General features: G+C 48.3%; 3 protein-coding genes across 6 annotated transcripts in view; all 3 read right to left on the bottom strand.

Annotated features, from left to right (window-relative positions):
- Positions 1–3,032, bottom strand: part of ptpn1 (protein tyrosine phosphatase non-receptor type 1) — a 21,299-nt gene extending 18,267 nt beyond the window's left edge. Inside the window, exons 1-2 of one of the 3 annotated variants that reach the window (XM_018760612.2) lie at positions 2,972–3,032; positions 2,741–2,838 (exon numbers count right to left, since the gene is read on the bottom strand). In XM_018760612.2, coding sequence (XP_018616128.1) covers positions 2,741–2,803 — 63 coding nt within the window. In that variant the 5' untranslated portion in view covers positions 2,804–2,838; positions 2,972–3,032. Of the gene's footprint in view, positions 1–2,740 lie in introns of all 3 variants that reach the window. The other 2 variants (XM_018760610.2, XM_018760613.2) reach the window with 2 other exon arrangements.
- Positions 3,033–14,994: 11,962 nt separating this feature from the next.
- On the bottom strand, positions 14,995–56,568 carry src (v-src avian sarcoma (Schmidt-Ruppin A-2) viral oncogene homolog). The gene is made up of 13 exons (XM_029246228.1): positions 56,070–56,568; positions 27,910–28,176; positions 27,050–27,149; positions 24,886–24,903; positions 23,913–24,011; positions 23,490–23,593; positions 20,006–20,155; positions 19,215–19,370; positions 18,921–19,100; positions 18,439–18,515; positions 16,982–17,135; positions 15,378–15,509; positions 14,995–15,268 (listed from the first exon to the last, which is right to left on the bottom strand). Exons 2-13 carry the CDS (start codon positions 28,166–28,168, stop codon positions 15,060–15,062), a joined length of 1,638 nt encoding a protein of 545 aa, XP_029102061.1. The 5' UTR covers positions 28,169–28,176; positions 56,070–56,568; the 3' UTR covers positions 14,995–15,059.
- A 6,999-nt stretch (positions 56,569–63,567) lies between these two features.
- kcng1 (potassium voltage-gated channel, subfamily G, member 1) overlaps positions 63,568–72,089 on the bottom strand; it is a 23,859-nt gene continuing 15,337 nt past the window's right edge. Inside the window, exons 3-4 of one of the 2 annotated variants that reach the window (XM_029246321.1) lie at positions 68,554–69,385; positions 63,568–65,203 (exon numbers count right to left, since the gene is read on the bottom strand). In XM_029246321.1, coding sequence (XP_029102154.1) covers positions 64,421–65,203; positions 68,554–69,324 — 1,554 coding nt within the window. In that variant the 5' untranslated portion in view covers positions 69,325–69,385 and the 3' untranslated portion in view covers positions 63,568–64,420. Of the gene's footprint in view, positions 65,204–68,553; positions 69,424–72,089 lie in introns of those variants that run through there. The other variant, XM_029246322.1, reaches the window with a different exon arrangement.

Raw genomic sequence — 72,089 nt, 5'->3', positions numbered from 1 at the left:
TTGGGGGTGATTATTATTTCTTGGTCCCCTACACCCGACAAATCGCTACACCACAGCCCCAAAAAAACACTGTCTGAAAATAAACCTCATCCACCATTCCACACCTCCAAACACATTCATTCTGTTTAGTGAATAAACATGAAGTTATATTTAATATAATTAATATAATCTGTATAGAGATAAAACAACTGGGAGGATCTATGATGATACAATATTTTCCTCTCCCCTGTTGACCAAGTCCCAGCACAGAGGCATGACACCCCCGGGGGGGAACTGGTCCAAAGGTGCCTCGCCTCCTTCCACAGAAATTTCCACAGAGTCACTCTATTTTATTTTTATTTTTTAAAAATGATTTATTTGGCTGACACTCTTCTCCAAAGTGACAAAGTGATTTACTAATTTATAGGCCTGGGTAATTTTTACACTACAAATTCGGGGCAGGTACCTCAACCAAGGGTACTACAGAGGGAGGTGGGGCTCGAACCCGAGTTCTTCGAGCGCAAGGCGTCAGCTCTGTTCGCTACACCACCCGGCGCCTCCGCTCCTTTACTCTGCCGCTGACAGCTCCCCGCTCCACACACTACCACCTCACACGAGTTTGACAAAAGTTTGCAATCTACTCGATGCCATTTATTTAACCGCACCGGTTAAGAATTAGCTCTGCATGCTGCTGCAAATAAATAGCCCGACCTTTGCGTGATCTAAGCAGCGAGTTCGTCACGCGACTCCACGCGTGATACGTTTTGCTTGAAGGTTGCAACTTTCCTGAGCCTCGAATGCAAATGATATTTTTACCCAACCAATTATACAGGCCCTCGTGCATTTGAATGAGACGCAAAACCTTAGCGCAGCTGGAATATGCGATCAAACGTCTCTGGCGGTCTTCCTGTTTTCTTCCATTTTGTTCTTGATAGGCAATATCGCGGCACCATCGGGGTTTTCCGACCAACATCGTACACGCTGCCATCGCTAAAACCACATTCAAAGCCTGCGATCCGCCGCCTAGTTCAGCCACGCTGAACATGTTGTTGATTTGCAGGAGAACCCACATCAGTACTTGGTTGGTATGTTTAGAACAAAAAGCCAGAACGTTCACCTGTGATGTACCGGTGCTCATCTTACCGTCGATACGGTTCACGCTGACACCACGGAACCGTGTCTACAGCCCTCAGTACTGACATTTGCTTAAAATTCCCAGTACTGACGCCATGTAACCATATCTGAAGATGGCAACACTGACACCACATAACCAGGTCAACAGATCGAGTACCGACATCATGTAACCGTGTCTAAAAATCCCAATAGACAGCACATCACCGTATCTAAAGTTGACAGTACTGACACCCCGTATCCATGTCTAAAAGTGCCAATACTGACACCATGTAACTGTGCCTACAGATCTAATACTGGCAGCATGTAACTGTGCATAAAAATGCCAACACCGACACAATGTAACAGTGTCTAAAGATGCCAACTTTGATTAAGCAAACCAACTGTAATTGTGTCGAAAGACGGCAACACTGACTCCGCATAACTGTGTCTACAGATCCAGTACTGACATCATGTTAAAGTGTCGATATGGCGTAAAAATCCCAGTACTGACACCATGTCTAAAGATGGAAATGGTGACACGATGTAACTGTGTCCGAAAATCCCAATACTAATACTACGTAACTGTTACTAAAGATGCCAGCACTGACACCATGTAACTATGCCTGAAAATCCCAATACTTACATCACATAACTGTGTCTACAGATGCCAACACTGATTACGTAAACCAACTGTAACTGTCTCGAAAGATGCCAGTACTAACACCACATAACCATGTCCAAAGATCCAGTGCCAACGCCACGTAACCGTGTTGGAAGATGCAGTAGACACCATATACCTATGTCTAAAGGCCCAGTACTGACACCATATACGTATGTCCAAAGATACAGTACTGACACCATATACGTATGTCCAAAGATCCAGTACTGACACCATGTACCCGTGTCCAAAGATCCAGTGCCAACGCCACGTCATTGTGTCCAAAGACACAGTACTGACACCATATACTTGTGTCCAAAGACGCAGTACTGACACCACATACCTGTGTCCAAAGATTCAGTACTGACACCATATGTCCAAAGACGCAGTACTGACACCATGACATGTAACCATGTCTGAAGATCCCTATTTGTATTGATATCATAAGACTAGTAGTATGTGGCAGGATGTTACATGTTACGCCATGTGATCCTTCAGTATGTGACACAACTATGTGACAGAATATTAAGCGACGTGACATATGTCACCTTTTGACAGTATGACACTTACACTACATGGCAGTAAGTGACGCAATTTCGACGGTATGTTATATGTGCTATATATTATTATGTGACAGAACGCTGAGTACGTCATAATTATAATATGTGACAGTAGATTCTATTACACGTGAGAGAATATTAGACACAATGTGACACTATCATTATATCTATAAGACTTTCACTTTCACTGAGAAACCACCACTGCACATCAATGCCTTATGAATATTAAGTTATTGTGCCGGTTTTGTTCCCGGCGGTTCACAGCGCACTCCTCCTCCGGTCCCATCCTCATCGGACAACGCCAGCGCAACGGAGACGCCGGATCTCGAGCTTGTAACCGGCAAAAGCGGCTCAGCAGCTCAGCCCCTCGCCATGATCATCATGATCACACATCCGCCTCACACTTGGACTCACGGAACACCCACCGCACCTGATAAACGGCGTTCCAGTTCCCGGACCCGGGTCCATCGATTTCTCGAAACTCGGCTTCCATGGCCGCGTGTCTGTGCCGCCCTGCTGCCCAGCTCCCTGTCGGTACCGAAAGTGAACACGGTCAGTCCAAAAGCCCGCCGCGCTCCGAAGTGTCTGACGATCGGCCCCGGCCGCGCGGATCGTCTTCTTACAGGTTTTGTTCTACTGTTGATCCCTGGCCTTCTCTTACCGGAAACACGCCTCTCGCTCCTCCCGCACCACGACTGTCCCTCTGGGGCCACTAAACCCGCCTCCCCTTCAGCGATTGGCCTATCAAAACTTGGAGTGTGACGGACGGACAGCCAAGCTACTTATCAGAGTGAGAGATGAAGGACGCGGCTGAGTGTCGTAGCCAATCAGCATGCGGTGCGTGACCTCGACGTTAAACAGGGAGTTCGTAAGTTACTTGCTCTACGGTGTGGACGTGCAAAGTTCCCGGGATGAACTGATGAGTTCATCATCGGTTCTGAAACATAATAGATCAGGGGTGGCGTCTGCGTAGACAAATATGTCTGGTTTCTCCCAGCATACACACGTGACGGTGAATGTCAACGTGAAGAATGGCTCCCGTAACAGAGACAGTCAGTGTGAGTTTCAGAGAGGGTTAGGTAACCCCACCTTGGCAGGTGCTCCGGGGTTTTTTTTTAAATTAAGGTTTGGCTTGGGAAAAAGGAAGGGCATCCTTAATTATACAGTGCAAAAATAATCCGCCATGTGTATGTATACAAGCCGGCCAAGGTGGGAGAAAAGAGATAAGCCTGAATCCCAAACTGAATACCAAGATGATAATGACCTGCTCTGTTTAGTTCTCTCTCTGTCCAGCTTTAACTTATAAATTTCAATGTTTCCCTTCCATTGTATGCAAACAATTTATTTGAAGTCACTTATTTTTTTCTTTTTTACTGAAAGTAACTTATATACCCAGCATGTGGGGAAATAACTATAATATTGCAAAGAAAACCAGCGGTATGTCCATGTTTTCTATTTGTTAATTTTCAGACGTTTTCCACAACACGTTTTCTCTAACATTACCTTTCACCGCATTTTTAAGAGGCTCTCTGACACAAAACAAGAAACCAAGGATCAATGGAGCAGAAAAATACTCCTTTAAGTTCAACAGAAGTTCAAAGCTCAGTGTGATGTAAAACTCCAAATTATCAAAAAATCAACTATGATCCTGCTAAAAGATACTAAGAAAAGTAAAAGCATTTAGGTTGAATGTTCATAAACGCTGATAATCTTAAAAGCAGCCATGGCAAAACAAGGTATGTGCTTAAGGATTTGGTTTAATTTACTATTTCTCATGCTGTAAATGAAATGCAGTGATGTTTGTCAGCTGAGTAAACTTCAAGAAGGAGGAAACTGAATTTTTCATGCCTGAAAAGTAAGATTTCTTAATTGTGATTTAGAAAGCATGTGTCTGTCATGCACAAGACCACTTTAAATAAAAAAGAACTGAATCTCTGTCATCCTTACATACTGACTTTGGTGAAACAAAGAAATCTAAATAAGAAATGTACTGTGTACAGAGCAAATGCTATTACAAACATTTATTTTAACAAGCACAATGCTAAGCCTAGTACAAAGAGAATACTTGGCCATTTAAATGGTTTAGTTGGGAATGTAGGGTACGCCAACATTGGAAAGTTGACGTGAGGGATCATTGCCCTTCATTTTTTTGTGAGGGGATGAGCATAACTGAGGAAGAGAAACATCCTCACTGTATCACCAGATACAAGTACTAACTAGGCAGTAAGTGGAAGGGTGGCTGTGGGCCATGAATCACAGGTCAACAATTTTCACAAGTTAAGGAGAATCCGTGAACAAAGTCTGTACGTTAAAACAATATTCCTGCCAGGTCTGTGCTTGCATTTCATTTTCTATAGGTTCTTATACTATAAGAATTTTGGAACCCTTTTTTATGTGTAGGTAATTCCCAACATCCTCTACCCCTCTTGCTTCTCATCTGGCTGGTACTATGACTCCAGGGCAGTCAGGTATTCCTTTAGGAAGCCCTACAGGTACATACTTCAAGGTGGGCCACTGTTGCACTTTACAGAACATGAGCTCATACATGACTCATAGCATTAACAGGACAGGGGAGGACATCTAGTAGTTCCACTGCCCTACCCTTGGGGCATTCACTTTAAGGAAAATGTGACTTGTACAGGGGGTGCAGTGGCGCAGTGGGTTGGGCCACAGTCCTGCTTTCCGGTGGGTCTGGGGTTCGAGTCCCACTTGGGGTGCCTTGCAATGGACTGGTGTCCCGTCCTGGGTATGTCCCCTCCCCCTCCAGCCTTACGCCCTGTGTCACCGGGTAGGCTCCGGTTCCCCGTGACCCCGTACGGGACAAGCGGTTCTGAAAATGTGTGTGTGTGTGTGTGTGTGTGTGTGTGTGTGTGTGTGTGTGTGTGTGTGTGTGCGTTTTGTTACAGTGGAACTGACAATTTTATATTCAAACTACTGACATACATATCTTCTCTTTTTTAAGTATACTTATCCCCTGTTATCTGGACCTGATTCATTCCTGAAACTGGGCCTAATACCAAAAAACCTGGCTAGCAGAACTATTCCATTATTTCAAATAGTTTCTTATGGGGAAAAATGAAAGTTCATCTCAAGTTTATTCCAAAATCACTCTAAATGATGCCAAATATTATAATGAAAAATATGTCTAACATAGCAAAAACAGAAGGAATAACAATTATTAGCAAGATTATATAAAAATAGAATTTAAAAATTAATGATTTCACAACATTGCTGTGATAGTGTGCATGGACTGGCTGGAGAAATACAAAGCTTATATGTCACATTTAAACTAATGATAGTTAGAAATTTAAAGCACAATGGTGCGAAACAAAGGATACAAACACATGCATATAGTGCCCGAATGCTGCTGAGAGTACGGGTACTCTGTTCCCATAATGCAGTGCGTCTCACCGTCTCTCTCGCACATCTGCTTAGTTTTCGGTTTGCTGCACCAGAACGAATGTCGCAGGCAAAGACTGAGTGTTGCAGATCAGATGTATGAGAATCTGGACGAATAATGATAACTGGACTAAATACCTGCAGACCGAATAAGTGAAAAACTATGAATAGTTTGTGAGTGTATTTAGAGTTTGACTACAGGTGAAGAAACTAAATGAACGACTGACCAAGAACCAGGAATATCACACAACGAAAGGAAGGGGAAGAGCTTTCAGAGGAACTAGTCACAAGAAGTTACAAGTCACAAAAACCCAGAGAACTAACACTGTCAACTTTAGTTGCCTAGCAACAGCGAGGTCATTTAAAAGACCTAAGGGATAAAGCTAAGATTAAGGACTCACACAGAGCACACCATGCGAATTTGGCCCTTTCACCACCATCATGTGAGCCAACAGACTGTGCTGTGGTGTTTCCAAAAACTGCAGGGCTCCTCTGCCCGGCAACATGTTGGAATGTGAACAAGCAAGGAGAACACGTTGATAGAAGTCCTGCAGTCATGCTTGGTTTGCATCCCCATACAGACCTCCTAAGGGAGAGCAGAAACACAAGAAATACAGGTTTGACCCACCTCAGAGAAACATCAGTCAGTCCTGACTGAGCCCCCAACTTGCCTTAAAAAATCTGCATTAAATAATTTGATAATTAGTCCAAAATGGTGACCGTTTAAAATAAGAAACATTCAGACTGTTTAATTCTCTTGTGTAACAAAGACAAAAACAATGATAACCATGATAATGATTTTCAACATACCCCTCTTAAGGTAAATTCACAGAGCGCAGACTGACATTGGTACAGAGGCCACCCCTCAGTGAGCTGAGGTTTTGTTGAGCCATGGTATCTGTTGACCCCTGCAGCCTGTCTGGGGTCAGCCATGGTTAAGAGGAGCTGCCCTGGGGCACAACACTCTTCATGGTTCATTTCACTGATGTATCCCGAGAATTTTTCTGGCTTGCAGGAAGCAGACAGTGCCAGGTCACCATGCATGCTGTGATCAGATGAAGCACACCAGCAGCTTGAAGGCATGCGGAGGAATGACCAACTGGTTGGGTCTTGATTTGCACATGTGAGATGGCATGAATGACAAGCGCAGGCAAGCCTGGGGTATTAAAGGAGATCAAATGAACATATGTCAGTATGACATTTATCTTGTAGTTTTCTTTTTTACTTTGGTGTCACCTGTTCTTATTGCCTCTCTTTAGGCATACTCACTCAAGTTAATTGAGATATTCATTGATATGATTCATGATTGATTGTTCCATTTACGAGGGCGCGTTGGGCTTGGGCGGGTCCTGCTCTCTGGCGAGTCTGGGGTTCGAGCCCTGCTTGGGGTGCCTTGCGATGGACTGTCATCCCGTCCTGGGTGTGTCCCCTCCCCCTCCAGCCTTACGCCCTGCGTTGCCGGGTTAGGCTCCGGTTCATCGCGACCCCACTCGGGACAAGCGGTTTCAGCCAGTGTGTGTGTGTGTGTGTGTGTGTTTCATTTACAAAAGCAGTCCTGATCCCCTGTGTTTCTACTCATCTACTGTATTCATAGTAGAATTTTCTAAATAACATATATATGAGATCTGAAAAAAATGATGTAATAAAGATCAAACATTAACAGATAGTCCGTTTGTCTGAAAACGTGAGCCCTTTTGAGAAGTCATTGTTGTGTTGTTCCTTTATATAACACCCTGATCTCAGTGGCTTTTGGGTTTGCATCAATTGTCCTGATTCTTTTGTCAGTCAATGGTGTATAATGAAGAACTCCCCGGAAAAACAAATCACTACCAGGTTCTGGCGTTCGGTACCTTCCAACGTTAAACAGTTACAGGGGCCTCCGAAACTACTGGCACCCTTGATAAAAACTGAACCAAAAAGCAATTCAAAATTTAGTATTTAGACTAATAGTTATGTCATTACACACAAAAATCTGGATAAATACACTTCTGGATAAACACACTTCCTTTAGGAAGCCCTACAAGTCCATACTTAAAGGTAGGCCACTGTCCACCTGTGCATTTGTTCAAATACACCTTTTATAACAAACATTCATACATGGCCATTACAGTATTTTCTTCATAAATATATAGGTTTCAGAATTATTCAGGCCTATTACATTTTATCTCCACAAATCAGATCATGGATACAAAAATACGTTAAACGTGATACCTGCCACTTACCACAATTAGGCAAGCAATCAGGAAGTTTGAAAGATGTGTAGCTCTTTACCTGCGCAGATAAATACTTTGTACTCTGTTTTGTTCATCTTTATTAAAGGTAGCACTAATGTTGGAGGCCACTGTAGACCAGTTCAGTTTTCCAGCTGACAAACATGCATGTTGAATATGCTGTACTGACATTATGACAAAGTCTTTAAATGTGCATTTTGTCAATCTCAGGACTGAACTCACACTACCCCAGGTGGCAAGGTGGTGCAGCAGGTAGCAGTGGGGTCTCAAAATGCTTGGATACCCCTTCAGACATGGGTTCAAATCCAGCTCTGTATGTGAAGTTTACATGTTCTCCCTGTGTTTGTGTGCATTTCCTCCCACAATTCAAAGATGTGTGTTTTTGGCAAAATGGTGACCTTAAATTGCCTTCATTGTGTGTTACATTACCCTGGTCTATACATGGGTCAGAGACTGTCGGGAGTACAGTACATCTAACACTGCAAAGTGCAGGAGACAACGGTTTCAGCTGAATACTGTGTCGTACATCACTTTGGTGAGAAGTGTCTGCTAAAGGAGTAATGGCATCGGATATATGGTGTTTGTGTTCTTGACCAATTAGAGCTCTTTAATCTCAAAGAAATTCGACACCTTAACATCAGCAGTCCACAAAGTACAGCAGTGGTGGATTGAGGACATATTCTCTAATGACTTGTATAGTTGTGAGGCTGTGAAATGGCTGTGTGTCATTTGCAGCGCCCATTTCCAGCAGCAAAGCAATCGGTTTGGTTACTTCGAGATGCAGGACCACTCGTTGGGAGTCCCATCACACCATCCATGATGGCAGTGGTCCTACCCACACAGCACATCCACACCAGGGCCTCTCAAGTGCAGAAAAGCAGAGCAAGAAGTCCAACTGCACTGGACTTGCATCCTCTATGAGCATGAGCTGAGTGCCCAAGGAAATATCTCCATTAGTGAGTTCTATTTCCAGCCAATGTGAACTAGTGCGTTTTCTTCATAAAAGATAGTATCTGCAGGAAGAAGTCATACAAATGTACAAGAACACCTTCCATCCATCCATCGTCAATAACCGCTTGTCCCGAGCGGGGTCGCGAGTACAAGCAGGACTCGAACCCCAGACCCGCCAAACAGCGAGGCACTATACAAACCCGCCAAGTCACCACAACCACAAAAAAACACACACACACACACTTTCAGAACCGCTTGTCCCATACAGGGTCGCGGGGAGCCAGAGCCTAACCCGGCAACTCAGGGCGTAAGGCCAGAGGGGGAGGGGACACACCCAGGACAGGACGCCAGTCCGTCGCAAGGCACCCCAAGTGGGACTCGAACCCCAGACCCACCAGAGAGCAGGACTGTGGTCCCACCCACTGCGCCACCGCACCCCCACACACAAAAACACATTTCAGTGTTAATTATAACGCGCTTGACGCGTGTTATTTTTGGTAGCCATTGTAACAAAATGACCCGCAGAATGTACTTGCATATTACCGCACGATCTCATCTTCTCCAACGGGGCGTAATATTTTCCCGATCCAGTGACACATGGTGGAGATGACGGGCAACAGTCTCCCTCCACTTGCTCCACAGAGGGAGGGCTCTCAGTTTTGAGTTCACCAAGCTTGGAGTTCCATGGAAATACTTCACAGCAGATACGTGTAACTCTTTTCCCACAGTCACATCCCCAGCTCTTCAAAGTGTTTCCACTGTTTGTGAGATTGACTCTTGATTTCCGTACTGTAAAAACAAGGCTTCCTTGACAAAGATGTGCATGGTCTTGGGCAGCTGTATAAGCTGCAGTTGGTGGAGTGGATCTTTGCCTTTCCTTGCTCATTTACTGATTTCTCATCACTTATACAGTCTCAAAATATGATTCAGGGTTTAAACAGTATTTTCTATATGGGTATGAGGCAGAAATCACAACCGTCACAAGTGGTTAGTAAATAATGGAGACAGAAAGGAACAGAATTATACTCTGCTCTAGCACCCTCAGGCAAGTGATTCACCTGCCTGATACAGTAAGAGTACCCTGTTGTTGGGTATATAGGGGTGTATTACTGTAAAGTTGATCATCTAGCAGGGGGGCGCAGTGGGTTAAACCGGGTCCTGCTCTCTAGTGGGTCTGGGGTTCAAGTCCCGCTTGGGGTGCCTTGCGATGGACTGGCGTCCTGTTCTGGGTGTGTCCCCTCCCCCTCTGGCCTTACGCCCTGTGTTGCCGGGTTGGCTCCGGTTCCCCGCGACCCCGTATGGGACAAGCGACACAGAAAGTGTGTGTGTGTGTGCGTGCGTGCGTGCTCCTTATTTGTTCTTAAAAACAGACCAAGTACCAAAACACCAGGTAATGTAATTACTCATTCCATTATAGGGGAGAAAAAAAAAAATCATGAAAATCCTCATAGATAAATGATAGGTGCTATTAATGATCACAGAACAGATAATTGGAAAAGTGAATGTGGAGACTGAATAAAAAGGAATAAGAATTTGAACAATCCTTAGGATTCAATTAGTAAAAACCAAGTTCAACGCAGCCGATATATGCTTTGCTAAAATAATAATAATAATAATAATAAAAAAAAACTTTTAGAAACATAATTTATTGCACATTTAAGGATTACAACATGTAGTACATTGCAGCCAGCAAAGTACAATTCTAATTTTTCAATTTTGCCTTTCAAAATGAACAACTGGTCTGAGATTTCATCACTACAAAATCATTGTTCTTTCAAGAATTGTCTTTTAAACATCTGTTTGAAAACCATAAAATTAAAAGTAACAAATGGTCAAGGATGGGTGGCACAAACTTCAGACTGCATAGGTTAGAGCAGGGAAAAAAATGGCATGAGCCCCACGTTGTAAAGCAAACTAAGTTATAAAAGTGTCCTTGGCATTCATTTAGGCTGGCAGAAATGTAAAAATAGCCCAAATCAAATGTCTGTTTTAATAACCCAGTCAATACCAAGAGACGTTACCAGAAATGACAAACTTGACAGTTAGAACACATTCAAAAAAGCAGATGCCATGAGAACAAAACATAATGCAATATGGTTGTGCAAAAATCTCACTATCACATATTTGGCTGCACTCCGTTTCCCAGAGTCCATTCATCTCGAAATAAATCCTCCCGATCCGTACGGCGTTTCGGAGCCATTCGTGGCACCACGGCCGGCAGGCATTAAATATCGGCATCAGAATTAATAGCGCAGCAATGTCGACAGTATTGTACCGTATTACACTGTTAATTCTAAAAGAGCAATTTATATTTGTTTGCAGAAACAGCCAGTAGACAAATTAATTCTATCTCATGATTACGACTTTACAGCAAGTTCCATTATTCTGAAAGACACTACATAAAAATGATTGCGAAGCCAGAGGCGTCCGAGTAAACTTTTGAGAAAAACACTCTTACGCAGTCCAACGTTGCCTTCGATGGGTGAAATCAAAACTGTTCCTGTGGTCCGTTTCCTCCAACCCTGTCCGTTTACTTTAGAAAAATGGCAGTGTGCAATTTTCATATGGTGGGTCACACATCACCTTGCAACTCCATCCCCCATTTCCAGTACCACACTGCTCAAGTTCCAAAAGGACACCAACATAAAATAAGAGAAGGGAAAACAGGAAAAAAAAAAAGGTAAAAATCAGTTAATCAAAGAAATGACACGCTGCGTTACGTGTAGTACCTCGAGCACTTGGGGAATCTAGCCAATGTGATGTTCACTGGTTTGCCAATGGTAAAATTATACAGTAGACATATACACACACATATATATATATATATATATATATATATATATATTGAACAGGGGAAGTACTAACCAACTACATTGTGAGCAAAATGCTTTTAAAACAGAAATAAGTTACACAATAAATATACAAGAATCATTAGTTGAGGGTATTTACAAATGACTTAATATGTACCTTTATACTCAGAACAGAAATTACGGCCATTTATTAACACTTATTCTCATGGTACAGCAGGGAAAAGTGTTCCCACGCCAATGAAAGGCTTACGCTATTGTGGAAAGTCTTGCTTTCAGCTGACACCTAAATCAAAATTCATGTGAAGGATGTTTAATGACGGATGGAGGGAAGACCCCTATTAGACAACCCCTTTATTACAATCTCTGGGGTCACTCTAGATATTTGCGGCCCTGCTTTAAGACGGCACAAACACGTACGCGCTGACTGACTGACTGAGTGACTGACTGAATGAATGAATGAATGAATGAATGAATGAAGCACGGCTCTATGAAATCTGTGCAGAGTGGTTTTTTAAAATAAACTTTTTTTTTAAAAAAAAAAGGTTTAAATGACCAGGTCTTGCGTTGTCATAGAGCCCTTGTACAGCGTTCCTCGTCTTTACACGCAAAAGGCCTTTAAAGCACGCACAGAGCCGTTTCACTCCGTCAACTTAGTAGTCCGAACAAGGTGACGTAAAAAGAATTGTACAATTTTCAGTCACATTTCATTTATACATTGGTTTTTCAGTACATGACGCAGTCCCTTATTGGTTCACAGATTTATAGCTACTCAGCCTTAACCATACAGATGATTACAAATACACTCAACTTGAAGAAAGGGTGAGGGGGGAGAAAAAAAAAAAAAAAAAAACTATCCTACATGGATGTTAATACGTAATATTTACCCTTATGGGTTAGAGAAGCCCTGAGGGCAAAACTTCTTTACATATTTTTTTAATGAAATGCCTCCTTAGGCAAATTAAGGCAGGTGCTTTAGGCAGTCAGGAGACACTGAAATTAATTCCGTGATATTTGTTGTGAGATAGATATTAATTATCCTATTAAAAAAAATAAAGAAAAAATGCAACAAGGTTAAAAAAAAAAAAAAAAAAAAAAAAAAAACAATACCCCAAGGTTCCACCAGTGGGTTAGCAATAAAACAGGATGGCAGGATCTGGACGGATAAGGGGCTGAATCTTTGCAAGGAAGGTAAGGGGACACATGGGGGCAACCGATCCTTGTGGAGCAAAAAACGGGAAAAACAACAAAAATCCTCAGACCTTCCGTGAAAAGCGCAGAGAGGTATATAAGAGCTGTGAATGTTTGTTTTTTTTTTTTTTTTTAATGTTTGCGAGCTGGTGACATAACGGCACACCCCCCCGCCCCCCTTCACGATGGACCTTCCGCTGTACACCAGTAGTCCCGCATTAGTGTTTCCTCAGCCCTCCACCAGGTATTGCTGCCATGTGGACCAAAATGTACAGAGTTCCTGTTCCACATTCAAACAAAGGTATTGGTACAAGAACAAAACCTTCAATGAAGGAAAAAAAAAAAAAAAAAGTTAACCTAAATGAGCTTTGTGTGCTAAAATGGTATGAAAATGAAGGTGAGTCATTATTATTATACACCTACAGGTGTCGGTAACTTAAAGTGGGTCCTCAAAGGGGGGGGTGTTCAGTGCTGTCCATTTGGATGCAGTGCAACGGAACCCTAGACTAACCGCGAGTATGAGAATGCAAACTAACACCTGGAAATGGCACGTATTTACAGTACAAAATGTTCATGTAGAAAATTCATCTGAACCGCAACCGTGGCAACCAAACGACACCAGATCTTCAGCTGGAGCGCCTCTGTCATCCCAGCGGCGAAAGCGTACAGGTCCGATCATGTGCATTAAAAAAAAAAATTAAAAAAAAAAAAGGCGTTTGCTCTGTTGACAGTCACTGACTGTTAATTGGTACCGTAGTCCAAGTGCAAGTCGGCCACCCGAGGTGCGAGCGATCCACCGGGCCGGACCGTACCGTACCGAAGAGGCCGAGAGCATCGCTTGCGGCTCACAGACAGCGTGGAATTACATCTCGGGGTTAGCCTACTGAAACGGTTTCATGAGAAACCTCAGAATAATAAAAAATACACTTTGTACGTTGCAGACAGTACAAAAGAAAAGTTTTCATTGGCACAAAAGGAAACCGCAGCAGGATTTGAGTCCCAGTGAAAAACGACGAGGTCCATCAGTAGTTTTACACAGTTGTCCTCCAGTCCTACAGGCTTTTACATTGACATGTCTCCCGTAGGTCTTTAGGCTGATTCAAATGGAGCAGCTTCTATTGATGTTTAGTAACTATGGGTTTGTCTTACAGGAAGCTCTAATTTGGTACTAAGCCCCACCCCCTACCCAAAAACTCCTTCAGCTCCACTCACTAGAGAGCTGTCATTATCCACATCTTTAATTCTTGTGTTTATTCAAAAAACAAAAACTTGTCATTTGTGGTCTCAGCATGAGGTGCACACTCCAGTTGATCCAGTAAAAAAAAGAAAAAAAAAAAAAAAGTGTGTGTGTGTGGGGGGGGGGGGGGGGGGGGTTAGGGTGACAAACAGCTGAAAACTTAACCTTCTGTTCTACCCTGGTGGGAAAACCACACTCTTCAGGGAGTTTGATGAAAACAGGAAGGAAGACTTTCAGCGGTACAAAGCAGGTCTGTGATGAATCTTTGCCGTTTCTTGAGTCCATTCAACCAAGAGACGCGACTCTGTTGCTCCGTTAAACAGCTCAATATTAACAAGGCCGCTTGAGAAGGAGCCACGCTGGGGAATGGGGGTGTGGGGGGTGCTTGGCTGGACGTGACACTCGGGCAACTTCGGCGCTCACTCCGAGGAGACCGTCTGCAGGGACGGAACAGCTGCGAGGGGAGCGGTGAAGCACAAGGGGGTGGGGGCACTGTGGCTGGAACCACAGCTCAAGGAGGATCTGTCAGTTGGGACGGATGTTAAACAGTCCTTTGAAGTCAGCAGTTCCATGAGCTGACCTCAGAAGCAACAATAATAACAACAATAATAATAATAATAATAATAAAGAAGACCCTAATAATAATGTCTAATGATTGTAGTAATTATGCAACAAGGTAATAATTATATCTAAGAGGCTCTTACGCCACACAGCAGTAAACTTAAAACCCGGCGGAGGACATGACGGTCGTCATGGCAAAGGGGTGGTTCGGGTGGCGGGGGAGGGGGATGGGTGGGAGGGAGAGATGGGTGCATCAGAAGGCTTGGCAGTGCTTCATCATCAGTGGTGGGGTACAGAGCCAAGAGCCAAGCGCCGACCCCCCCCCCTCCCCCCAACGTGATCCGCCCACAAGTGCCTGCGGCTTCGGCCTCTCTAAAGGTTCTCGCCCGGCTGGTACTGGGGCTCCGTGGAGGTGAAGTAATCCTCCAGGAAGCCCTGCAGGTACTCGAAGGTGGGCCGCTCCTCGGGCTCTCGGCGCCAGCAGGACAGCATGAGCTCGTGCAGGGACTCGGGGCACTCGGCAGGACAGGGCATGCGGTAGCCCCGCTCCACCTGTTCCAGCACCTCCCTGTTCACCATGCCTGCGAGACAAGACGGGAGCACACCTCAGGAACACACCGGCGCCACGACAGTGAGCCCGGACGCCCGCCGGGGAAACGTTGGCCGTGTCGCCAGATGGATTCGTGGTACCTGGGTACGGCACTCTGCCTTTGGTGGCCAGCTCGGTGAGAAGAACACCGAAAGACCAGACATCAGACTTTATGGTGAAGCGCCCGTAGAGCGCCGCCTCCGGGGCCGTCCACTTGATGGGGAACTTGGCACCTAGGGCGGAGACATGGGGGGGGGGTGGGGGCACGTGAGGGCTTCCTGCTCTCTGGCCTGTGCGCACGGTTCAGGTTCGCCAGAACGCAACGCGCACCTATCTGTATAACGCGAGTCGCAAACCAAAGACGGGACGCTGGCTCTTCACGTTACGAATTTTTGAAGACTGCACTTGTTTTTCCAAATTGTTACCATGGCATTTTCTGTGTTCTTCAATGTCTGTGTTGCAGTGTAACCGCGACCTGCGTTTCTGTCCCCGGAAGACACACGCTGGTAAATGATCACACAACACAAGCGCGAGACCACCGCGACGCCGCTCCCTTTCAGCGTTTACAGCTTGTATCTGATGTTCCCCAGAGATAAGTAATAAGATGACAAACATGACAAAGATGACAAACAGAGAGGGAATGTTTCATTCTGTCACTTTAAAATATTTTTTACTATCACTCAAGTCAAAATATTAAAATCTTTCCCCCCCCCCCCAAACCTTGTCACAACTATACCTGAGGTTTTTATAGCCAAACCCCTAAAAAAAACAAGGTTGCACTGCGCTATTAAACTTACATTTATTCATTTAGCTGATGCTTTTCTCCAAAGCCAGATGTTAATCTGTTTACAGTTATTTACCCATTCATACAGCTGGGTAATTTTACCAGAGCAATTCTGGTTAAGTACCTTGCTCAAGGGTACTACAGCCAGAAGCGAGACTCAAACCTACAACCTTTGGGTCCAAAGGTAGTAGCGCTGACCACTACGCTACCAGCTGCCTGAAATCAAACTTAGACCGAGGCAACAAAACAGGCAACACAAACAAAACTTTGTGACTTGGTGGCGAAAGCGACTGCAGTTATGAACGAAACTGAATTACGAACGGATTTCCTTTCCCAGTTGTGTTCATAAGGTGAGGAGCCAGTGTACTCAGGAAGAAACACACAGGTTAGGAAGGCCTGAAATCAGTCTGAAAACCTAAACCAGAAACATTATTGCTTATAATAAACAGAGGTAGGAGGGTGCCCTTGCGATCAAAGAACCCAAGTTCAAATGCCAACAGTATATGACTTTTTAGCAAGGTACGTACCACAAATTCCTTGAGTATAAATTATCCCAGCTGTGTAAATGGGAACATAATGGTAAGCAGCTTAGCGTACAACCGTAACACTGAAAGTCACCTCAGAGAATTGAATTAACTAAATTAATAATAACAACACTAGTAATAACAAACAAATAAGACTGCTAATTATGCACTAATGTTTTAAAAAAAAATGTAGATACAAACAAAAATGACGGTAAGAATGCAGCATGTTGTGGTTTCACTCCAACTGTCTTAATTTCTCAAGGAGAAAGAACAGATAAAAATCAGAGCTTACATGCGAAAAGACAAAGGTTTCCAAAAAACACGGCCGCTAGACGTGCAAAGATCTGCGTGAAAGGAGCCGGCGGCACCCCCGCCCCCCACCCCCCAGGGGCCTTACCTTGCCTCGCCGTGTACTCGTTGTCTTCAATGAGTCGGGCCAGGCCGAAGTCGGCCACTTTGCACACCAGGTTGTCGCCCACGAGGATGTTGGCCGCCCGGAGGTCCCTGTGCACGTAGTTCATCCTCTCGACGTAGGCCATCCCCGAGGCAATCTGACGACACAAAGCGTGCCGTTACACGCGCTCCTCCAGCAACATGCAGCCGTCCCTAACGGGAGCTTCAAATTATATTTAAACTCCATTCAAATAATCTGGTAGCGTAGTGGTTGGAACCGTTGCCTTTGGAGCCCAAGGTCACAGGTTTGAGACTCACCTCTGGCTGTAGTACCCTTGAGCAAGGTACTTACCATAAATTGCTCCGGTAAAATTACCCAGCTCTATAAATGGGTAAATAACTAAGTAGCTCACCACTGTAAGCTGCTTTGGAAAAAAGCATCAGCTGAATTAATAAATGTATATACTTTAAATTAAACCTGTTCCCAGTGTTACTGGAGCGGTTCTGTTGAGTTTATTCTATGGGGTACCAAAAAAAAAAAAAAGTGGCCTGTGCCTTTTACGGATTTAGGTGCGAATGAGGGTAGAGAAGTATCGTATCGACTAGTCTGTAGGTTTCATCCAGCTAAAAACCATCTTACCCTGAAGTTCCGGGTTGTTCTTGTAAGGCCTGTGTAGATCCATTAGTGATCAACTATAATAATATCATGACTTTTCATTGATATTTAAAGTTTTACTGCATAGTGTCTGTGGCATGGACAGGAAGAGAGAGAGAGTACTATTTGGTTTCCCTTGCTTTGCTTGCAAAATTAAATATTCAAAAAGGTAAAGTCACTGGTTAAAAATCCCGCTTCTTGTTTTTCCATGGTGACGTCAAGCCGTACATCAATACCGTCATCGATACTATTTTGTCTGCCGGTAACTTTTAAAGACTGTCGTGTGCATATTTCAGTTTTTTTTTTTGGTAATCTGTTTTCGTTCCCCTGCCATTTGTTCTGTTTGCGTCTGCATAATGTTTCATTTTGTCCTGCATTTTTACTCTTAGGAATTAAACAAATTTCTTTATATAAAACGGGACAGTAGTTAGTTCATAAGAGAATAAGATGGTAATAACAGAGTACCTTCATACATATTCATTTAGCTCTCGTTTCTCCGAAGTGACTCGCAGCGCTAAGCTCCTTACGGCGATTAACCCATTTATACGGCGGGGGGATTTTACTGGAGCAATTTAGGGTAAATACCTTGCTCGAGGGTACTACAGCTGGAGGTGGGATTCACACCTGTAACCCGTGAGTCCAAAGGCGACAGCTTTAACCACGACGCAACCGGATGGCCTTTACAGAGTCACCTGTAGCTGTTTAACTACGCATTTTCAACAATAGCTTGGTGTGGTAGTGCAGTACCAGTGTGAGAGTGAGAGAGAGAGAGAGAGAGAGAGAGAAGATGCATGCGAGACGGTCACCTGAGAGGCCATGTCCACGAGCTGGGGCAGTCTCAGTACTTTTCCCATCTCCCCCTTGAGAAAGTCCAGCAGGCTCCCTGGTGGGGTCACAGAGGCCACTTGTTGGTTTCCTCGTGAACTCCGTGCACAGACAAGCCGTCGACAGACGCCGCAACCTGACCCGTTTACCGCTTAGCGTCGCGCCCCGCGGGCATTTCGTTAATCTGCGATCCACATCGCTACAGGACACCGATACGTCTGTATTTAGTTTGGGTACGTTTTATTCTGGTGTTTTCGGAGGACCCCCCTATCCCCACCGTAGCGATATTTCCTCGGCGCCGAGCGCGTACTACTTCTCCGATTTCAACCAGCGGCGCGTACGAAGGGCGACGCCATCCCATCGGAACAGCCAGGGCACCTTTAGTGCCACGTGGCGACGCTACAATCGCCGAGAGACTTTTTTTCGGACGCCACCGCCTCGGAGCGCAGCTGCGTCGACTTGCCTTGACCCATGTACTCGGTGACGATGTAGATGGGCTCCTCGGACACCACGGCGTACAGCTGCACCAGCTTCTCGTGCCGCAGCTTCTTCATGACCTGGGCCTCCTGTAGGAAGGCCTCCGGGGACATGGTGCCCGGTTTCAGCGTCTTGATGGCCACCCGCGTCGTTCCGTTCCAGGTTCCTGGGGAGGTTCGGTCACACGCGCATTTCCTTTAGGGCTCTGCGGACGCGTTCACGTGACCGCGCTCCCGCTACCTCCTGAGAACACACTCGGGGACGACCGAAGGCGACTTACCCATCCAGACCTCCCCGAAGCAGCCCTGACCCAGCTTCACGTCAAGCCGCAGGGACTCGCGAGGGATCTCCCAGGCGTCGCGGGCCAAACCCTGGGTCTGGGGCTTCAGCACGGGGCACACGTCCGTGAGGCAGTGGCACAGGCCGTCCGCATGTTCTGAGGAGAGACGACAGCGGCCGGATGACAACGGTCACGCTTGTTAGGACTCGTTTTCAGACAACGGGAGACTCTGTGGAGTCTCAGTACAAATATGCTTTAAAAACGGTTGAAAAGAGTTCTGCATCTCTCACTAGATGTTCATCTCCACTGTCCTTTTAGGCTCCCTAAAAAACTCCACTTATCTACTCGTAAAACAGGCCGCACACGGCCCCCTCAACAGAGGTGTTCTGCATTCCAGAAATTCCACAGGGAAGAAAGGGAACACCAGCAATAATACCTTCTTTATATTTATGTATATGTATAAAAAGTATATAATGGATTATAAATATTTATATATGAATGGAGTAAAGCAATAAAAGACAAATGAACCCCATATGGATATAATACAGAATTATTAAGTAACAACTGAAAGTAAATCTCAGCGATATAAAAAGATAAATGAAGAAATGGTAAAAACGCAGTACAGAGATGGCTAAGGATGTCTGCAATGAAGAGTTGAGCTCCACCAGATGTGGGGGGTGGCAAAGGCTGGCGAACGAGGCTAAAATATATTTTCTCATATTACATGTGCCGAGATGACAGACAAAGCAGGCTGTAAATGTCGAGGGTGTAGACGTGCAGCGAACACTCACTGCGGTAGTGTGCGACCAGTTGCTGCAGGGTGCTGAACTGCGATCGGGATGTGATGTAGAATCCCCCGCTGTCCAGCTTGCGAATTTTGTAGTGCTTCACATTAAGACCTTTCACATTGTCGTAGTCCAGGACAGACAAGCAGTACGCCCCTGCAGGAGGAGGAGTGAAGAACATCATTTGCATTTATCAGTGTGTGTAATCTGTACCCGAGGGGGGCGCGGTGGGTTGGACCGGGTCCTGCTCCCCGGTGGGTCCGGGGTTTCAGTCCCGCTCGGGGTGCCTTGCGACAGACTAGCATCCCGTCCTGGGTGCAGCCCCTCCCCCTCCAGCCTTGCGCCCTGTGTTGCCGGGTTAGGCTCCGGCTCCCTGCGACCCCGTATGGGACAAGCGGTTTCAGACGATGTGTGTGTGTGTGTGTGTGTGTGTGTGTGTGTGTGTGTAATTTGTACCCTGAATTTTGCACCATGAAGCTACGAACTCACACTCACAAGAGATGTCGTTCAAAAACACACATTTCAATTGAAAATATGAGCCTAGCTAACATAGAGCTCCACACAAGGACAACAGCTCTTTCTCCATCTGTAGCTTCTCCTGTGCATCTCAATGGTCTCAGATGAGTCATCGCTTGCAAGCATCTATCAGAAATCTTATTGATGTGTAAAGTCAACATTTATCATAATAAATGATCCTCAGAGCATAAAAGCAAACTGCAAAAAAGATGTTGGAAAGGCAAAGGAAAGCCTTACCTATCAGTTTAGAACTTGAAAAGAAAAAAGCCATTCTCCTGAAAGGCTTCTGAATAAAAGTACGATGGACTTACAGTGATTTACTAATTTGTCATCACTGATACATCAGGAGAAAACGGTTATGAACATTACATTTGATTACAGTAATTACTGATAATAGTAATAATGATGATACTGTATTAATCCCAGTGGGGAAATTCACTCAGGCTGCTACTGTGACGCATGCCTTTTGAGCGTGGGAGGAAACCAGAGCATGAAATCTGCACAAACATGGAGAAGACAAAAACTCCACAGCTGGACTCTCGAACCCAGAATGCAGGAGCTGCGGGGCACTAGCTGCACCACTGTGCTGTGCAAGAACAGCAGAATTTCACACACACACACACACACACACACACACACACACACACACACACACACACACACACACACACACACACACACACACACACACACACACACACACAGTCTGAAGCCGCTCATCCCAAGTGGGGTCGGGGCAAGCCGGAGCTTAACCCGACAACACAAGGCATAAGGCTAGAGGGGAAGGGGAAACACCCAGGACGAGACGCCAGTCCGTCACAATGCACCCGAAGCGGGACTCGAACCCCAGACCCACCAGAGAGCAGGACCCAACCAAACCCGCTGCGTCACCGCACCTCCCATCAGTAGAATTTCTTCCCAATTAAATGAATCAAATTAACATGTTCATTTCAGAAGAATTCACCTTACAAGCACATGCTCAGGAATAAACTATGCTTGGCATACAAGGAAAGCACAACGTTAACTGAGCATATTACCAGTATTACAGTATTAATGCATCAAAACCATGAGCAAGAAACACAGTTGCTGCCATTCTGCCAGCTGCCCAGTTTTCACTACAGAGCCCATCACTGAATGTTGGGAAACATTTCTTTGGGGATTTCAGGTGATTCTATCATGCGAGACCAAAAGTGCTGCTCGCAGGAGATGCACCACCCTTTCTGCTGAGCGACCACTAGCTGATGTTGCGCTCACTCCATCAGAGCAGCGTGAACACACTCAAACGTGAGCTCAGCGGGAAAAGCAGGAGACATCGGTTCTTCGGAACGCGGCCAGGAACGAAACCACTTTCAAACAGGCTTCGTGCCAGAGTCAGTCGGGGTGTGAAATGGGATTTACTTTAGAGCTCGTGCCACGTGAGCGTTACAAGTATTAAAAAAAAAAAGTTGTAAATATTTTTCATATTTTCCCTTTCATATTAAAACGATGGATGAAAGAATGAATTGGTTAGTTAAAGCTTTATTAAATTGCATATCGCCTTGATAAACATGCCTGGAAACCAACAAAGAAAGAAAAAATGGGGCAGCAGGCAGGGTGGCAGATGGAGCCCGTCCTCTTGCAGTCTAAGAGTACTTGGAGCCCTGCTAGGTGCAGTAATCACTGCGCGTCACTAGGGGGCGCCGCACATCCCAGCGAAGAGACGCCGCTCGCCTGCCCGGCCGCCTTCTCCGTCGCCCCTCCTTCCTTTTCGCCGGAACAAAGATACGGCCTGCAGCGATCCAGCCTGGCTAGAGTGACCTACTTCGGCGCGTCTCGTTGAGCCGCCGTCGCTCAGCCGTCCCCCACAGCCCACCGCACCCCCCAGCTACCGTTCGCTCTCTCCATTCAGCGATCTGCCTCTCCCCGCACCATTTATAGCGAACGGCCTCTCTTACCACGGTACAGGGGGTCTTCGGCTTACAGCAGGGTCCTGTTCCGACAACGTTGCTGTAAATCAAAAAGCCCCTAAAGATATATGAACCGCAGGGATATACAGAACAGCGATCGTTAAAGCTACGCTGCATAATAGGACTTTGTTGTATCTTTTCATTCGTTTCACACGTTCATGTTCAATAACACTATGAAGGATAATAATAAAATACATTATTATTAATGTACTGTCACGCCACGCCGTTTTCCCTTACTTTTTAAATCCGTTTCCTTCAGCTTTGCCTTTTTAGGAACCACCAGAACACTCGCTCTTTCTGTTCACAGCCACTGTAAATATAAAAGTAACTTGAAGGGAATTGCAAAGAAAGGGTTTTGTAAACAGTTTGCAGCTCACGGCTGCGCGGATCCCTTCGGACGTTACGACCAAACATCGGGACTCGAAAAAAACACAATAAAGTTGATGCGATGGTGCTGTACGTCACGTGTTTCGTAACTCGAGGACCGCCTTGTACGTCAGCTTCGGCCTGACCACCCCAGCCGTCAGCAGGAAGCCCCGAGTCTACCGCCGGACACCCCTCAGCAGCGCTGCACCGCATCTCAGGATCCGGCTTCCTTCATGCCTCTTCATCTAATGGCACTTGTGCACCCAACGTGCACATCCCAAGCCAAAAAAAAAAAAAAAAAAAAAGAGAAAAATTCCTGGAACCACCCACCCCATCCCATCCCGTCACCGTTCTCTCGGCTGATTTCTTTTGTGGCATAAAACAATAACTCGGCCAGCATCCTGAAGCACTGGATTCACACTTCCCTTGTCATTAGTTATTCATGTTATTAATAATGAGTTATTCACCCATTCACACACAGTGGTGTGTTCACGCGTCACTTGCATCTGCGTTAACCTGGGTGCATTCGTAGCTTCTTCCCTCACTGCCCGCCCACACCCTGCTGGGACCTCCATCGCCGGAATGTGGTAAACTCAGAGATACCGCCACCGGCGGAGTAAAGGGAGCGAGAGGCAGCGGTGCCGCGACAGGGCCGCACTCACCCTTGGTGGTCTCGCTCTCCCTCACCAGGAAGGTCCCGCGCCTGTTCTCCAAACTGAGGAGCAGCCTCTCCGAGTCCCGGCGGGTGATGTTCCCAAAGTACCACCTGAAACAGACGGATAGCGAGGAAGCTGCGGGGGAAACTCAAGGGATGTGCGAGGGCTTGTGTGTTCTAGCCACTCCAGATGTGCGATCTCCAACAAAGCTTTTTCTCCACCTCGGTCGAAACACGAACCCGGGCTCACCGATCTCACCGATCTCATCCGCTGCTGCCACTTACCGCAGACCACGTACGATCGGTAAGATACAGGCGTGAGATGGAAACGGGGGGTGGGGGGGGATTTGTTCATTCCTTCAGTCCTGCCATGTAACCTTGTTCTACTTATCCTTCTTCGGAACTAAGCAGAGTCAAGAAAGCAATTTACTCTTCTGCTTGGATGGAGTCCGAAGGGGCTACGTAGTTGCTGGGAATGTAGCCGCTTTGTCCCGAAGCCAGAGAGCGAGCCAGCCACCAGTCTCCTTCCCTATGAGGAACACAAAGATGCAGAGTGAGTGCGGGCGCCCCCGTACACCTGTCCGCCCAGGAGCCCTGCTGCCGTGCGGTACCCTGTCGCCGCGCAGCGGTCCGGTGCCTCCGGGGACAGGCGTTTGGGTCGGGCTGCCGGGCTTCCCATCGCCGAGTTAAGAGCCGGTGCCGCCGGGAACCCACAATGCATCGAGAGCTGTATCGATTCAGTTTAAGTACCTTCCTCAAGGGTACTACAGTAGGAAGTGGGATTCACACCCGTGCCCTTTGAGCGTAATGCGACATACAACTCTAAGCACTATGCCCCTGCTGGCCCCATACTTTTGCACCAGCTCCTCGGTATCCACGTCACTTTACTGCGGAATCATTAATCGTTCTGTGACAAAGGACTGATGTGTCATAATAATACGTGATATGTACTTTGTCACGGGGATTAAACCCCATGACCGAAGACACAGTGTGGTAAACTCACTCCCGCACACTTCCGACGTTCCAGCAGAAAGTCACGTCAATGAACTCGTGGCCTTCGGATGACCGAGGGGCAGGGAAACGAGGGCGTGAAGCACCAGAAGGGAGACGCTGCCCTGCCGCGATACGACTAAAGGAGACCTCTGGAGCCGTGGCTGCCGGATGCCCGTGAGGAGGAGGAGGAGGAGGAGGAGGAGAAGGAGGAGAAGTTCCAGCGAGACAGCGGCCATGGGGCGGCATGTAAACCCTCTACTATTTTAAGAGCACTGACCCTGTTACCATCAAAGACCCCACAGCGGCAGGGACAGGGATGGTGTGCGGCATCAGACTTACTGGTGGAACTTGTACAACACACACGCACACACACACACGACACATGGAAGTAAAAGAGCAGTTGTACTAACCTGCAGTTCACCTTTCTCCTAAGTGTTTTTACCATGTAGCGTGCAAAGGGGAGAAACAGACAAGGGGGGGGGGGGGGGGGGGATTGAGGGGAAGGGGGTTTAGAAAACACAAACAGCAGGCGTTAGAGCAATGCACATCAGAAGTGAACCCTGAACCCGTGGCGTCCCCCCCCCGCGACCACACGACTTCTTCCCAGTCCCGCAAAACTGGGCTGTTACGGAAGCGATAGCCCACTTTCCGAGTTTATAGCTACGGCTCAACTTTATTTATAGCACGCGTACTCCACCAGAAGGGGGGGGGGAGATCTATTTCTCAGACACTTTGCAGAAGGCACCACAGGGGATACCATGTGGGCACATTTTTAAAGCAGCGCACAGAGGCTGAAAATCCAGCGCGACCACATGCGCGCAATGTACGTGTTACACGTATGTACGGCGGGGGTTTGTGCCACGACAAATATTTCTCGAACCGGGAGCCCTCGATGTTACGCTGCATTTTAGCTGCTGAGGTCACGTCCGTATCGTTTCCAGCACCTCTTAAAAACACCGAGACGGGGTCTAAGAATTTCTCACGAGTGATTCGTGCTTATGAACTGTTATTATATTCCTCTTCATACACAGCATGTATGGAGTCCTTGTGCCACCTGAATTTTTAATCATTTCTATATGAGATTTCAACAATCGGTGAACTGCAACATGTGGAACTGATCCCTCCTCTAGCCTATGCAATTGCAGAAATGTTAACTTTCATTATTGTTGGATGTAAGGTACGATTTTGAAGTTCCCCCGACCACGTTCTGCCCTTGCGTTAGACTTACGGCACTGACCACATTTGTTATCCCGGCGCAAAGATCTTTCAGGGAGGGAGGCAGGGAGAGAGGCTTTGTGCCGTAAACTTCAGTTTCAACTGGAAAAAGTCTAAGGGGGGTCAATCTGGGGGTCTCGTGATTTTCTTGCGCTGGCTCATACAAACTTCAGCTCAGATAGGCAGAGAAGTGCTGCGTTTCCCATCAGGCAATGAGGGCACAGCGCCTAGGGCCTATGAAATGTTTAGGGCCCACGGACAAGGGGAAAACATTTAAAAAGCTAGAAAAATATGAAAAAAAAAAACTATGGGGGGGAAAACAAAAAAAAAAAAAAAAAAAGACAGAAACTTAACACAGCACAAAGTTCAAAATTTCATTTCAGGAACATAATTCCAGAATTTCTACACATTTCCTTAGAAAGTCTCTTTCTCCTCCATCGATCATGTGGTTCAGCGTTAGAATAGTTTAATATCGACACCGCCGAAGTAGCGTTTACCCATTTTGCACACTTTAGAGCGAAAGTGCCCAGGGCTACGAACACCAAACTGCAGCGCTGAGCCTGAGAACACAACTGACCATTTGTTCAGCTCAAGCCATTCAGCATAATAAGAGGGCTCATCTGGAAGATAATAGGGATTAAAACAAAGAAATGACCGTCAATTTTATTTAAAACTTCAGCGAATCTCTCAAATCTTCAACCTCTGTTGAATTTACATATTGCTTAATTGTTTTATATAAGCGGAGTTAATGAGAATTCAAGTTGCACAAGGACTTCGTGAACGTCCCACATATGGACGGTCGAGCCCCGAAATGCTGCCCGACAACAGCGCCCCGAATCGAATCGAGGACTGCTCCTCCTCACCGGCTAAAGGTCTGCGCAATTTTTAAACTTATAAAAGACTGTTCATCACCAGTTTGGGTGTAGCGCGCTCCGACACCGTAGCCGACCCAGGTCCCGTACGCGCTGGTACCGTTCCGTCCCGGTGAACGAGTCACGACCCGAACAAAAACGAATGAAGGCGCGATCCAACAATCCGACCTCACGTATCCGTAAGGTGCACAACTGCCAATGTCTATTGGGGGGGGGAATCAAGAAAAACTTGACAATCCTTCAGAAGCGGGATCTTATTTTGCCGAGAGCCTGTTTCTACGGTAACGGCTTCTCCTAGAGGCTGACGTGCGGTTTAATGGCAGAACGCTCCGCCCTCAGTGTGAAAGGGCAAAGCGGTTGAGAGACACAGGCTGGCGGATGGAGCCTGGGGCGTGGTGAGCTACCAGGGTAACCGGTGTATACCTGGGGAGAACAGGGATTTGTTCGTGTGAGCATGTGGGCGGAGCAAGGGTAGGCATCTCCTTACGTGTTGTTGACGATCTGCAGCCGCTCCCCCTTCTTGAAGGACAGGTCCGAGGCCGTGCGGGACTCGTAGTCGTAGAGCGCCACGAAAGTGGTGACCCCTCCTGCGGGAAGGGAAGCGGCACCGTTCATGTCTTACGCTACGCAACGGTAATGAGGCAGGACAATACTTCAGAACCTTTAGTACCCATCCTTATATAATAAAAAAAAATTAAAATTATGCACACACAAATACACTCCATTTTTACTTCAGCGCTGGAAAAGTGAATGCAGGAAACATTTATCGGTGGTATTCACGTCACCTGTTGTGCTCTGCTGCGCTGACCCCCTATTCAAAGATCCAATTTCAGGCCTGACCTCTCCCACAGTACCACCTAAGGAACACCTTCACAACAGAGACAGGTTGTAGAACGCTAATTTTACCCGTACTTTTGGGCACACATTAGCGCTGCGGGGACAGCTGGTAGAATAGTGGTTCATTTGGACCCAAAGGTTGCAGGTTTGACTCCCACCTCCAGCTCTAGTACCCTTGAGTGAGATACTTAACCTAAATTGCTCCAGAGAAATTACGCACCTATATAAATGGGTGCACAGTTTTAAGTACCTTAACGCGGTAAATCGCTTTGGAGAAAAGCGCCAGGTAAATGGGGGAAAAAAAAAAAAAAAAAAGTTAAATGCACAGTAAGGTATATTATTCCATTAAGTTGTCGCGGTGCGCCTAGTAAACACCTGCATTGGGTATTACACAGTTATATAGGGTTTATTGAAGAGACGTCGCTTGCGGAACCCGCTTTGGTTTGGCCTACCCACAATGCACCGCGCTAAGCCTAACTGACGGCAAGGAGTTGCGCTTGGCGGCCGCACCTGACAGGGGTCCTCTGTGAGGAGAAGTGATGCTGCTGCCGCTGCTGTGATCCACTCCCCCGAAGAGGGCGAGCTCCGCGTTGCTGCCCGCTGGCTGGGTGCCGCGCCGCGTGCCCTCCCTGCCAGGGCTCCGACTGGGCGTCATGGTCTGCTGTACCGGGCTCAGGTGGTGGCTCCCGCCGCCTATCGAGCCAATGGTCCCATCCAGGCTCCGGGACCGCTGGCCTGGGTCTTTGGGTTTGCTTTTAGCTCCCCCCATCGCTGGGCCTGCAGGACAAGAACAGGCGACCGGTCATCGTGTTCATGACGTCCGTCACGACACGTTCGCACCGCATCACATTTACATTTTATCCATTTCGCCGACATGCCTCTCCAGCATAACTTACTGGGGCTGATTGAAAAGTTCGGAGACCAACTGTTCTACGTGAGTCCTGTGCGCGACTTGTCCGCTTGAGGGGGGGGGTGGTGTTGGAGTCACGGTCAAGGCCTTATGACAGTAGACCATAGCAGGAGCGCCTTCCGTTCGGTCCTTCGATTGTCACACCGAGCGGTTTAGCCCCCGTCTGAGACGGCGGCCATGAGTTACCTTTCTCCGATCGAGCGAGTGAATTTTTCGCAAAGCAGTCAAGAGACTTTCGAACCGTGGACTCGAGCATGTGCGGGAGAGGAAATTTTCATCTGAGAAAGAAGTGGGAAAAAAAGATACTGCCGCTGCCTTGAAGAAGATACCAAAAGAAGTTCACCGCTACACGTCCGAGAAGTTTCTGCAGCACTGAACCAAGCGTACGGAATGTGATGGAAGGTGCTTTGGAAAGGAAAAGGTCCCCAACCCCGAGCACTAAGACGAACGGTGACACGTAGTCTCAACTTCGCGGACAACCCACACGCAACGTTAACGTCATTTACCCACTTACGCAGCGCGGTACTTTTTACTGTACCGATTCAGGGTGAGCACCTTCATCAAGAGTATTACAGCACGAGGTGGGATTCGAACCTACGTCCTCCGACTGCAAGATGGCAAACCATGCCATTTCGTTCCCATTTTCCACACTTTCCAATCCATACTTGAGTGCTTCATTCTGTTTTTATGCTCTGTGGTGCAGTCCAGCCTGCAGCTATTTGGTAATTCTACGCAGGGCTGTACGATTTGTGATGCATCAGGCCAGGTCAGCCGGCGTCCCTCTGGATGTGACGAAGGTGACCAGGATTGACCGAACACCGCGATTAATATTCGCCCCTTTGACCTGCAGTATTTCACTTTCCACCAAGTTGCCTATTAACAAGCAACCAGAGGGACCCTGACGACCGGGTCACGACACCGTCCCGAACCCACCTCCTGGCCCAACGGCACTCTCAGTGACGTGGTCCGCCAGATGACGGCTCTCCAAAGCACGAGCCGCTCGGCAAAGCGGATCTAATCCCAGCAAGACGTAAGGAGGGGGGGACAAAAGGTTGATTAGTTCTTCATTCTGGCAAATGATGCTTGTATGCATCGCGTGCCACCAGCAGGCATCATGTCAGAGGGAGACAACCTGGTTCAGTGCCTCATTGCTGTCGAACCTCATCGGAGAAACAACCTCATTCAGGGTTTAATCGCTGTAACACAGAAGCTACGCTGGTCCCATAACTCCGCTGCACACTATTATAAGATCCTCCATACGCCGAGGGACCTTCGAAAGCTGGTCTCCTAATTATTGCCGTGGCAACGGAGGCCTGACGCGAAGGAGAGCTGTGCGGTGCCCGCTTCAGTGCCCATATCAATAATCATCAAGCTGCTGAAGAGACTGCTTGCAAAAGGAAATGCGCAACTTGCGGGAGCCAGCGGATAGGGGAACACTGCAGGCCCCGGATGCCTTTTCCAAAGAAAATCGCATCTGCGTTACTTTATTTAGCAGACATGTTTTTCCAAAGCAACTTCCAGTGAACTCTATGCAGTGCTATCAGCCCACACACCTTATTCACCAAGGTGACTTACACTGCTAGATACACTACTTACACTGGGTCACTCATCCATACATCAGTGGAACACACACACACTCTCTCTCTCTCTCTCTCTCACTCACACACTATGGGGGAACCTGAACAGTATGTCTTTGGAAAGTGGGAGGAAACCAGAGCACCTGGAGGAAACCCACACAATCACAGGGAGAACAAGTAAACTCCACCCAGACTGAGTGGGGATCGAACCCACATCCTCTCACACCAGCCAGGTGCTGTGAGACAGCAGTGCTACTCGCTGTGCCACCGTGCTGCCCAGCGGTGAGGATCCAGAAAGCACATCACCTGGGGTGTACCAAAAAAAAATAATATATAAATAAAATAGTGAGAAGTGTAATGGTCAAGGGGTCGAAGGGCACATGTCCAGCGGGACCAAGAGGTAGCAGACATGACTCAGAGTGGACCTCTGCCGTTCAGCTCGGCCAAAGACGGCGCCGATGAAGGTGCTGCTGAAAAGAAAAGAAAAGAAGGAAAAAAAAAAAAAAAACACAACTAAGAACCTGAATCTGAGAGCAAAGCTCCCAAAGAAAGAAGAAAAGCTGAGCAAATTCTGCATAACGTGACGTATCTCAGCCATAGATCACAAACTATTCCAACGCAGACAAACACAACCATTTGGGCAGGGAAAAAAAAAAAAAAAAGTTATCTGCTAAATGAGCCATTAACGTGATTAGATCGATCCGCTCGCAAGGCGGCGCGTTTATAATTACAGAGTCGACCGCATACCTCGGAAGAACCACTAAAACCCCACTTGACAGCCTGGGGGCCTTTAAAGGGTTCTTTGTCACACGCTGTTAGTTTGAAATGAGCCACCGCACTGTACGTTTCTCCCCGTTTCATGGCAGGCAGCAGCAGGTGGCGCAGTGGTTAGGGTGCCCGCCCTGCACTCAAAGGACCTTGTTCAAAGCCCTCTTGCTGCTCTTTCACTGCGGTAAAAATTAACCGCTTGTATAAAATGGGTAAATCATTGTAATTAACAGCGCAAAGCATTGGGGGGGGGGGCATGAGCTAAATAAACGGTACAGCTTTAAACACATTAAAGTGTTTGGCGCAACGATGCGACATCTTGTTAACGCCCAAACGTTGTCGTATCAAAATCCCACTGCTTCCGCAATAAACCGTATCGGTGTCGCATCCCGCAGGAAACACAAAGTGCCACACGGGTCAATTTGAATAAGAAAAACAGATTTTTATTACAGCGCCGTGCCCGAGCGCGAACGACAGGGGGCAGTAGCGTCGCCTCGGGCCGCGACGCCGTAAAACTGCGCCGCATCTTCGGCCGAAGCGTCGAAGCCCTAGACGGACGGCGGCATCCCGGAATGACGCCGAAACCTGGACAGGAAGAGTACGTCCTCCTCCGCTTTTACTAGTAATTCTTTAACAGCTGCTCTGCTGCCGCTTGCCGTGTTTGACCCACTTATGGAGTTGGGCATTTTTACCGAGTACCTAGGATACCGCAGCGGTGACAGGGCTCGAACCTTCAAGCAATGGCACCTCTTGCCCCTTTACACTGACCCATTGAACAGGAAATTTACCCCAATGTGACGTGCAATTGTTGTCCACTAGTATAAAGGTGACTTACGGTGCTGGATACACACACTATTTTCCCTACAATCATTTTTCTGCCTGTACAGCACAGCAACACACACACACACACACAATTTTGAGTCATCAACATGACCTGAAACGCATATTTGGACTGTGGGAGGAAACCAGAGCAACCAAGAAGAACCCACACAAAACACGGGGAGAACATTCAAACCGGTCCCCGGACCAGGTACTGCGAGGCACCAGAGAGCTGCTTTCCTGTTTCAAATGGCAACGAAGCAAAGATGGAAAAACTAGTTCTTTCCTTTTTTTTTTTTTTAAATTTTTCGGATGAAGAGAGAACACCAGTATTCAGCAGTGACAAAGAGGGCTCAGATGCCACGAGCAGAACCACAGACAGCGCTACCCACAAGGTTATCTTTACATTACACATGTACACTACATCCCTATTTACCGCTACTGTGCGCCGTAGCCTAAGGACCCCACACACAACGCACCGCCGCGACCACACGGATGTAGAAATGCGTGTTGGCGGCACCTCGGACATCGGCGGCTACAGCTCCTTCGTCTCGATGGGATTTATCCATCGTGCCGTTTCTAACACGCGTCCGTATTTACACGTGCGAGTCGCATCTACTGCGTGACGGAGGACCCAAGAAGTAGGGGGCGAACAGCCGGATCACGCGGAGCCCAAGTGCGTGGCTTCGAAAGGACGCGCTACAGGCCGCTCGGTACATCCGAGGATGTAGGTGATGGTTTCCATCCTGGCGCCACGCTCGGCTAGATGGGACAGTGGCTTGGCGAATCGATGGGGAAGGATGCTCGATAGCGGGGGGGGGGGGGGGGGGGGGGGGGGGTGTGTGTGTGTGTGTGTGTGTGTGTGTGTGTGTGTGTCTGGCTGCAGCTGCACACGCAGTCGGGATGCAGCACGGGGCCTCTTTGTAGCCGAGTGGCAGGCGAAGCTCATACCGACCAGTCAACTTGAGCAAGACCAAGAGTTGTGTTGCTTTACCTCTCACGTTACGTTTATTCCTCGTCATCTGCATTTTTGGTTCAAAAGCGTTTTCTTACTATTTTTTTGCCCAATTTGGTCAAGAATAAAAATGCATGAGGGGGCGGGGTGCAGCGGGTTTGGCTGGGTCCTGCTCTCCGGTGGATCGGGGGTTCGAGTCCTGTTTGGGGTGCCTTGTGATGGACTGGCGTCCTATCCTGGGTGTGGACACATTTTCGTGGACAGGAAATCAAGGCACAGACAATGTCCTCTTACCCTCATGTGGTACCAGGTAGTTCGCAGGTTCAAATCCCACCTCTGGCTGTAGTACCCTTGAGCAAGGTACTTACCCTAAATTGCTCCGGTAAAATTACCCAGCTGTACAAAAGCGTAAATTATTGTAAGCAGCTGGACATTGTAATTCTTTCTGTAGAAAAGAGTGAGATAAATGAGTAAATGGAAATACGAGTTTTCTCCACCGCTTTGGAAAGCTTAAGGCAGCGTCGACCGCGTCGCCATCTGTCGGCACGTGAGGTGAAGCTCCGGAGGGTGGCTGGAGCTGGCTTGCGAGTCACCTTTTTCTGAGAGCGTAAATACTAAGTAGTACTCAAAACGTAGCCCATGTCAGTGAAGAGGTTGTTACTACATTAGGGAGGAGCTGCTCTCCCAGCAAAAATATTTGGGGGGGGGTTGATTGGCAAGTTTGTGAACAATAAAAGCTGCTGTCGAGTTCCTCCTCATTAAAGGATATTGCAAACACGTACATTTACTTATTTCCGTCTTTCCGATACGTGAAAAAATTGGAACGGGCGTGAAATCTGCCAGCTCAGGGAAAATATAAAAAGGAGAGAAAAAAAAAACGAACACGGAGCCTCGAACGCGATGCACGACTTGAGGAAACAACAGACGAATGGTTAACGAGGCCGCCGCGCGACCGCCGATTCTCCGCCGCCAGCGTGGCTCGTTCGGCGAATAACGAGCTGTAATGAACTTATTTACACTCTTCTCCACGATCAACAGCCTAATTAGAGTCAGACCACAGCCGAAGTCCCGGACCACGGAAAACGGTAACGAACAACAACTTGAACGGAAGGGAACGATGCGAATGGGTAAGTCGACAAACCACGGCAGACAGACGGGCTTTGGGAGCGTCTGGGACATCACCCTGCGTCTGGCCCAACAAAAGCCCCTACCGCTGGCACTCTGGTAAACTCTGAAACTGAGCTCTGCAAGCCCTGCCGGCTGGACCCCGGGCTGCCGTGCCCAGGGCGGGTCCATGGGTTGCCATCCTGCTGGATGCTCCAGTCATCCCTGTGCATCGCACCACATCGCATCCTCATCCAGGCCCGGCGACCCTAAACACGCCTTGGGATGGGGGTCGGGACACACACACACACACACACACACACACACACACACACACACACAGCCTCAGTTTTACAGCCAAAAGGCCCGTCGGTTCGAGAGCCCCCACCCCACGTCCCCTGGGCTGGGATTGAACGGGACACGCGTTTCAGTTTCCCGGTGCTCGATTTTTCCTTTCACACCGCCCCCCCTCCCTCTCCCGTAAACAGCTAGGCCCCCTCGTGCGAGCGGCGGGATTATCTCCACACGACACGAAAAAGAGACGCGCGACAGTCCCGCAAAGTCGGCCGCGGTTTCGTCGCGCGACACGATTACACGCGCGGTGGTCCCAGGAGCCGAAGCAGAACCGAACACGTGACGGGCGGCAGAGCGCCCCCTCTGGCCATTTGCATTTCTTCATTTAGTCATTCATTCTTTTATGGGACACTTTTCTCCAAGTCCACTTACAACGTTACAGTACTTACACCGATATACCCATTTCTACAAGTGGGCAGCTGTTACTGCTTCAATTCAGGGTCAGCACCTTCATAAAGGGTACAACAGCAGGAGGTGGGATCAACAGCTCTAATACTACGCGAGCCGCTGCCCGCTCAGCTTTTGGCACTTTCCCTGCCGCACAGTCACGTGACTCAAGTGCTCTCGCTGGTAATGCCCACTGCTCACCGCTGACTGATCTCCAGTTGCTAACCAGCTGGCCACCCTTGCGAGCCGTGTGTATAAAAGGTGAGGAAGGCTGGTAGAAACAGAGCCTGACGCGCGCACAGCCACGGGAAGTAACCACAGAGTCCTCACCAAGTGCACCAGATCACGAATTTTCAGGATTCGTCAATGCAGGTCGATTCGCCGACAACAACTGCGCACTAGGGGCACGACCGGCTCCTTGTCACTCTGGGCTTCTGTGACCTCAGCCGGGCGGACAGAAAACCAAAAAAGGCAGGGGAAGCACCTCTGGAAGGATGACGCAGCGCTGCTTCTTTTACCCCCACCAACGTCAGAAACTGCTCACCCGCACGCACTGCTGGCACCTCATACCCTTCCTTCTTCACACTGCATTTGCGTGGTGGGACCTGCGACTGCTGAAGCTCAGTTAATTTGTCCAATACCATAATTTTACCACATTAGGTGAGCAGCTGCCAAAAGAAGAGTGAAGACAGAGGCGCTCACGACAGATGGTGTGATGCATATTTACGGAGCAGACAGGAGCATCAGAAGAGAAGTGGGTCTGAAAAATATTTTGAAACCCTTCTTGAATGTCGAAAGGATTCAGCAGTACTGAGGGAAAGGGGGAGGGCGTTCCCTCTACACCGGAACCGAAACCGAGAGCCTACGGACTTCTCGTGCGGGGGACTGCCGATCGGCCAGAGGTGGAGGAACGCAGCGCTCCTCCTGGGATGCATGTAGTGGTCAGTCCTAACGAGGAGGGTTAAAAAATATTTTAATGTGAAGAACGGCACATAAAAATAAATTAAATAGTTACTCGTACAATTCATAACAGTATTTCTGCGTTTATCTTTAGGCTCTCTGACTTGACTACTTTGTATATTGCACTATATGGCACCCTTGGCAGAAGGAGGGCCTGGGTAAAATGGCCCTGCTGCACCCTCCCATAGGGCCTACTTCTAAGTATCAAGGTGCATGTCCCTTAACCATCCTGAAGGTGGTTACTTGCTAGGGACAGCTACAGGAAGTCAGTCGAAAGCCAGGGGAAACAATTCCAAACGCTACTCCATCCCTTTCTCCTGCAAAAGGAAATCGCACAAATGAACGAGAAAATGCCAGACAACCAGAAAAATGGGTGGAGTAAAAAGTCGCTTGACGGGCAGGGCAGGGCAGGGCAGGGCAGGGCTATGCAGCATCCCCCCAAGGCAGAGGCGACCGAACCATCTGGCCGGCGGACCGCGACGATCCAGGTGGGGTAAGAAGCGCGAAGACGGAGACCGCCGGGGGTCGCGGATCAAAGTCACGCGACTCTCCATCGCAGAACGCGGCGAAACCCCGGAAACTACAGGCGACACCACAGTCGCACGTAAACAAGCCGGCGAAACACGTAGCCAGAAGACCGGAACACGTCCCTTCGTTTTCACGCGCTTAAAAATAATTATTTTACAGGAAAGACAAGGGGTGGGGGCTCTGCCCTGCGTCGCAGCGAGCTGGTCCAAACCTAATCCGGCAGGTTCTTCTCTGGTGCGATTATCAGCATCGCCTCTAATCACACCGCGACACCAGAGGCTCAGGGCTTTGGGACAAAAAAATATAACAACGACGACGACGACATTCTTATTATTAACAGGAACAGCCACAATAATAATAAAACAACAACCTTTATCTTCTTTTCTAGGCCACAAACCCCTTTAAGAAACTGATCAGTGTCACAACTGTATATCATAATAGGATAGGCTGAGGAGGCTTCACAGACCGCCCCCCCCCCCCCAGCTCCATGCCTACCTGCTGGCTCGGGGTGGGAGCGCTGCCCCCACACAGGTGCTCTGCACCCTGCTGTGTCTCTGGTAAGAGAGCCTGCCCCTCCAGTAGGTGCTGTGTTCCAAAGCACCTCCCAGCCCCAACCCATCCCAACGCTCCCAAGCCACGGGCAAGAGGCTGTCTATCCAGTTCTTCCTGTTGAGCAAACCTGTGACTCACTGCACTGGAAATGGGGGCGAAGCACCAGTGTGGGTGCGAGTATGAGGCCGCGCGGTCCTACCCCCACCGGGGTGCCCCTTGTGAGGTGCGCCTCAGCTGTACGCTTAGTTTGTGATGGAACCGGAGCCTCCACATCACCAGCCATGACATGTATGCGATTGTGCCTGAGGAGTCATATGGGTCAGCAGGTGGCGTAGTGGTTAAAGGAGGCAGTTTTGAATCCCACCTCCTGCTGTGGGAGGCCTGATAAGGTCCTTATCCTTAATCTATACGGTAAAAATGACTGTATATGCGGTAAATCACTGGAAGTAGCTCAACACTTTGGAAAAAAGCAGCAGCTAAACAAATGAATAATAACAATAATAAGAATAACATTAGAGGTGCATGCTGGGAAGCACACAATGCTGGGCGGACACACCACTGGACCCACATCACAAGTCAAACAGAAGCTCTGAATACATGAGTTCTGCCCACTCTGCTCCTTCTGCACGCCACACAACGCACGCTCCCACGCCGACAACGGAGGAGTCCTCCTCCATAGTCTGAATCGCAGGGAGGGGGAGGGCGAGGGCCCATGCGGACAAGTCCAGGGCCCTGTAAGCCAAAGCCAGGGCGGACACTGCCGGAGTAAATATTTACTGCGCCAGAGAAAACGGACCTGGAGGTTGCCATGGCAGCCATACCACTCATTCCAGCAGAGGCTGCAAACACACAGGCTCACAAATGCAGGAAAAAGCAGGTCTGTGTGTCTGTACAGCACAGCAACACACACACACACACACACAAAAACCAAAAGGTTTGGTCTGAAACAGGTGGAGAAAGAGATGAATATGGGTTTAAACCCCCACCCAATGCCAGCTATGTATGAATGTGGGCAGCAGGTGGAGTAGCGGTTAAAGCTTCTGCTTTCAGACCCACAGCAACCAGGTTTGAATCCCACCGCCTGCTCTAGTACCCTTGAGAAAGGACCTCACCCTGAATTGATGGAGCAAATATTTACCCCAGCTGTATAAATCGCTATAAGTACCTTAACACAGTGAGTCACTTAGGAGAAAAGCCTGATAAAATTTTTTTTTTTTTTTAAAAAAAAAAAAAGGTTAATGTATGACCCGCTGTTTCTTGTATCTCTTAACAAACAGATATTTTGGGCAGATGCAGCGTGACGAGGGGCCCGAAGGGTTTGAGGTCGTGACACTGACATTTCTTCATGCGCATGTGGCGGGTAAGACCGCGGTCACCCTTTTGTGCAAGAGTACTGCGTGACCTTTCTCTAGTGAACAAGGTGCCGGTCGCTGGACTTGGGGCTCCGAAAGGTCACCGGCATTCCATAGCGTGGGCCGCGATCTGCTCCGCCAGCACATCCATCTCCCCACCACGACAACCGTGTCCGGCTGCTGACAAGCGGTCTCTCGGATGCAGCTGACCGCAGCTCGGGCTCCCCGACCCCCTGCTTCGGGACCACGCCGAGCGTTTGACCGCCGGGCTTGGACGTCCGCTCTGGCGTCACCCTTAACGAAAGCAACAAAGCAATTCATTCTCGTTCGAGGGCCAGCAGGTGGCGTAGTGGTTAGAGCTGCTGCGTTACACCTGAAAGAACCAGGTTTGAACCCCACCTCCTGCTGCAGTACCCCTGAGCAAGGTACTAACCCTGAATTGATATAGTGAAAACTACCCAGCGGTATAAAAGTGTCAATATCAGTGTAAATACCTTAGTGTAGAGGGGGTGCGGTGGCGCAGTGGGTTGGACCGCAGTCCTGCTTTCCGGTGGGTCTGGGGTTCGAGTCCCGCTTGGGGTGCCTTGCAATGGACTGGCGTCCCGTCCTGGGTGTATCCCCTCCCCCTCCGGCCTTACGCCCTGTGTTGCCGGGTAGGCTCCGGTTTCCCGTGACCCCGTGAGGGACAAGCGGTTCTGAAAATGTGTGTGTGTGTGTACCTTAGTGTATGCTGCTTTGGAGAAAAGAGTTGGCTGAACGAATAAATGTGAACGCTATGTTTCATTTAAAAACATTTTCGTTTACAAGGCCTCCCCCCCCCGCAGACCTAGACAAAATTTTCCCACTTTCTCTCCCCATCTTCCTGAGACTAATACCGAATGAGTCAACGCCTGGCCAGACATGGGATTATGTCGCAGATGAAGTTGCGTAAGACCTTGCTTGGATGGCTGAGGTCAGGAGCAAAAATCGACTCATTTTGACAGCGCCACGGCAACTGGAGGCACACGGACTCAATGCACCTCTGCTTTCGGTCACATTAAGAGGCTGGCTGGGGGGGGGGGGGGGGGGGGGGGCGACTTCCTCATCTCCCGACACGGGCATATAAAACACCCCCAAGGATTAATTAGTGGAACTTGTTAGCGAATAACAGCCAAACTACTGACAATCGTGTCTCGGAAAGGGATTATTCAAATCAGGGCCAGTCTGAAACGCACTTTTCGACCTTCGCCGTGTCCTCCAGTCACATCAGCGGGTCCGAGCCGCCAGGGAACGATTGCGGTCTGCGCTTCCAAACTGGCCGCCGTAATTTCAACATAATTCCGAAACCACGTAGAGACCGGGCCATTGGCGTTTCCGCTTCTGGAAGACCAGAGAAACCTTTGGGTTTGATAGGAACATTCCAGACGACCCTGAGAAATGGAGACGCCCGTCACAAGGACAGATAAATGCACGAACGTGTTCGCTTTACATGAGAACGACTGGCTTTGCACACGGATTCACAGTGGACCCACAGGCTGCCTTTATTACCGGTGTAATTGTCATTCTAACAATTCTAATCACTACGCTGCCTTCTCAACTGATGAACGCAACCGAGACCAGGAGTTTATCTGTTTGTAACCCGATTTGTTTCTAAATCACGCCACCGTTAAACGCTTAATATTTAGGAGCTAAGGGGGTGCGGTGGCGCAGTGGGTTGGACTGCAGTCCTGCTCTCCGGTGGGTCTGGGGTTCGAGTCCCACTTGGGGTGCCTTGCGACGGACTGGCGTCCCGTCCTGGGTGTGTCCCCTCCCCCTCCGGCCTTACGCCCTGTGTTGCCGGGTAGGCTCCGGTTCCCCGTGACCCCGTAAGGGACAAGCGGTTCTGAAAATGTGTGTGTGTGTGTGTATTTAGGAGCTCACTCAATTGATTCGCAGGCTAAGTTGTGTAAAAGAAACTGATAAAACATTTGTTAACATACTTTATTCCAATTTCATCGACTGCTCGTCCTATGCAGGGTCGCAGGGTTCCAGAGACTATCCTGGAAACACAGGGTATGGAGTCAAGGAACACCAGGCCATCGCAGGACTTCTATTATTACTGTTATCACTGGGGACAGCTGGTGGTGTAGTGGTTAGAGCTGCTACCTGGATCCAAAGGTTTGATCCCTACCTCCAGCTGTAGTAGGCTTGAGCAAGGGACTTACCCTAAACTGCTCCAGTAAAATTACCCAGCTGTATTAATGGGTAAAAAATTGGAGGTATCTTACCACTGTAAGTCACTTTGGAGAAAAGCATCAGCTAAATGAGTAAATGTAATTAACACCCTGAAACAACATGTGCAAAATTCGTAAGCAACTGGCCACTTTCAGTTTCCTTAGTAGAGATTTACCCTGATTTATTTGCTATGTAGTTTCTTTAAAAAAAAAAAAAAAAAAAAAAACTCAAATATAGCCATAATAAAATGTATACAGAATTACTCCCCCCATCTATCATATGATGAAAGATTTTTATTAACTTTAGTAGCTACATCTCACACACACACACACACACACACACACACACACACACACACACCCTATCTGAAACCACATCTCCCATATGGGGTCACGGGGAGCCAGAGCTGAACCTGGCAACTCAGGGCATAAGGCTGGAGGGGGAGGGGACACACCCAGGACGGGACGCCAGTCCATCGCAAGACACCCCAAGCAGGACTTGAACCCCAGACCCACCGGAGAGCAGGACCCAGTAAAACCCACTGTGCCACCGCGCCCCCCCCCCCAGCTACATTCCAATTAAAACTAATTCAAAATGACAAGGTGAAATATTTTACCTACCTCAATTCCTATTTAATGCTGAGTGTTGACTGACTGGTGCCCAAAGTCCCTCCTCCCGATATTAGCAGACGTGAACTGTAAACACTGTTTAAGGGAGTTTAATCCAGTCCCACACTCCTGCTCTGGGGGAGTTTTACTGCACACTAACGAGAGGACACAGAAACGCACTCAAGTCTCACTCCCGAAAAAACTATTTTTTGAAAGCAGACGGGTGAAGAAAACAGAATTAAAAACTAAATGCATATACATGCATGTATTATAATATGCTTATATACTCAGCACGAGGACCATTATTACAGCTGTTTAACGCACTCCTTCTTATGGGACCAAAAGCAGTAGAAAGAAAGCCGGGCTCGAGCCGGCAACCTACGGTTTACAAGTCGCTGTCTGGGAAGCTCACTTCCCCGTTTGTAGACTGTTTGCTATTCTTGCAGCTGGCCACTTGTTCAGTCTTCTTCTACGGGGCGATTCACTTCAAGGCCTTGTCCCAGGGCCTCTCGGGTCACGTGCGGCAGACTTAACCACAAGGCGCACCGGTGCCCCTGGTCCCGCTGCCCCCAGCCCCCACACCACCGAGTCAAAGCCTCAGCTGCTCGGGCCCGCTTATCCATTATTTTCGGCCTGACCCCAGATCCCGGACCACCTGCGCCGCACCTTGTGCTTCATAGACAAGAAATCAATACTGTTACATTTACTCATTTAACACTTCTCTCTAAAGCAACTTTCAATTTAAGGTTACAATTATTTACACATTTATCAGCAGGGTAATTTTACTGGAGATACTCAGGGTAAGTACCTTTCTTAAGGCCACTAGAGCCACAGGGGGGGACTCAAACCTGCAACCTCTGGATCCAAAGGCAGTAGCTCTAACCACTACGCTACCAGCTGCTCCTATGTAGCACACACCATCAGCTGCTTTTACCGCCTTTGAACCAGTACCGACATACACATACCTGTAGACTTTGTCGCTGAAATTCCGACAGAAATAATTTAATAAAGAGCAAAAAACTAATGGTTTTACCATATAAGGGCGGCACGTGGCGTAGGAGTTAGAGCTGCTGCTTTTGGAATCAAAGGACTCAGGTTCAAATCCCACTCCCAACTGTAATGGCCTTATTCAAGGCACTTACCCTGAATTGATACTGTGACGGTTACCCAGCTGTATAAGGGGGTAAAAATCACTTGTGTGGAGAAAAGCGGCTCCAGCATCTGCTAAATTAATAAATGTAAATATTAAAACCAACAGTATAACAACACCTTGTTTTAACATAGTAAAAAAGTCTTCCCAGCCACACAAGACGAAGTGAGAACTCTCTAGCGTGCATGCGGTAGCAGGACATGCTGGGAGAGTCCCCCCTCCCCCGAACATGCCCTAACGTGGTGGTGCAGAAACCACATTGTCTGACACCGTGACCGCGGCGAACAGCATCACCACATGTGGTCTCCTCCATTTCCTCCTCTGGGTGGACTTCACCAGGTGTGCCGAGTGGCGCCTCTCGCATTCTCGCCTCTTGTCATTGTCAGTAAACAAGCACACTGCCGTCACTGCTGCCTCCCCATGTCCAAATATGGCCACCGTGCAGTACAAGACCATGTTCGCTGCTATGTGACTTGTTCAACACACACGGAGAGAAAGAGAGAGAGAGAGTGAGAGAAGTTGAACCTCAAGGGTGTCAGCTCTTTCCCACCCATCTCTTTCTCCCCCGAGATGCATGAGATCTGCAATGGAGGGAAAAAATATGGAAAAAGCAGGATTCCAGTCAATTGCAGTTAATGACCAAAGTGCTGCAGGCATCACCGCGGGGGTGGTGGTGGTGGTGGTGGTGGTGGTATCCGTGTCTGAGGCTCCCTACCAGGCGAACTCTAAGGTCAAAAGCCACCCTTTCTGGCTTAAACGATGCACCGTAAGAACACAGTGACATCCATTAAAATTTGGAAGATGTCTGTGGGGGGAGGGGAACAACACAGTTGCTCTGGTACACTACATGTATTTATTTAGCAGATACTTTTCTCCAAAGCAACTTCCAGTGAACTCTATGTGGTGTTATGACACCACACACCTTATTCACCAAGGTGACTTACACCGCTAGATACACTACTTATGGGTCCCTCATCTATACACCAGTGGAACACACTGTCTCTGTCACACACACTATGGGTGAATCTGAACAGCATGTCTTTGGACTGTGGGAAGAAACCAGAGTACCTGGAGGAAACACACACAGACACGGGGAGAACATGCGAACTCCACGCAGATTGAGCGGGGATCGAACCCATGCCCTCTCGCACCACCCCGGCATTCTGAGACAGCAGCACTACTCCCTGTGCCAACATGTCATAGTACCCCTTAAAACAGTGTGCATCGGGGAACTGGCTGTAAAGCACACTGAATACTCTGGAGCGCTTCCTTCCCACACAAAGCAGTACTTCGGGGCACAAGCGTGCGGCGACACAGCACTAATGAATGCACATATGTGATGTGTCGCCAAACAGCTCAGACTGCATGCAGCTCAAGCGTATTGGCAGATCAAACACTCCTGGAAAGAAGTTCGCCCCTCCACCCAACCATACATTCCCAGTGGGAGCTGTGGAGGACATTCAAATGAGACAGGCTGTCAATAAATTGCATTATGGGTTTTTTTTGCTCTTATACTTACTGGAAGAGCGTGAGCTTGGCCCATGCCTTGGTTTCTGAACATTTCCAAACATTTTTTTGCACATGCAGTGATTGCTTTTTGTCACTGGTAGCACAGTATTTGTCCTAAAGTAAAATACTACACATCTTAGTGTACTGGATGCACATTTCACCAATTACACCCATTGATATTTAGTGTGTAAATTATTATATTGATGTACTCTTCTACGCTCATACTACTTAGACCTGTACCCATATAGTCCTGGAAATAATTGTACCAGATGTACAGCATTTACTGCATAAAGCAGATGTATAGCATTCATAGCAGATGTAAATATTTATTGCATTTTCTCCAAAATTTGTTGGTTTATACTTACTCTACCACTTTGACGCTGTTGTTCTATTATGTTAAATGAGTCTCAACGAACACTCGCTACACAGCATTCTTTCCCAGTTCAAACACTTGGCCAATAAAGTGTTACCGTGTGCGGCTACTGGTCACCTTACGCTGGGCCTGAGCTGGACAGGAGACATGGGGCAGGACATTCTCAGCTCCTTCTCTGGCAACCTGCCACAATACCTTGTACAGCCACTTTCCACACTTATGACACAATGCCACATTTAGAGAGCCAAGAAGCAACGACAGCAACGACGACGTGCAGCGGGGGGAGACGGGGTTCATGCTGCCTCCTGTAGAAAGAGGAACACCTCACCGTGCCGAAGGACCACGATAAAGTGCAAACCGTTCTTACCTTTTACATTTATTCATTTAACAGATGCTTTTTTCCAAAGCGATGTACATCTCAAAGGAAAATACAAAGAGTGCATTACATCAACAGAAGGAGAGTTTCGGGTGCAGACATGCGATTCTAGAGTACAGTCCATTTGTCACATACCACAGTATAACCCAGCATGCAGTACACGAGTAGGTGCATTTAGACTTATTAGGATAAATATTGTGTGATGTAAGGCATACGAGCTCCCCTCAAAAACACACGTGCACTTCAAACGATCCTTTTCTTGTGGTGTGTGCAGCCACAGCAGGCTAAAGTCTTCCACAGCCTAAGCCATCAAAAATGCAAAGGTTTCAAGGGCACTGCCAAAGGACCGTGCTGCAGCTGCTTAACTTCCCATCCATGTACTGGAAGTGCAGTTTAATAAAACTCCGGTGGGTTCCCTTTCAATACATTTACATTTATTCATTTAGCAGACGCCATTCTCCAAAGCGACGTACATCTCACAGAAAACAGTTTGTGCATTACATTAGGAGAAAGAGACATAGGTGCAGATGTGTGATTCTTAAGGATAGTTTGTTTCCTTCACCATGTACACTGACATTCATCACACAGGTGTAGTTATACTGAGAGATGTTATAGTTTGACCTCATGAAGTACATATCAAGCAAAAACCAATAGTTGGATGGTTAGAAGGCTGGCGAGTTTGCAGCTGTTGGATGGTATCGGAAGGCGTGTTAGCCTGGGATGGATGCTGAGTTGGCTCTAGCTCACTGGTACTAGAAAGTGAGTTGGCTGGGGTTGGATGATAAGATGGGTGAATATGGCTGGGGTTAGATGTGAAATTGGCTCCGGATGGATAGTAGCGGAAGGTGAATTGGGTGGTGTGTTGGCTGGGATTGGGACTAGAAGATGAGCTGGCTTCTACTGGAGGGTGAGATGATTGGTTGCCTGGAATGTTGCGTGGAAATGACTGGGGATGGTTGGTAGATTGGCTCGGACTGGATGCTACTGGAACGCGAGGTGGATGGGGTTGGACGTTACTAAAATCTGAGTTGGGTGGGGTTTTACGGTATTAGAAGAACGTGCTAACTGGGATCGGATGATTCTGAAGGTGGGCTGGATGGTCAGCTGGCTTGTGCGCTGGCTGGGATTGGAAGGTACTAGGTGATATGATTATGGATGACTGGCATATTGTCTAGAGGTGGCCGGGGTTGGATGGTACTGGAAGACGTGTCGGCTGGGGCTGGAGGGTGACCTGCTTGGTGTGTTGGCTGGGATTGGCTGGCGTGTTCCTGGAATGCAGGTCGCAGGACAGGGCAAGGTGAGGCAAGTCTCAGCACCCCCCACCCACCCACCCACCCTCTACAGGGGAATGTGCTAGAAGTAGAACAGCATACTCCCACACATGCTGAGATCACGGAGCAGACGGGAACCACACAATGGACCTCTGCACTACTGCACTTCCTCTTTCACATGCAGTCCCAATCAGAGGCTAAAGTTGGTCCAAACCTCAAGATATTTCTGTGATTTTTTAACAGTCTCAACAACATTTAAGTTCTTGGTCTTCACAAAGGACTTAGACCTTTGCTAAACATTACAAAGTGACACCTAAAGAAGCAGATGAGCTTAAGACTGTTTCAGTTAAAATTCCTTGCAAACACGGTAACATTTCTAAGAGGCAAGCTCTTCTGTTCAGCAAGTCCACAAAGTGTCTGAGAAGGACATTAACATGAGTTACCGACTGGGCTGCAACACTGGAGACGTTCAATAACTAGGCTTTTCCCAATCGACACCCCTTTCGCAATTTCATTTAAACAGCTGCAATTAACAGGACTCTTTTAGCCTCCATATGGCGAACAGTCTCTCCGGGGGTCACGCTGCCCACATTGATATCGACCAGCCGGTTTCGAAGGTCACCGATAACTGGATCGGCTTATGCTTCGCTGCCCATCGAACAGATATGACTGTGATCCTCGGCGTTCCTCCGCTGAAGTTACTTCGCCTCCTTAACATGGCAGCTTCTGGGACGAGGGCCTCGGAGCTGGGCTGACGCGAGAAGGAGAACGCAGGCTGTCATACGCACAAATGCCCAACTCCAATTCTGCCTCTGAAACTGTGTCAGTCGGGGGTTCGGGGTGGTGGTGGGGGGGGGGGGGGTGGTTTCGGAAGCGGCTGAAAGGAAAGCAATCTGTGCCCATCCAACAGCTGTGGGGCGATCTGGCGGGAGCTTCTACACCCCACCCCCACGGCAATCTGTGAAAACGCTGAACTTGGCTTCTGCGGGTGGATTTCGAGTTACTTTTCAGTTTCAACACCTTCCTGAAGCATATGCTTACTGTGGTTATTTTACCTTTCCCAGACACATGGATAGCGTATTGCACCGAGCAGTAGAGAGAAAGAGAGAGAGACGCCTTCAATGACGGAAGAAGGAATTTTAATTAAAGACTCTGAGAAATGCCCAGGATGGGTTTGTTTCTCTTTATAGAAAACAAGGTCCCTATGATTCCACATATCCCACAGTTACCCGAGAGTCAGCTGTGAAGAGACTGCTCCGTAACTTTATACTACCACCGAAGCTTACAACACGTAAGGAAGCCAACGAAAGCGCAAACGTGGAAAGCGCGCATAAAGAAACGTGCCCACGGAACCTTCTCAGAAGCAGTTTTACGTGCAGGTGTGACCGACGGAGAAGCGAGAGAAGCGGTGGCCCGACACACTCCTCCGGAAGTCCTCCGGCAGGATGGATGCCGGGAATGTGCCCCAGGTTCCCGGTACCAGCGCGTGGCTACGGCAAAAGAATAGATGAGGGCACGATTGATCCTCTGCAGCATGGCCTCCCCACGCCTTTAAAAGCAAACTCATTTATTGGCCAGGAAATGCATGTCTGTCGCACAGCCACCCGGGGAGGGGGGTGAAAAAGCAGCGTCCCCGGGGCAGGAGACATGAGCGCGTTTATGCAGTAGCACGGCCCAAAGTGCACGAGGCTGTGACCGAACCGCTGCGGAATTACCCCGACTGGCACACGGTCAAATTTAGCCTGGGCTGAGCGCTGGGAAGGGGGGGCGGAGGCCGGCGTGTCATCTCCGACGGCCAGCATCACAATTTCCACGAACCCTAGAGAGAGAAGTAAACCGACCTCATCGGTAGGAAAAATCCAGAATGCGGAGATGTCAGAGGGACCAGTTGCAGAAGTCAGAAAAGGACGCCGGAGGAAGTTTCCACTTCGCGGATGCATCGAACCCAAACACGGCTCGCTGACTCACTGGCGCTGTGTGGGAAAACGCACCCCAGTCTGGGCCTGCAACCCAGAATGACTCGGCTGGCTTCGGCGTAACCGCCGACTCTGAACCGCCGTGCAACCCGAGAATTAAATTAAGGCCAAAGCCAGAGCGGCGCTGACCTCTGGTTATGCTCGCAGACTGGAGTTCAGGTAGAGGTCACGAGTATCACGCAACAACCCCGAGGGAATACTAGGGCACATCAACGGGGCCCGCGTCTTCCGCCGTTGAGCGAGGCGAGCAGTTAAAGAGAGAAAAATAAAGGACAATGGATTCGGGTTCTCATTTGCCTCGGCGAACGCGATAAGTGGTCTTTAAAGGCTACGGCTGCAGGATTTCCATAACAGATTTGAGGAGCGAGCGGGAACGGCGATCATTTCCGGCAGCACCTCATACAGCCTATTGTTCTCCGTCATTTTAATATTCAAACTCGCCGTTTCAGTCGGCCTCGGGGGTGTTCCTGGGGACGGCGCTTCGGCGGGGCGTTCTTCGCGGGGCGGCCGCGGCCCGCGTTCTACGCCGGGACGTCGCCATCGCTCGCGGTCACGAGCCTCCCCGCCGTGGAGGTGCCCTCCTCGCTGGTATTTCTGACCAGCAGTACGGCGTGAAATCCCAAACAGCAGCTTAGCTTCACAGCACGACCGTTGGGAAACCTTTTCCTAACGCGAGCCACGTGAGCCATCGCTTTACTGCGGGTTGGCTTCAGAGGTGAGAAAAAGCTTTTTCCTGCCCAGTGCAATGTAACACACCAGCATTACACGAAGGAAAGACACCAGTGCGTGAAAGCGGCTGTTCCCATTTACATTTATTCATTTAGCCGACGCTTTTCTCCAAAGCGACTCGCACCCTTAAGCTACTCTCAAATCATTAACCCATTTATACAGATGGGTAATTTTTACCGAGTGATAAACTGCAGTTTTTTCTCACCTCACTGTTGCCACACGGCACGATGCGATATCCCGCAACGCGTCCTCGGACTGCGTGCAAAAGGGTTCTTCCTTTGTATAGTGATGCTGGGAAGACTTGGTGTGTTAATATGAGGTTTTGTTACACTTTGGATTTTAAGATTTTGATTTGCTTATTATGGTGCTTTTCTCCAGCTTATAATACTAGCTTACTTACAGGAATTTACTCATATTTACGGCAGGGTAATTTTTACTGCATCAATTCGGAGTACGAACCTTGATCAAGGGTGGTACAGCGGGGGAGGGAATTTGAACCTGGTTCCTTTGAGTCCAAAGGCAGCATCTCTAACCCTTATGTCACCTGCTGCCCCTATATGGTAAAACCCCTTACTGGTTGGGGTTCCTTAGTTTGGACTATTATATTATTTATTACATTGCTCCTTCAAGTGCAAGGTGATGGATTTAACCACTACACTTCCTGCTGGCTCTTCTTGTGACCTGTGTTTCACTAAAACAGTGTCTGACCTGGCTTTAGACCCAGGATCATGGTCACCCTTCTACTTAAGCAAGCCTGAGCAGCCGGGTGAGTAGGGCTGGCCCGCAGTCAGCAAGCAGCCTCCATCATATAGCCCCTGAAACTCAGGGTCCACCTGCTCTTGTGGCTCACATCTTTTTCGCTTTCACTACACATATCCAAAATGGTTAGACCTTCCTACCCTTCGCTTCTCACTTCCTGCTGCATCCACAATGACAAAGAGCAGTAGAGGAAGCGAGAGGAGTTGCTCTAACTCCATTTGACCACTGACCAGACAGCCCGAGCCATTCTGTCAAACTCTTTTTTTTTCCTTTTAGCTTTAATCGTTCTAGTTCCAAAATGACATTTTCTTCCCCCGTGTACATTCAGACTAAAGCTCCGAGTGAACAGTGTGAGATGCAAAGTGGGTTCAAGCGAATTTCAGTAAAACTGGTCACCGGCCAGCTGGCACACAATCTGCATACATCTGATTTCCTTCCTGACTTCCTTGACAGTTTGAGGGAGAAGATTTGGTGATCCTCCTCTCCCTCATCTAGAGTCAATACATTGCTGAGGATACGTAGATGCCTAGCTCATTCCTCACAAACATGAGACAAAGCAAGAGAGGCAATAAAATGGAGTTTCACCCCCCGCTGCCCTTGCTCCTGCAACATCTTTCCAGGGTGTCGCTGCCCCGTCACCTTGAAACTGCCGCCTGGGGAAGCAGATGGAGTAGTGGTAGCAGTTGCTGCTTTACACTCAAACATCCCCGGTTAAATTCCACCTCCCGCTGCAATTGACTGAGATACTTACCCTGAATTGATGCAGTAAAAATTACTCTTCCATAAAAATGACTAAATCACTAAGTCTCTTCAGGGAAATGTGTTACCTGAATGAATAAATGTAAACGAATAATTGCTCAATCTGAAGACATGCACCAACGGTACAGTTTACGAAGGCTGCCCACGCCAACGTAATGCCTTTCAAATACTGCCATGCAGAATAAATCTACTTAAAATCACAAAGATCTCAGGCATGTGGACGGCACTCGGAACCTTAAGCGTTTCCCAAACAAAGTGCCCAACTTTTGTGATCCTCGGAGTCAATGCCTTCAACAGCTGGTTCAGCAGGTAGCCGGCTGGGAGTCCAACAATACAGCTGGTGGCTCAATGCAATAGAAAGGCTGTCCAAATACACACGCGTGGAAGCCCGCAGTTCATCTTATATGAATAAGTACGCCAATTATCAGGGAGATTTTTCCCACCCAGAGACAAAGCCTAACGGTATTACTACATACTGCAACAAACCCACAAGCTGTCACTAGCTGAACGACCTGAATATGTCGCCATCGAGGGGGCAGGGCCTTTGTCTAAATCGCGAGAGGAAGTGCTACGTAAGAAAATTACCCTCCTGAATCCAGAAAATGACATTTCTACTAAAGCTATAAATACCCATGGAGACACACCAAAGCCGTCACCAGCGGCTTGGCTTTTGTAATGCCGAGATCAGCTCATTTAACTGTACATGAATGTTTCCTTCCCCTCCTCGGTACCGTCGCACTGCTGCAACCAAACACGCAACGCGGAACCAGTCCGCCGACACGGGAGGCCGGTCCCGTCTAGTTGCGCAACGTGCAGCTGTTCATTATAACTGTGCCATTATAAACGGGGGGCTAAATGGTGGAAGACCTCGCAAAGAGCCAAGGCCAAAGCCAAAGGGCCTTCTTTGTTTTGCCCCCCCAAAAAGCCACAGAACTGAAGTTGGGCCCTTTGAAAAGTATCTGAAAAAGAAAGGCGCTTTTCAGCAGATAACCCTTGCCACCAACAGTGGGGGGATTGAGGAAGGAGAAGGGGGCACTGTTGTGGCAGGAACTCAAGGGGACACTCTGTTCCACTGAGGGGACCAGCGGCGGTGCCCCGGGGCTTGGGGTCCATGTGAACCTTTACGCTCTTGTTTCCCTGGGAGCAGACAGACTCCGCTCGGTGCCCACTGACCTGCCCCGGCAAGTGCTCTCATGTACAGCGGCATGTCAGGGACACTCGGGCCTGGGGGGTATGTTACACAGCCGCAAAACCCCGCGGTTGCAATTGAACCCAACCGGGCATCTGATGCAGAAAAGCCAGAAAAATGGGAGGTGGCGCCTCTCCCGACGCCCTTTGAAAGTCACCGGGAACTAATTAAAAATGAAAGTGGGCCAGCGTGACACTAATCGGCGAGAAGGTGCCGCGACTGCGAGGCCCCGGCATCGGCCGCGTGAAGAGAGAACGTCAATGTCGGGAGACTGACCCCGTGGGCCCCGGTATGCAGTTCTTGGGCACACGGCCAAAGGGGCTACATCCTGGAGCGAGACACAGCAGAAAGCAGAATTTATGGGAAGTGAAAACGATGGTGGCCGATGACGCGATCCCGGTTAAAGGAGCTTATACCAGAGCCACATTCACAGCCTATCAGCACCTATCGTATCAACGCTACAGCCGATCGTTGATTTCCCTACAAAAGGACGTACGGACTGAAGCCAGGCGGGGTCCCCGCAGCGGTCAGCCGACTCCACGAACAGCGGCAAGAGTCCCGCGTGGCTGTGCTGGCAGCAAACCCACAGCGATCGTGCGAAGCAGGATCTGACTGCGACCCCCTAAAACATCCGGCTGCCAAAGACTTAAAGACTGCAGGGAAACAAGGGGCCCTTTGACGCCGGGGCCCGCCGAGCCACACAGGAAGAGACAGCGCCGCTTTAGGGGGCGGACAAAGGCCCCGATGCGCGGCCATTTTGCTGATTAGCGGGAATCCGAGGGGCCCCTAAAGCTGCTTTCCCAGCGATCTCATTAGGACCTTCCACGACTTCCCTCCACGGACGGGGGCCGAACGGGGCATTCCAGAGAGCATTAGCTGCCTTGGACGACGACTCGGCCTTCATGGGAGAGCATGCGCCAGGCAACCGAGCGACACGGAATCCCACCGCCGTTACTTACATGCTGGAGGTTTGCCGAAACACTGTCCGCCCATCATAAAGAAGACGGCGTTCCACAAAAGGAAGGATATTGCCGGAAGGGTCTTCGCCGGAATGTAAAGCGAAACAGACTGTGCCCAGCTTCTGCATAACAATAATAGCCGTTACGCAAGTAATACCTATATTAAAGACTATTACGGTAACAGGCTGTATATACGAAGCAATAGCTTAAGAGACCTTTTTTTCTCGCAAACGCGCACGGGGACTTTCAAAGGATTCCGAGACGTACGTCGCTTTGGAGAGAAGCGTCTGCCAAACGAATGAATGTAAATTAAAATTCCCTAAATGTAACGCATGAAAGCAAGGCTTTAAAGAGCATTTAAATACTGTACCATTACAAAGCTATGTAACAGTATGGCGTTTTACCATTCATTGTTTATGCATAATATTGCATGACATTATAACAACCTTATGGAGTCTTTACCCCCTGCTGGAAAAAATAATCTTGAGCTTCTGGGCCGACATGCCACAACATCACCGTTTATTTTAATGAGCGCATTACTAAGAAATCATAATCGGACATCTGCTACATCAGAGCATTAGGGCAGGCACGTGGACTAAGTCCTTGTTCACCCGCTGACCTGGCTGCCCCCATACCCGGCCGTACAACCCGGACCCAGCTAAACCTCCATCCCGGATTGCTGACCGAGCGGCCACGTGTGCTCGTCACGCCAGATGCAGGGATGGACCAACGCGTTTCCCACGCTGCCACTCTGCTGCAGCACTTTATTAACGTGTAAAACCAAACCCAAAAAAATGACAAGGGGGGGGGGGGGGGTTTATTCCTCAAAGCTCCGCGCTCCCACTGTGGACACACCTGTGACAGGTGGGGATGCAGAGGCCGTCGCGGTTCCAAGCCGCACTTAAACACCGGGAAAAGGAGAGGGCTCCTCGAACAAGATGACTGCTTCCAGCAGGAGGATGAAGGGCAGAGAGAGGAGGGTCTGGGCCGCGCCCCCGATGGTGCCCGCCGAGCACTCGACACGAGCGCACGGCTAGAACCGCACACGGTTCCGCGGTACCTGGCGTGGGGCCGGAGAGGCTCCCTCCCGGGGCTCCACATTAACAGCTGTCCGACTGCGTGGGAGGAGCCATTTGCTTAAATTTTCCTAGTCGGACAGGCAGAACCGATCCGGTAGCCGTGCGGTGGACAGATGCACAGTAAACTACGGTAAATTGTCAAGAAATTCAATGCAAAGCCACGATCGCCGGCATAATAAAATGTGACGTTGCTAATCTGCGTTTCTGTTTCACAATAGTCCTCTCACCATAAAGGCCCCAAATTGGTCAAAAATGAAGCAAAACAGCCCCAGTATCTGGCTATTTTGGGGGATTTCTTCAAGGTTTCTTTAAGGCCTTTTTCTAAGTACGCTGCCTGAACAACCTTTAACCGTTTTAGCGCTTAGTTTAGATTTGTTCTCAGAGAAAATGATTTTTTTTATTAAAACTGGATTTCAAGCTAGTATGTAAAACATTAAAAGACATTGATTTATTTTTGTTCCAAAACTGGACAGGTGCAAAATCATACGGGAGGGGTGAGATGTAAAGTGTGCCTGTCCTGAGGATGTAAAAGCAGAGGGGGGGAGAAAAAAAAAAAAAAAAAATATGTCGATCCCTACACACACATGGCTGCGGTTCTCACGCTGTGCTCCAGAATCCAAGAGAGGGCTCTGGAAGCAGAGCGCAGCCCTACTGAGACCACAGCTCTGAGTAGCAACCGGATGCAGAAGTTCAACTGCCACGAGGTGGGATTTAAACGTGCTCCCCTACAACGCACACACAGACACACACACACACTGGGGTTTGGATAGGACAGCCTGTTTTAACGTCTATATGCTGGATGAAATGGTGACCACCTTGGTTCGAGGTTGCCGTCTGTCTGCTGTAGGTTCAGTGGGCCAGTACCCATCCCCCAGCTGGATGGGTTGGCATATCCAATGAGGAAAAATTTTTGGAACGCGACCCAACATCCAGCAGTACCTCTTAGACGAGCTCCACCCCACACTGCGCAACATCTGTCCACAAACCCGAGGACACGCCTCCCGTCCCATTCAGAATGGACATCCGATGCCCAAGGCCACGCAACAGTGGGGGGGGGGGGGGGACACAAAGGGATGAGAAAATGAACGATCCGAGAGTCCCGGATGCACGGAACACCATCGCGGGTGGTGTATAAATAATCAAAAAGCGGCGATTCGCTGCTGGGTGACTAATCAAGGAGAGTCCAGCATATTGCAGTCAGCAGGGAGGTGGGGGGGGAGGGGGGTACGAGAGATCTCACTCATATCTAGACTCTGTGTGTGTGAGTTGAGTCACTCTGAGTGGGAGCCCCATCATCTCCAGCATATGACAGATACATATCCTGCGCATGAAACCAGAAGGCAGAGGAGAGCAGCGAGGAGAGATCCTGGCCTGGTTACGCGCAAGCAGTGAGAAGAGATCCTGGCCTGGTTACGCGCACTCTTTCGGGAGCATAACACACGTTGGGATTGGACGTGCGCATCCGCCGCACGTGCGCGTCCGTATCCCGGGATGGCAGGCGTTTTGCACAGCGGGTGGCGTTAGGGTTACAGCTGCCATTTCCGGAAGACGAGGCCTTGAGAAAGGTGCTCCGCTAAGCAGAAACGAGGCAGCAAAGTGAATAAATATTCAAAATATTCATAATACAAGGGGGGACAGCTAGTAGCAGAGTGCTTAGAGGTGCTGCCTTTTGAGCAAGGTACTTACCCTAAATTGCTCCAGTAAAATTACCCAGCTGTATAAATGAATAAATCATTTTAAAATAGTTTAACACTAAGTCGATTTGGAGAAAAGCGTCAGCTAAATGAGTAAATGTAATGTAAACATAAATAAAGGTTCTGCAGGACGACGTTGGATTTAAGCAGCATCGCATTCCCCGGCGGCGATGAATCGAGAGAGCGCTGCCGATCCGGGAGCAGGGCGAGGAAAGCAGACACGTCTCCCGCCGTGAAGAAGAATGACGGGAGCTTAAGCGAGCCGAGTTAAAAACCCACGCGCGAGAAGCGTTTCGCTGCTGTCAGCGCACGGGTGCGACGCCCAAACTGGGCAATTAGGGCTCTCAAAGCATTTCCATTTAAAGCCGTTTCCCAGGATTAACAGCGGCGAGGCTGATGGGTGAAGAGGGCAACTCTTCTTAACGCCACATCAAACCCCATCCAAAGCCCAGGGAATAAAGTGAAGCAGCACAGGGGAGCGCTGTGATTTTTACCACGTGCGCAAAGGTTGCTGACAACAACAGGAATCAATCAATCCTGATTTTGGGTTTTACTCAGTATGGTAAACCAGGAGGACATGTGTTCAGTGGGTGGAAAGGTACCATGCCAGCAAATGACAGATAGACACAGATACACTGCTCTGCATTCACTGACCAGGTGACCTGGTAGGACACTAACCGTTAGTTCCAGGAAGTGAAGTTTGAAAGAAAGCAACGAATTATTGCCACTAAATGAGCCACAAAGTAAAACTTCCAACCAACAGTAATGTCCATACAGCAAATATTTTAATAACTCCTAGATCCACTTTTACAGCCTATAGTATAATACTTCACAATCTATATACGACCTAAGGGTTCGCATTCAAGCATTCAAAGTGACATTTATTTTTCAATGTATCAATTTCCAGATTTAAAAAGGAGCACTTATGTCTTCGACTTCTTTCGCTATTGATGATTTCACCTGTACTTTTTCAGCATCTGTTGTAGAAACAGGTTGAACCACAGAACTCTCCAGATGCCTGGGAATAAAAATAATACACACAACTCTTACTGTGGCAGGGATACACCGATCACCGTGTTTTTGCTGTGGAAAATCGGTGGTATGACTGAGCAGACAGAGTCCCGATGGGGGCAGCGCCTTAGTAACCTGGAGGCTGTTGAGTGAGTGTTGTTTCGAATCCCACTCCTGGCTGCAGTAGCCGTGATCAAGGTACCGACCCTGAATTGGAACAGTAGGAACATTCTGTCGTATAAATCGGTAAAACAGTGTAAAGTTGCTCATCCGCTGCCACTGGTCACCTTGGCTGCTATTATTATTATTATTATTATTATTATTATTATTAATAATAACAATTATAGATGCTCTTCTCTTCTGTGCCCGCCGTGCAGCGCACCTCCCGCGAAACTAAGGGTACACTTACTGTCACTGTCGGTGGGTGCGCTGCCGAAGCGAAGCGGTCCGGCCGCGTGACACGAGCGCACAGCGCGCCGCTCTCGAGCGCGCCGCCAGCCCGGCGCGCGCCCATCTGACAGATCTGTGCACCTCCGCACACCGTGGGGGGTCGTCGACCGATAACACACGTACACCCTCGAAGGAGGGAAAATGCGCCACGCGCTGCACGCATCCCACAGAGATTAAGCACGGCACGCGTTATTTTTTTCCCCCCCCTTTTCTTCATATTTTTAGTATTCCTCGTGCGAACGATGCGACTGTGTGGTCGGGCGACGCGCCCGGGCGCGCGCGCAAGCCGCACGCGCCGCCGCCGAGGAGCCACACTCACCTCCGCTGTCCGCTGTCCTCTCTTTTCTCTTCTCTCAGTCTGCGTTGCCCTTTAAGCCCGAAGAAATGCGCACCTCAGGCCGCCATGGGCCGCGGCGAGCTCACGCGGGGTTTGCGGGGACGTGTCAGAAAAAAGCCCCTCTTCTCCTCTGTCTGTTTACGGACACGCCACGCGCGGACTGACGGGCGGCACAAAGACTGCGGCTGCCAGGGGGGTTTATTATACACCACCCAGCAGCAGACTGGCAACCGCGCCTCCGAGCGAAGCAAAACAAAAACAAAAAAAAAAAAGAAGAGGGGAAAAAAACGCGCCGTTCTATCCTCGCGAGCCCAACATCGACACCATTACCGAACACCGGCGAGAACAAGAGGCGGACATTTAAATGAGGCAGGCAAGTCAACACGGCTCGCTCGTCTGCGCGCAGCCGCTGCCATGTAGGACATCGCAGCGCCGGTCCTCAAGCACGGGCTTCGGAACCTCCCGCGGTCCCCTCTTCTCATTGGTCCCCTCTTGTTTTGAGGTGGGACGCTGGCCAATGACAGCAGGCCTGACCCTGTAAGGCACGTTCGGTGCGTGCGATTCAGCGAACGTACCGTTTTCGGCTCGCGGTCCCTTTCGAACCGTGGAGTAACAGCGTAAGGAGCTCATTCAGAATCGTCCCACACAAAACACGCATGTGACACGTTCGCCTTGCGTGTTTGTACACCTTACGCGCACATGCGTGCATACATATCTAAATTAATAAAAAGTCAAAGACAAAATAGAGTTTATTCATTTCTTAGATGGCCGCAACGGAATAAATACAGAAAAATATGTGAATAGAGATTTATGAAATATTCGGTCGGGTACATTCACACACACATTTTCTGAACCGCTTCTCCCATACGGGGAACCGAAGCCTAACCTGGCAACTCAGGGCGTAGGGCTGGAGGGGACACACCCAGGACGGGATGCCAGTCCGCCGCAAGGCACCCCAAGCGGGACTCAAACCCCAGACCCACTAGAGAGCAGGACCCAGTCCAACCCACTGCGCCACCGCACCCCCCTGGGTACATTCAATGATATTGATTTCTTCTCATATTCTTCTAAATGCATTAGGCCACATTAGTGGATGAAGGCAGCTATGCATAAGGATTGTATCATTTTCCTTACTGACACATCTTATGGTTACTATTAATTTTCTTTTCACTCACACGCGGGTGTAACATTTATTCATTTCACACAGACACAACTGAAGCCGCTTGTCCCAAGCAGGGTCATGGTGAACCGGAGCCTAACCTGGCAACACAGGGCTCAAGGCTGGAGGGGGAGGGGACACACCCAGGACGGGACGCCAGTCTGTCGCAAGGCACCCCAAGCGGGACTTGAACCTCAGACCCGCCAGAGAGCAGGACTTGGCCAAACCCGCTGCACCACCGTGCCCCCTTATTCATTTCGCTTACCCATATATTAACTGAATATAGGTAATATTATTTGACTATTTACTCAACACTTTTGTCCAAAACCACTTATGCAGTGGAAAATTTTGCTACAATCGGGGTGAACTACCTTGTCTAGGGTACATACCGCAGTCTGTCCTCGAGCTCAAACCAGTAAACAAATTCAGAATGAGCTTTAGAATCAGAATCAGAACGAGCTTTATTGCCAAGTATGTTCACACATACAAGGAATTTGTCTTGGTGACAGGAACTACCACAGCACAGACAGAATGACAGTGACAAGACACAGATGAGAAGATAGAGTATGTGAATAAGGGATGAAAAATATATAAAAAATAAAAAGTACACAATATACAAAAACAGTCACTAGACATTACATGTATGTACAGGTATGTTCTATACAAATGCAAGGGAATGTGAGTAAGACATATGATGTGATAAATAGATATAATTATAAATATAAATAGCATTGTGTATTGTGCTGGTTTACTCTCTAGGGGGGATTTAGCTGTTCATGAGGTAGATGGCCTGAGAAAAGAAACTTTTCTTGTGCCTGGCTGTCCTGGTGCTCAGTGCTCTGTAGCGCCGGCCAGATGGCAAAGGTTCGAAGAGGAAGTGGCCTGGATGGATATTAGTTTTCACTTATCTGACGCCTTTGTCCAGTCCAACATACTATACAGTATTAGATAGTCAACTGTACAGTGATTTACTCTTTTGTAAAACAGGGTGTTTTATTGAAGCCATTCAGGTACTTTAATCAAGGGAGCTACAGTGGGAGTGGGATTTGAACCAGAAACCTTGGGATTGCAGGAGGGGGTAACCAGGGTACGAACTGCTACTCCATATCGTTTACCTTCTTCCTGGGGCTGCTTTAGCTCATGGTGGATTGGGGTGAGAGCCTGTTGCGAATAAGATCCGAATAAGAAAGGCTACCATGAAACCTACGTGTGCCTTCATCAGGGAATTTGTAAAATAGAAATGTGCAAATAATTTGTCATAAGGCACAGTGAAAAGCAGTATTATAATAGATACGTTAAAATTATTTCCTTGATGGATACAGCAGTACATTTATTCATTTAAATGACATTTTTCTCCGAGGCAACATACAGCGTTAAGCTATTTACCCATTTATACAGCTGGGTAATTTTACTGGAGCAATTAAGGGTAAGTACTTTACTCCAGGGTAGTACAGCTAGAGATGGGATTCAAACTTGCAGCCTTTAGGTCTAAAGGCAGCAGCGCTAACTACAGTGCTCCTGGTGGCCTGCATTAATTTCTTTGTAAAAGAGGATGCATTTTGTATTTACAGCAATATACAGAACCAGTGAGGAAAACTTTTCACTCATACTGTACATATCATGAAAACTTGCTGAGTTAAAGAAAAGCCTGTAAAACTGTGAACTCCCAGAGTACATTTATATTACTTTTTATTTGTTCATTTAGCAGCTTTTCTCCACAAGAGCACACGCAAGGAACGATGGACACATGCACTCGCTCCTCTGTCCTTCCGAGCAGCATCACCTGATATCCGGAGCAGTTTCGGAAAAGTGACGGCAGCTCACCTGCGTGAGCCTCTCGGGAAGAGCCCAAATCGCAGGTGGTTGAAGGTGCGCCGTCACAGCGCGTACACACCCCTGTGTGTTCTGCTTTGTGTCACAGATAATAAATGTCATCTGAGCCACTTATCTCTGAAGCCTCCAAACTCGCTGAAGGGGGAAAAATGGTGAGTTAAAAGGCACTGCTTTCTTCAACATTTTCAAGCAGCAATAAGAAAAATACAAAATAAATCAAAGTGTACATTTTGCGCATTTTATGCACCTATCGACAGCCGGAAACGACAATGGGCTCAAAATTTGGTTTTCTCAGCTGCTCATTCTTTTGAGAAAAGTGAGCTAAAGCACAATAATAAATCGATCATGAGCAAAAAAAACAAACACTAGTGCGGAACTGGGTCAGTTACTTATGGGATCAATATAAAATTGAGTCCCATTATGAAGTTCAAGGCTCATTACAAGTTAAACATTTGTCTATGTCTGTGAAAGGTCCCTGCATTGGGTGACAATTTGTGCACTGGATGGATGATATCGCAACATGTGGCCGACACACATCAGTACAGCTTGCCGTCTGGGTTGCTTACTGGAGGCATGGTCACCTGTGGCTTTTTAAATTTTTTTTTTTCCCTTTACATTTATTCCTTTAGCTGACACTTTTCTCCGAAGCAATTTACAGCATTTGCTATTTGTACAGCTGGGCAGTTTTACTGGAGCAGTTTTTGGTGTAAGTATCTTGCTCAGGGGCACTACAGCTGAAGGGGGATATGAACCTATGATCTTTGGGTCCAAGAGCAGTAGCTCTAACCATTACACTACCAGCTGTCCCCATTTTTAGGAGAAAAGCACTTTCTCAGATTGCTGCTTCCCACCAGCATACCCATCATTCCCTTGGTGTCAGGATGAACTTCTACTCTTGGTGATGCAGGTGGGGTGGTGCTGCCCAGGAGCTCTGAGGGACTTCCTCTGCAGGACACCGGAAGGTCTCCATGGGCCCTGGGGACTGATGCACTGCCACTGCAGAACTGAAAACTGAGAGCAGCAGGACCCAGGTGGGACCACAGCGTCCCCCGTGAAGCTGTCCTCCAGGTCCTTCGGCGTCTAATAGACCTGCTGGAGCCCCCTTGATAAAACCCACAGCATTATCGCTCGTTTTACTTGTTCCACCTGGTCTTCTGGTGGAGCTACTTTGGCTTTTCTGGGTGCTTCTCCAGTGCATCCTGACACTGCAGCTCCTGGACAGACAAACCAACCCAGTGATGTCCTGAAAAAAAAAAAAACACTTATTTAGATGCCTCTAATGGAGCTCCAGCCCCTAAGCAGAAGGCATTTTCAAGATGAGAATGCAGACAACTGGGAACAGACCCCCTGGGGCCAGGCTGCCTCCAGCATCCTGGGGAGCCGCAGACACACGTCTACAGAAATGACTCCACAGATAAAAACATCTGCAGGTCAATCACCGGTTATTTATTCATTTAGCACTTTTACATATTTAATTCAGCTCCTTTTTTGTATGCATGACCTGATTTTTTTTTTTTTTTAAGTTTTCTGACACGTGTTACCCCCCCACCCTTTATACCCCAGTGAAAGAGGAAGTCCAAAAAAGGGTCCCTTAGGAATTAACTGTACAATGTGAATGACTTTCATATTTTGTTACTTGTTCTATTTTATTTTCTGACATAAGCGAGAGAAACGATAGATGGGATCTAATAATTTTGAAAGCTTTATATCCGAATAAAATGTATCAATATTTGTTTTGAAAGAAGCACAGCTGACCCTTGAACAGCACGGGTTTGAATTGCACGTGTCCACTTATATGCAAATTTTTTCTCAGTAAATACAGTGCCTGTAAATAAATATGAATTTCTTTTTCACATTATCTTTTAATTTTTGATGTCTAGTGTTAGTAATATGTATAACATCTACTATGTTTTGTATCATGTAAGACAATACTGATGTAAGTACTGACAGACAGACAGGCAGACGATTCATCTTGTAAACAGACGACGTAAACTTACAGTATCGATAAATACAGTACAGTACCGTAAATGTATTTCCTCTTCCTCATGATTTTCTTAACATTTTCTTTTCTCTAGCTTACTTTATTGTAAGAATACAGTATATAATTCATATAACATAAAAAATACGGGTTAATCAACTGTATGTTATTGGTAAGGCTTTTGCTCAACAGTAGAGTATTAGTTAAGTTTTTGGGGAGTCGGAAGTTATACGTGGATTTTCAACTGCGTGGAGGGTCGGCACCCCTAGCCCCCGCGTTGTTCAAGGGTCAACTGTACAAACTATTTAAAAGTTTTTTTTTCCTGATGACATGTAGCTGTTTATTTTATACCACTACCACTACATACAGTATAATTTATTTGGAAACATATATGCATTACATGTAAATGTATACACACTGAGATTTTCTATATATATATATATTATATATCATGGAAAAATACAATGTGTGTATTACATCTATCTCGGTGGAATTTCCAGCTTTGAGTCCAGGCTGATATCTGTCAAGGAGATGGTTCTGCGTGAGGAATTCAGAGGGTTGATCACAGGCTGCCCGTTGCAGAGTTTTTGACAGAAAAGGGGAGGAGGGAGACTGGCCTGTAGTTTTGGACCGAACTGGGATCCAGAGAGGGTTTCTTTACCAGAGCTGAAATGAGAGCAGGTCTGAAGGCAGATGGGAAACAGCCAGAGGAGAGCGAGATGTTGATGATCTCAGAGGTGAAGGTGGAGAGTTCTGGGGAGATGGTCTGCAGGCCTGACGATGGGATCGGATCGAGCGAGCAGGTGGCGGCTCTGCGCGATATCAGGAGGTCGGAGATTCCGGATTCGGGGAGCGGCTTGAATTCGGAGAGCGTGGCTTCGCGGCGAACAGGGCAGGGTGATGCTGAGAACTTGTCCGTGATCACGTTGACTTTGTTTGTCTCTGAAAAACAAAGCAAAGTCATCAGCAGTGAGAGGAAATGGATATGTGTGAAAACACTGAGATTTATGTGTATATTTATACATAGACACACACACATTTATATTTATACATAGACACACACACACACAGATTTATATTTATATACACACACCTGCTCCTCTGCTGGACCGCAGTCCCCATACTGTACTGTACTGTACATCTGCTCGTGGCGAGTGTCTACTGTGAGACTCGGGTGATGGACATTTCATTGACAGCACCGCCCCCTGTCGACAGAATGTTGAATGACACTCGACCGGTTTTTGCACGTTCAGTAGGTGTGTGTTTATCTGGAAGATGCTCATCACAAAACTATACATTTAGTTTAAAAAACATGGTAAATGTAAAGGAACAAAGTGAAAGCAGCAAAAACGATCAGATGTGCACTGCATGAGGTGCAGCCAGGTGTAAACAGTAGAACTGCAGTTTCCCAAACCAAATACACACACACACACACACACACACACACACACACAAAACTAAACCTGGGATACGGTCCTTTCAAGGTAAAAAAACATACATAAGAAATAAAATAAATACAAGAGAATGCCAGCAAAACAATAGTGGTGGTGTCATTTTTCTCACTCAGGCTTCATTCCTATGCTAATATAACTGACAAAAAGTATCTAATCAAAGTTAATGTCTGATAGCACCAAAAACAATGGAAATTGGAAAGGGGGAAAAACGTGTTCTTTTCCACATCTGGACCTTATAAGCCCTTCATATGAGTTCACCGTGCCAAGCCATGTCTTTGCTTACCTGGGAAACACAATATGTATTAGCAGTGTTGTCTTGCACTATGGAGATTATCAGTAAATCCCTGCGGTGGCACAGTGGTGCAGCAGGTAGTGCTGGGGCCTCGCCACTCCTCTGCGTGGCTTCAAGGAGTGGGTCTGAATACGACTCGGTCTGTGTACTTTATATGTTCTTCCCGTGATGGTGTGGGTCTCCTCCAGGCGCTCTGGTTTCCTCCCACACTCCAAAAAATGTGCGTTTCAGGTGGACTGGCCACTCTGAACTGACCCGTGGTGAATGTGCGTGTGAGTGAATGATAATGTGCGATTGCCCTGCAACTGACTGGTGCCGCACCCAGGATGTACCCTGTTTTTCACCCCTTTCACCCTTTGCTTCCAGATTCTGGAGCAGCAGGACCCTGCGCCGGACAAGCAGTCGTTGATAACGGATGGATGGAGTGCAGTAACTGTTGAGAACGCAATGAAGGAATAAATTTGGTTCAGATTCAGGTCACACAGATTTCATCACGGAGACATAACTATTTATTGTCTCTTTGATCTGAAAGAGTACAGAAAAACAAATCATCTGGTGAGACTACAGAGACACAAGCGCAGGCAACAATTCAAAATCTCCAAAGGCCAAAAATGTACAGATATGTATCGCATACAATATCTACACTTAGTAGATACAAAGAAATAGTTTGCAGCCCTCATACACTTAAAAAAGTCTACATGGAGAGCAATCAATGGTGTTTAAATGCTGGAGTCTTCAGGAAGTCTGGCCCATTCATTCATTCATTCATTCATTCATTCATATTCACAGTAGGTAATAATACTTATATCATAGTGAACATATGAAGATTTATTGTAACTCCACTCCGAATGATACAAGGGCAGGTTGGCTATTTTATATAAAATAATGACACAGATTCATTTATAGGCTGTGTAACTTTCATATATTCAGAGTAATATAAAGCGTTCATCCTGCACATCATTATAGCTTCCGTTTAAAATGCAAAATACCTTTTTTGAGCACAGGCAAGAACTTTACGAACCATTTTTTGGGGGGTTTTTCATTTCTTTGGGCAGGGCTGGACAGGACGACCCTTGGGGACCACAACATGCGTACCTCACCAATCACACTGCTTCATAACACCTTAAATATGGATCCAAGTCCAAACAGACCAGGAGTACATTTACTGGTGTTCTACAGCACGATGAGAAAAAAAAAAAAAAAGAAACAAAAAAATAAATCCAGTGCATTAATGGCAGCAAGAAGAGGAAGAAGAGGATGTTTTGCATTAGTTACATAACTTACAGGGATGTTTTTCACACGTGCGTGAGCTAACCTGGGATAACCGGATATATGATCCTACAGAAGAGTCTAATAACACTTCATTGACCAATCTGTGTTACGTGGGGCATCGCCGAGGATGGGTCATATATCGTACTTGGGCGCGTGATGTGCGCAGTTTGGAGTATGACACGAGACAACGTCGCAGCTGCACTGTCCCGCGTTCGGCGTTACGGCACGAGGCCGAAGGTGCGGGACGCGGGAGCTCTGGGGGGAGAGAAGACCAACACGTGTCGACCAACAGATGAGCTGCGAGGGGAAGGAAGCTACCAGGGAGGCGCCGCTGGGCCGCGCCACTCAGTCCTCCGTGTTCTGGGGCTCGGAGGAGGACGTGCCGCTGGGGAAGAGGGCGTCGCTCTCCAGCGACAGGCTGCTGATGCCCGCCATGCGGCTGCGCAGCAGGAAGTGCGTCCGTCGCTGCAGGAGCCGCTGCTGCTCCTGCTTGAGCTCCACGTAGGAGCGCGAGAACGTGTGGAAGATGGAGGTGACGGGGAAAGCCATGAGCAGGATGCCGCTCAGGATGCTGCTGAGCGCCACCACCTGGCCGGGCACGCTGCGCGGCACCATGTCGCCGTAGCCCACCGTCGTCATGGTGATGACAGCCCACCAGTACGTGGCCGGGATGCTGCTGAACTCGCGGGCGCCGGCCGCCTCGCTCTCGATCAGGTAGAGCAGCGGCGAGAAGAGGGCGATGGCCACGCAGAGGAAGAGCAGCAGGAGGCCAAACTCCCGCGTGCAGCGGCGCGCCGTCAGCCCCAGCGTCTGCAGGCCGAGAGAGTGCCGCGCCAGCCGCATCACGTACAGGATGCGCAGCGCCCGGAGCACCCGCAGCACCAGGCCCACCTTGTCCAGGTAGTTGCTGCCGGAGCCCAGGCGCCTCTCGCCCTTGGACGTGCCGTCCACCACCAGGGTGATGTAATAGGGCAGGATGGCCACCACGTCGATGAGGTTCAGGGGCCGCCGGAGGAAGGCCAGCTTGCTGCGGTCCTGGATGAAGCGCAGGGTGAACTCGAGCGAGAACCAGGCCACGCACACCGTCTCCACGATGAAGATGTTGTAGCACATCTGAGAGCACTTGCCCTGCAACGCGAAACGAGAGGCGCAGTTAGACACCTAGAGGCCCGGCTCTCTCCGTCGTGCGGGACAAGGCAGTCCGCCAAGGTGTCTTATTCCCCAGCTGTTTTCTCCTCCCTACCAATCATTTCATTGTGTTTTGTCACTTTAAAATATTATGGTTCTATTAAGTTTAATTTAGCCCTTAATGAACTTGGAGAAGTTTGGGCAGATCCCAAAGACATTATGGCTATTGTGCTGACAATCTGCATTTCTAAGGATCCTGACTTGCTGTACTCCACAATGTACACTAGGGGGCACGGTAATGACACAGAAGCAGACACAGCACAGCTCATTACAGTCCTATCTATCTATCTATCTATCTATCTATCTATCTATCTAAAAAGTAAGTAACGGGGCAGCATGGACATGGCTTCAGACATAGGTTCGAATGCAGTTCAATCTGTGTTTGCATGGAGTTTGCATGTTCTCCCCATGCATGCAGGGTTTACTCCAGGTGCTCTGGTTTCCTCCTACAGTCAAAAGGCATGCAGATCAGGTGGATTGTGTGTGTGTGTGTGTGTGTGTGTGTGTGTGTGTGTGTGTGTGTGTGTGTGTTGGGGGGTGCAACCCCGGGATGGACTGGAGTTCTGTCCAAGATGTACACCCCTTTGCCTTGCGCCTAGTGATTCCGGGATAGGCTCCGGACCCCCGTGATCCTGATGAGGGCAAGCGGATAAGGATGTTCATATTGATGTAGTTTAATATGCCATCTGGGAGAAAGATGTGGAAATGCACACACACACCCTTGCCCAGCTGTGCATTTCTGTCCTTATTTTCACTTTTAGCTCCGCTGCGTTCGCTTTACTAACACATTACTCATGCGACACACCGTGATGTGTGCAGCTTAAAGGTGCCGCTGAGTCAGTCGGTCTCGTTCCCTCTATGTGAGAAAAGAGGCAGAAAGACTCTGCGTTTAAATCTAAACGTAAAACGAGGGTATTTCGTCTGTGCAGGCGAATATGGAGGTGCCTCGCAACATGTGCGCGCGCATCGGTGTATCGAAAATGCGTCATTTATTGGAGGCAGATTTCTACTGTACGAGGAAAGAAGGGTTTGTGACAAATGCGGAATTAGAACGAAGTGTGTGACCTGTCCACTGTTAACATGCGGGCACCTCCAGCTTCACAGCAGTGTACAAATGTGTGTCTGTTCACCCGTCCATTAGTCCGCTCAATACAATGTATCCCATAAGTGCCTTTTTAACCGCTGTCACGTGATAGTACAGTAAGTGATTTAAAAAAAAAAAAAAACAATTTAAGGCACTTGAGAGAAAAGTTACTAGTTATGATGATGTCATCGGGGAAGAAGTCAGTGTTGACAAAACTCTCCTATCAAATCAGCATTCCTGATAAAATATTTTTCTTCTTATTATTAAAATATTATAATATTATGTATAATATAATACCAGTAATAATAACAATAATAATAATAAGGGGGCCATGGTGGCATGGTGGGTTCAGCTGGTGCCTGCTGTATGGTGAGTGTGGGGTTCAAGCCCTGTTTGGGGTGCCTTGCAATGGACTGGCATCCCGTCCTGGGTCTGTCCCCTCTGCTCTGCTCCGGCTCACCGTGACCCCACTTGGGCAAGCAGCTGTTGACGATGGATGGATGGATGGATTTATGGATGATAATTTAATTTTCTAACATAAAATGTTTGGAAACTTGGTCTGTACACGCCCAGAAAGCAAAGAAATAAACTCGCAGGCCTGTCAGTGAACATGCACACAGTGAGGGCTAATCGTGGACACCCCGCTGCTCCCTGCCAGACAAGGCCAGGACGGCGGTGGTGTCACGTTCGGCAATCTTTCGGTATTTTTACTAGCGGGGCTTGAGATTTAATTACGCCACAAATTGGTGTCAGTCCCGATAATGGGCACTCGAGCTCCGCTTGTCAAAGAGCTTTCCACATGTGCGAGCCGGCAGGTCTTCTGAGAAGGGGCCCATCGAAATGGATCACCTCTGAACGTGACCCTCCCGGTCCAAGTGTGCCTCAAAGTGCTTCAAAATATCCTCACCGTTGGAGAGATCGGTGCCGCACGGCTCTTCTGCCGCGACATCACCGAGGGCTTTTAATTAAAACGTCCGCCAACGGAAACTCCTCGCTGTCACCGCGGTTTAACCGTCCGCAGCCCACTTCACCCTGACAGCGGTTGTCTTCAAGACGAACAGCGAGTGTGAAGATACGAGGGGTTCGGAGAACAGAGGACGACTTTCGTTGTGCCGAGATATGAAACGGTCACGTTTTTCCAAGAACTCATTTGAATGCACCCTGTGGGGCCGGGTCTGTAATTGAAAGGTACTACGGCGGAACGCAGCCGAGCGTCTCGGTCGGTGCGCTCCTGCGCTTTCCAAACTGCTGCCAAGAGGGAGCAGGTGTGAAGTTAAAACAAAGTAAATTAAAACTGAGCACATTTTTGTAGCTAATTTGATGAGCAAGTGAGGCAGAAAGGAGCGCGGGCATGGGCACACAGAGCGGTCCGCATGGGCGACGGCGACGAGTGTGTGACGCACCAACCGTCTCCTCCCCAGGAGGCAGAAGTGCGCAGTGCCCGCCCTCCTGCGGTCTCCTCATTACACTTGGTATTGTATGAGCAGCAGGCGGCGCTGTGGTTAAAGCCGCCCCCTTACTCTTGAAGGTTTTCTGCTGAGGTTTGAATTCCAGCTCCTGCTCTAATGCCCTTGATCAAGGTACTTACCGCACATTGATACAGTAAAAATTACCCAGCTGTACAAATGGGTAAATCACTGCGAGCAGCTCGACTCCGCATGTTGCTCTGGAGAAATGTGTCAGAAAAATGAATAAATGTAAATAGAGACAAGGTAACACTAATGCAGACAGGACTGTGTCTCTCAGAAGCTGGTATTACCCACTGCTGCCATAAATAAAAGTAAAATAAACCTGCAATGGACTGATGTGCCGCCCAGGGTGAACCCGGATGGGCCTTGTGCCCCGTGTTTCTGGGATGGGCTCTGGATCGACGTAAGCCGGACTTGGAGAAGAGGTTAGCGATAGTGATTGCGAGTACGAATAAAATAAATTAGACATTTAAACGTGATTAATTAAATATGCATAAGGAATAAATGTCTACGTGTATATGTAGAGATGGTAACATGAAAGCCGATAGAGCCCTGTCTCTCCGAGACAGCTATTGCCATCCCTGCCATAAATAATAATAAATGTGTGACAAATAAAAAAATGGACTGTTATTAACTAAATGTATTGCAATCATAAATTAGAGGCAGCGAGACGAAAGCAGACTGCCCCAGGGCGCTCTACGGGGGGCCCGCTGTCGATGCGCAGCGGACACACTCACCGCCTCCTCCTCGGCTCGCATGGCCGGCATGGTGCTGATGGACAGGTTGACGGCCGTCACGGTGACGAAGAGCACAGAGAGGCAGGCGAAGATCTTTCCGGGCAGGCCCGAGTGGGGCCTCTCCACCATGTCCCTGAGGTGTCCCATGCAGAGGCCGCGCCACGAGCGCGGGGCCCGGGGCTCTCGCAGCCCGCCCTCGGCCTCCAGCAGCTCTTCCTCCTCGGCCTGGTCGAGCTCCTCGCACTCCTCGATGCGCTGCAGGTAGCGGCGGCGGCAGCACCATTCCAGGCAGTCCTCGGGGATGCCCCAGTACAGCAGCTCGTCGCGGAAGGACAGGGCGCAGGTCTCTCGCAGGGCACGCAGCTTCCCCGCCCGCAGGAACGTGAGGATGGTGCGGAAGGCACACGGGTTGCGGTCGAAGAAGAACTCGTTGCGGGCGACGTCGTAGTCGTCGCACACGCGCATGATCTCGTCGAAGTTGCTGCAGGAGCGCAGCTGGCCCAGGCGCGTCAGCGGGAAGTCCTCCAGCGTGGTCCAGGGCAGCTGGTAGCGCAGGCCGCCCACGTTGATGATGGCGTGGAGTTTGCGGGCGCCGGGCAACGGGGCCTCGCTCAGCGGCCTCCCCAGGGGGAGGTGCTGGGCCCGCTTGTAGAAGGTCCCCTTGAGGGCCTCCCTCTCCTGGAGCGGGGGAGGGGGATTCAGGGAGGTGTCGGACGTGCAGCTCAGAGCGCTGTAGTCATAGTCTGAACCATCTCCCGTGAGCAGAGTCATCTTTAAGTCAACCCCCGGCTGTCACATGCCGGTGGCCGCCCACTCGCTGTCACACTGCCACCTGTTGGAGGAGAAAGGCTGAAATCACACCTCTGCCACCAAGTTCACGTCTTCTTCAACCCAGCCTCTTCTCACGTTTGGCAGCATAATGAGAAATGTGGCAAAAATAAACACCTTTCAGCATATGCAAATGTCACAACCCCTCTAAAGGTGCCTTTTCCTCCTGCGGTGCAAACACAATGGAATTCCAAAGTGAAAAACAACAGAACACAGCGCGCTGCTGCCGCTTCGTCTCAACACGACACTTGAATACGTAATACCCTAGATGCAAACCAGTATAGAAATGAGTCACTTATTTTAAACGGATGCAGAATAATTCATTTTATAACGTTGCTATAATTATATTGGTCCTTCAAATTTTTGGGTTAGCACAGCTGGCACTGCAGTATTCCAGTTCACCGAACACACCTCGGGTGACTGGATACCACAATGATCAGACAGTCTAGCACACACACGTTGTCTGAAACCGCTTGTCCCGAGCGGGGTTGCGGCGAGCCGGAGCCTAACCCGGCAACACAGGGCGCAAGGCCGGAGGGGGGAGGGGACACACCAAGGACGGCACCCCGAGTAGGACCCGAACCCCAGACCCGCCGGAGAGCAGGACTCAGCCAAACCCGCCATGCCACTGCACCCCCTGCCCCAGACACTCTAGCACATTATAAAATTTTCTTTCAACATATTTTGCAGAATTAAAAAAAAAAAGGGAACGCAAATTGTTTTTAAAAAATCACTTTATTTCAATATTTGACTTGCAAGAATGCAACTCTAAAGACGGAAGAGAAACGCATTTTATTAAATGCAGAATTTGTAGGTAACAGTTCTGTACATTTTGCAAAGAAAGTTGGAATATCTTACATATGAGACATTGGAATGACCTGCGAACACATGATCAGACCCTCCTCCCCCATTAGTCATGTGAGGATGAACTGATATCGAAAATTTCGGAATTAAAGAAAAAGTTTAAAAAAGCCCCACAGGGACTGCAGATGACCAGGGTGGTTTCACGCCGAAGGGACCAGCTCCACCCCTGGAAGGTGCAGTGTGGGAACAGCAGGGAGGCGTCAGCGTGCTGGAGAGAAGTACATCCAGCTATTCTGGTGCTGCGTATCCTGGGGCGCTTGTGGTTGCCCTGTATCAGCTTTCCCGAAGACTCGATTCCACAACTTTAACAGCTCGAGAAAACGCAGTTAGCGGCATTGTTACAACCCAAACGATCGCTTGTTGCCAAGCGTATTTCGGAGAGCGCGGCTGTTTCGCTGCGATGGGAATTGAGATTCTCTCTCTCCAACTGCTACTATTTCAGGAACCCTCCAAAACCCGGCGTGCACACGCTGTCCCCCCCCCCGTCACACATACTGTACATGCGCACACACTAGCTGTCCCTCTCTCACACACATGCAGACTCATATAGGTAAGGTGCGGCACACTCAGAAATACACATGCACTGTTTTGGCCTTTCACACACACACACACACACACACACACACACACACACGCATGCACGCACGCACACATTCACTCACACACTCACTCAGACACATAACCTACTCTCACTGACTCATACACACCCACGCATACTCTGTCCACTCTCTCTCTCTCATACAGACACACACGCGCACCGGCAACTGCCCTGTGGTAATTGCACCCGGCACTAAGCCTTTAGGAAGTACATCACACACAGAAAAAAAGTTTTGATCAAACAGCACCTTGCGAACCCCACGGTGTCCAGCAGCCCAGTTTGACAGTATGAGTTAATCAGCAGCATCTGAGTCTGTTTAGAGTCGCAAATCATATGTGATGCCAATGTTTTACATATCATTAGAATGTCAATGTACCACCAGTGATGGAATGACATGCTTACAGAAAACAGCTCCATTATAAACAGCTCCAATTATTATTATTATTATTATTATTATTCCTTTGATTTGATTTAAGAATATTGGATAATCATCTTTACACTGATTTACTCCTGTCCAGCTCACCTTACATCATGCGGTTCACAAGAATGGCTTTAGTTCACCCAGCTGACACCTAGTTACAGAGCAGACTCTTTCGAACAGCTCCGCATATTTAAGATTAAGAAATCGGTCACAACAGTCACCGAATCTGCTGAATCCGATCCTGCCAGCAATAGACTAAACTGTTAGTTTAGTCAAAATATTATATGTTCAAGTGAACCGTAAAGTACATATTAGGGTGAGAGGAAAAATGGCTGAGGCTGAAACTACAGAGCAGGTTAAAGAAGTGCGAAAGAGGCCAGGAACCGATAGCAACGCACTCGATGAAAGACATACTCTGGTCTGACTATAATTTCGCAGTTATCCTTGGGAAACCGATGGCGTTCACACGGGGGCCCAAAACACGGGGAAAGGCAGAGAGGACGTTCCTGCGGAGCTTTGGATCATTATAATTTTGCTGTCAATTGTGATTTCCTCTTGTTTTCCATGAACAGAAATCCAGCGCCTGTGAGGTCACCAAACGTCTAATTCCAGCTGAACCCTGCGTATCTTATCCTTGGAAGAAAGTGTTCGATTTGTAAATGATCTTATCATTTTATTTCTTCCTTTAGACCCGTGCTGTCCGTTCCCACCGAGGATTGGACGCGCTTGCCTCAAGGCACCATGGCAACCAAGTGTCACATGCACCCGGACACACGCGATACGCCCGTTTGTGATCCTGGTGTCGACTTGCAATTGTGATTATTT

Source organism: Scleropages formosus, chromosome 19 (assembly GCF_900964775.1).
Source record: "Scleropages formosus chromosome 19, fSclFor1.1, whole genome shotgun sequence".
NCBI classification, from domain to species: domain Eukaryota; kingdom Metazoa; phylum Chordata; class Actinopteri; order Osteoglossiformes; family Osteoglossidae; genus Scleropages; species Scleropages formosus.
The sequence above is the reverse complement of the archived record's forward strand: the minus strand, read 5'-3'. Positions and strand labels throughout refer to the sequence as shown.

Excerpts from the sequence above, each read along its gene's own strand:
- src (XM_029246228.1), bottom strand. The coding sequence starts at position 28,168 with ATGGGGGGAGCTAAAAGCAAACCCAAAGACCCAGGCCAGCGGTCCCGG. Across the intron at positions 23,594-23,912 it reads GACTCCATCCAAGCAGAAGA|GTGGTACTTTGGGAACATCA; the intron begins GTAAATTGCTTT and ends CGTCTGTTTCAG. Across the intron at positions 19,101-19,214 it reads CTTCGGGGAGGTCTGGATGG|GAACCTGGAACGGAACGACG; the intron begins GTAAGTCGCCTT and ends GAACCTCCCCAG.